Genomic DNA, 70394 nt, shown 5'->3' on the forward strand with positions numbered 1-70394 from the left:
AGTCCCTAGGAAACACATGCCCCACAAGGTGGGCAGCAAGATTCCAAACAAACAGCTGCAAGCACAGAACATCCAGGCCTGGCTAGTCAGCTATTGTAGCATCAAACCCAAGGGTTGCTACGGATCACGTTTATTAGAGGCAATCCGTGGTAGCTGTGTCCAATGTAACAGAATTAAAGGTCCCCAGTTATTCCTTGAAGAGCCACGATTCTGTTGGGCTGTTGGCTGATGAACTTTCGATCTAGAAGCTGCCATTGCTGATTGCTGACAAAAAAAAACACCGACTGAACAAAGCAATCGCAATCTTTGGCTGGTTAAGATTTCCAGGCTAGGTCCAACAAAGAGATCACCATTATACACAGACCATACTGGCAAGGATCCTGCTTCCAGTGTAACTAAGCATTGCAATTTCAGAACCGAAGCAAAGCCTAAGCCATTAATCCACACTCTACCTAGAACGCGCGGAACCAGGGCGGGCTCAACGCGAGACGCTGAACCCCCCACAAATCCTGAGAACCTAATCCAGATCACCGCGAGAACGGAGCTTCCACTTCCACGCCAGGAAGCACGATCCGGGCCCTAGGGTTCCGCGGCCGCAACGAGGAGATCCCGACGGACGAAACGAAGAGCTCGCCGAGGAAGGATACGGATAGGTGTCGCTTACCAGCAGACGGGGACGAGGTCCGGACGGCGGGATCTCCGCCGCGCGCCGGCACGGGCGGACGTGGACGACGACTCAACGAGGGCGCCGGCGGGGAGGAGGGGGGAGAGAGAGGCGTAGAGGTGGCCGGATCTGGATCGAGGCGTGTTGGACGCGGAGGCGGTGGAGAGGATACAAAGGCTGCGGGCGGGGCGGACAGGGTGCGGTCCGCGGGCTCGGCCGGTTTGTGGTGGACTGGTGCCTAGTGGGATGGACATGTTCTTATTTTCTTCGAACACTCTAAAATTTTTCATAAATAACTACATGAACTTCATAATCAATTTTAGCAGAAATATGCAACAAAAGATAAAATAGAAGGAACCGCGGAAAATAACGAAATTATCTGTTAGCGTACAATTCTTGATGAGTAGTTTAGAGTACACCGGAGGTAAAAATAAAAACATAGATATGACAAATGATGACACTAACAATTCTACAATGTGTAAATAAATCGCTTAGTAATTGGACTTCATCATATTAGGAAGCATAGAGATCCTTGTCAATTGTAAAAAATAGTACTCCCTTCATTTTAAATTATACATCCTTTTGGTTTTGTTTCTTTTTTCTCCTGCTCTGAGGTGCAATTGTATTTTGACCCTCATTTTCTAATTTTATGATTTTACCCTCAACTATTCACAAGTCATTGTGATTTTACCCTTGGTCTTTACGTATTTGCCCCTATTTTGATAGTTGACTAGGAGGAAAATTGCTTTGACTTGTGAATAGTCGAGTGCAAAATCGCAAAGTTAAAAAAACGAGGGCACAACCGCAATTACACTTCAAAATAGGGGCAAGATTTATAAATATCTAGATATAAGATATATCAAAGTGCATAATAAAATTTATGAATCTATAAAAGCTAAAACGACTATAATTTGAGACGGAGGGAGTAGTCAAATAGAAAAATTGCTACAACTGAAACAATTCGAAAGAAAAACAATAAAGGACTACTGTCACACTATATTAGTCTCGAGGCAATTGATAGCTCAGGTAATGTGAAAAGATTAAAGTCATCCGAGTCTCGGGATGGTGGTTCTTCCATTAAACTTGCCTAAATAGCGGCATCCGAATCCCGCTCCAATCCCTCCAGCGCAGGTTCCACTCCAATGCCTATTCTCACTCCAATGCCTATCCCTCCAGCGCAGGTTCCCGCTCCAATGCCTAGAGTGGCAGCTACCGATGATGTCGTTCGTCATTAACGACAGAGGCTGCTAATGGGTACTTCGGAGAGATACTCAAAGATTAAGGGTGCTGCCTTCAAGCGTTGAGATCAAATCCCGAGTGATCGCAGTGGTGAAGACATTTGGGTATTTGCCTAAAATTAAGGCGGATACTATTTCTTTGGAACACAATTGAATTGGGTCTATTAGCCTAGGTTTTTTGCAATCCATGTTTCAAAACTCAGTACATATGTTACATATTAGTTTAATATTTTTACAAATGCAAAAGATCCAAATATCTTAACTCAATCCGCAATAGCGTTTTTTACCAGCATACTCCCCTTTAAAAAACTAGTTGTCCTAGTAATTTTAGGACAGATTAATAAAAATATAAAATAGCCATACTCCCCGTTTAAAAAACTAGTTGTCCTAGTAATTTTAGGACAGATTAATAAAAATATAAAATAGCCTTACTTGGTCCTATCTATATGTATGTATTAAGGGTCTGTTTGGCATGGCTCCACTCCAGAACTCCAGCAACTCCACCAAAAAATCTAGCCAAACATCTCAACTCCAAAACTCCATGAAGCAGCCAACTCCATGGAGCTGTAGTGCAAATGGAGGTGGAGTTTTGGAGCACCTCTTTTGCTGCTCCAAAACTCTCTATTTCGAACCTCCTCGTGGAGTTGGTGGGTAATTACCCACCAATACCACTGGTTACACAAAAAAACATTCATTCTGTTCCTCCCGAGCTCCCACCCGTGCCTATTTCCCCACCCCCGTCACCTGTGGCCTACCGCCTTCCCGCCACCCGTTGCCGCCCCGCCTACCGCCTTCCCGCCGCCCGTCGCCGCCCCGCCCCCGCCCCCGTCGCCGCCGTCGCCGAGCCCCGCCAATCGCCGAGGCCCGCCCGTCGCCGCCGCCGCCGGCCTCGTGGCCGCCTTCCCGCCGCCCGTCGCCGCCCCGCCCCGTCGCCCGTCGCTGCCCGCCCCCGTCGCCCGTCGCCGTCGAGCCCCGCCGCCCTGCCCCCGTCGCCGCCGAGCCCCGCTGCCCGTCGCCGCCCCGGCCTCGTGGCCGCACAGCCCGCCGCCGCCCGGCCCCGCCGCCGACCCGGCCCCGTGGCTGTCCAGGCCACCACCGGCTGCCGCCGGCCGGCCCCGTCGCCGCCCCGGCCCCGGGGCCGCCCACAGGAGATCTGCCCCTCCTCCGGGCTGTCGCGGTGGACAAGGGAGGGGTGCAGCTCCGCGTCGAGCTCGTCGTGGCCGATGACGCCAGTGGCAGTCGCGGCAGCGCGTCCGTGGTGTACGGCGAGGACGTCACTGCCAGTATCTTCGAGGCAGGCACGCAGCTGTTCGTCGGGGCGTATGACAAGTGGGGCTTGAATTGGGGGGCAACAATGGCAATCTACACTGAAATCGGTCTTTTTTGGAGCTGAGAGCACCCATCTAGCCAAACACCCCATTTTATTTCTGGAGTTTTGGAGTGGAGCTGGCTCCACCTGAAGTTCTGGAGTGGAGCAGCTCCACCTAGAGCTGGAGCCATGCCAAACAGGACCTAAATGGAGTAATAAAGATAAAAATTGTGGAATAATTTTGTATTACGGAATTACATTTTTTAGATGAAGGGACTAGCGCATACTTTATTTTTTCTCAAGCGCAATTGTGGCACAAATTTTTGTAGTGTAGCCTAGTAACAAATAGTAATATGTTACAGTTCCAGCATGTGTCTAGCATATTTGATTTTTTTTTTCAAGCAAATCCACAACTATTTTGGCGTAATCATAGAGGTAAAAAATTTTGGCTTATGCAATAGAACTAGAATTACTAATAAGGTGCCAAGTGTCAAATAGTTGGACTTATCTGTACATCTTGCCAAAATAACTATGCATATGCAAAATTTACTTCAGTTCCCATGTGTGGCATCGGTCAAACAGCGTCTTGCCATGGAGGCCATTGTGAGGAACAGAAATTAATCGTCACTCAAATCTCCCAACAATTCCGGCATTGAGTAAAACGCAGGACACCACACGTTGACAAGCTAGGTATTATCAATTCTATAAATTTAAATTTCATAACCATCAGTTTCTGTTTTACAAGTCTCCATTATGTTTTTCTCCACGTAAAAGTTTACCTACACCAAAGAATTATTGGAGACATTACAAATTAGCTGTCTGGCATTGAACTACTGAACCATATCAAAAAAAAGAGTTCAGAGATGTAAGCGCTACGTTACACGATCAACAACATAGTGTTACAGGTAGCCCGGCTCAGCCAACAACAGGAAATACCAAAAACAATTTACAGCGTGAGGCAAGGCATCTCTTGTCATCTCAAAGAATTGTTGTAGTGGGTGAGAAAGAACCGGAAGTCTGGATGGTACACTTGGCGTTGGCGAAGCCACTCATCTGCTGCCTGCATCAGAGAGGCTGCACGATGCTGCTCCTCAGGCCTATTCGATGACCAGATAGAGCTCCGCAGTTTGTATGATGCCAGCCCAAAGACTGGCAATGTTAGCTTACCAGCTGCATTCACACAGTGGTTAAGCCCACCAAAACTAGGGCATGCTGGTGCAGCACGATCAGTATCTGCAAAAAGCATCTAGTTATTCAATGACCTGATGAAGACAAGCATCGTAGAGCTATGAAAAACAAGTAGCCTATCTGATGAAAAAAGGACAACCCTGAATATTGTCACAAGATGGTACTCACCCTTGGAAGGAGTCGACAGGTAATGAAATGTCAAGAAACATGCATCTAGATCCTTGAGTGTTGGTCCAGTAGGTATTCTGTATATGGGGTACCTGCAATTGTACGCCCCAGGATGAAACAATTATATAGATTACTAGCAACACCTTCTAACAGCATTGCTACTCTACAGAAGTTGTTTGACTCAAATTTTGCAAGTGACCCTTTGTTTTAGTAGTTGTGTGTGGTTGCTGTTCAAGCCAGCACAGCAAGTATGGCAATCCTGATTATAGCAAGGATAGTAGTCTTCCATCAGAGTTAAGTATTGGTGATAAATATAATAAGATGAAAAGCTGCAAGTGTGGAACTAAATGTGAAAAACTATTGTTAGTGGCAATGAACACAAAGTGTATAGATCTAGAGATGAGAAATAATTATTTAGATACCCTAAAATAAATTAGTTGGAAGCTTCTCCTATGAGAAATGGGAAATTTCAAAAGCAAAAGGACATCAGTGAAAAAGATAAGAGAATCTGGATTGTTACAGACATACCATGCAACAGATATCCAGCTGGTTGGCAGCAGATCACAACTTCTGAATGTCTTCAAATCAGGAAATTTACTTGCAAGAATTGACACCTGAAAGTGGCATTCAAAGCAAAGATCAACAAAAAGGAATACAGGATATCTATAGTCAACTTTCATGTGAAAGTATGAAAAGAAGACTTGCCTTGTCTGTTAAAGGCTCTCTACCAAATGGTGGATCCGTTTCGAGATACTCAAATATTGGACGAGTGGACGGCGAGTGCATTTCACCATCATCCCTTTGGAAACCACCCTCCAATCGACATGTTGCTTCCAGAGAACCTCTTAACCGGTCGACATCAGTTTCACTGCTACCTTCGCTGCTAGTATCCATAGATTCCCCATCACTTTCCTCCCAAGGATGCCTTAAGTAAGCGAGAAAATTAACTAAAAAATGTTATGAACTATGAAAATCGCAGAAGCAAAAAGGAGGGGCCATATTGAAGAAGGAATTTTGGCAAGTCATTATGATTTTTTTTGTGCATGCTTATTTGATGTCCTTATGTAGACCAATGTTACAAAGCAGCTAACAATAGATAACTAAAAGGCTTTAAATATAATGTCCTGTAAGCTGTAGTTCTACACAAAACAAATACAACAGTTACAAATCATAAAGGTAGAAGGAACTACATTTCTCAAAATTTTAGGAAAGGTGTGTTTTCATCGTTAGGCAATATGAAAGCTCAGCATAAGGACTAACATACCCTCTTTCTGCTCTAAGCTCCAATAATATGACCACTGCACTCGATCAACATAAATACAATGGATCTTTCTGTCCCCAAATTCTCAACAGCATGCACATAATAACATGACATTGGTGATTAATATAACCTAATGGTAGTTTAGATAAGTCCATTTTCTTCCCAGCAAAGTAATAAGATGAGGTCCTGAGGAACATCTATCCTGACATGTAAAACTAAGTGAAACCTTTTGTTATAATATGTTTCGTTAACACTTTATTGTGGGGAACAATGTCCATAATAACATTTCAATACGAGTGACCCAAATACAAAAATGAAATATGCTAGCTACTGGCATAGTTAAATTATTTGCAAGTGTTTTTGAGTGGGAGAAAGAGGGAGGGGGGATGTTGGATGACCAAGTTAGACATGACAAGATCAGTAAAGTTAAAGAAAAACTTGAATAAAACTAAGAAGTAACTCCCCAAAACAAGAAAAATCACATAGGTCAGTAAGCACCAGATTCACAGATACATACATGAATGAATCCATGAGTACAATATCAGCACCACAATTTCTATTAGTGATTAAATCAAATTAAATGCTTCAATTCTGAGCGGTCAAATTAATTGAATATCAAACAACAAACAACAAGCAAAAAAAGATTTATTGGACTATTGGCAACTACACCTGACTACAAAACAACTTGGGAAACAAACTGGGAAAACTTAACTCATAATTTCTAAATAAAAAAAATTACTCCCTCAAGTAAGAAAGTTTCAATGCTCAATAGAAAAGATGCATCTTTATTTATATATTGATAACATCAATATGTGTTAATCATATAAACAAATATTAAGAAATATCATTGATCAACAGGAATCTTTAGACTCCATAAAAACTGAATAATTGTTCTTTGCAAATAAGTATAAACCATGCCCACATTTAAGATTCCATTTCAAATTCAACAAGCCCACAAATAATCTTCACTTTACTAAAAAGACTCTATTTTAGAGTAATATTTTTAAACTTTTAATAGCTGAAAGATGAACATATAAGGAAATTTGTTTCCTTGACCCTCCAATTTTAATCTCTAGCCACAAAAAAGATGAATCATTAAGCTTCGTGGACAAAACCTGATGCGGTTAAAAAGCTAATGACTTGGCTGTCAAGGTGGTCTGAAAGGTAACAGCAGTACAGCACAATGCATATCCATTAGAGAACTGCAGTTTGCTTGTTACAAAAGAGAAATGCATGAAGCTTCAGAGTTTGTAAAAAAAATTCAAGGACACAGCAACCATTAATTTCTTTTATTCTGTTTTGCATTTATATCATCAAAATCATTGTAGAACAGAAAATTTGACAACTGACAAAACAGCCACAAAAAACAAAAAAGAAGGTTGACCCGAAACATTATCTTACCTGGTCCTCGCTGAAAGCTTTGAAGGGTCTGCATACAGCTGTATAGCAGAAAGGTATGGCACATAATACTGAATCACAGAGTCGCTGCCATTTAACACAAGGGGTACACCAGCACCGTAAAAGCTCCACTCCTTGAAAGCTTCCCAGAGATCACCAAGGCAGAAATATGGTGGTGAATTTGGAACATCACCAATCCTCCATCCCCTCATGCTGGTCTGGATAAACAAACTCAAATGGCAGAAATTAGAACAAAAACGAACATGTTCTTCAGCAGTCCTAAAAAATTGGTTTGTTATTATAATATAAACTGTACCTATCCTGAAAACAAGACTGCTGCCCCGAACAAAAAACAATGTTACTGACTAGATTCTTTTGGCACTAAGTGCTTCCCATCCGGCTACCACTGAGAAAAAACCTAGATTGGCTGACTCACACGATCAAACACTACCATTGGGAACTCATCCCAGCCCCTTTAAAAAAGTAGCCATCTTTCTGCACTGAAGTAGCAAATGCTAATCCATTGCTCTAGAAAAACTTTGTATGTTCCGATGAACTGCTTGAAATAATTAGCAACAGAAACAACACTCCAGCACATTCTATTGCCAATCTGGTACTGACTGCCTCAGATAATTAGTAACAGTAACAACACTCCAACACATTCTATTGCCAATCAGGTACTAACTGATCCAGATAATTAGCAACAGTAATAACACCCCAGCACATTCTATTGCCAATCTGGCACTCTACAAAAAAAGATTAATTCCTTTCTTATTTACTTTTCCAATCGCAACACAAGGATAATACAGCAACACCTTGTCAGATTTGCTGGAAATGCAGTGTGACTGTAACTTCAAACTAGAGAGAAACGAAATTCCTTCGCAGCCACAGTTCCCAAACGTTCCCCAACCATAAGAGCAACATGAACCATACATACTACCAATCATCAGGCAAATAATTTAACAGTCTGTTTTATGTTACATTTTCATACCAGAATCATCTCTCCATACAGACAAAACAAGAATCTCACATCAACCGGTGACAGCAAGAGCATGTACACGACTATTTCGCCAAGAGGAAGAGAAATTCACTACAAGTGTAACTTGACCCGAGAGAAAAGCAAAGTTCCTTCACAGCCACGGGTCCCAAACTTTCCCCAATCATAACAGCAATACGAATCGAATCTAGCAATACCAGAAACATCTCAGCGCAGTGCGAAGCATCAAGCACTTCAATCGGTAGGAGCAAAACGCAGGCACGCAACTAGTAGTAGTTCACAAAGGGGAATAATAAAATTCCTGGCAAGCCTAACCTTGGGCAGGTACTGCACGGGCACGGACGGCGTGGTGAAGCTGAGGAACCTCTCGAGATTCCCCACGTCATCCACCGGCGGCGGGGCCACGGCCGCATCGGCCGCCGCCGTCGCCTTGGAGGTGGGCGCTGCCGCGGTCGATACCGACGTCTTGGAGGGCGCGTCGGCCCGCCTCTCGGCCTCCTTGGGAGGCGGGGCGGCCGGGTCCGCAGCCCCCGCCGCCGCCGCCGGCGGCGGCTTGTGCCTCGCGGCGGCCCTGGGCGTGAGCGTCCCGGCCGCCGGGGACGAGGGGCGCTGGCCCTTGAGCCGCTGCAGCTGCTCCTCCTGCTGCTGGCGGCGCACGTGGGGCGCTATGTAGAAGCGGTCGACCCCGACGCCGCCGAGGCCGCGCGAGGAGGAGGAGGCGCCGGACGGGCCGGCCATGGCGGCGGGGACGGTGGGGCTAGGGTTTAGTCCGGCGGCGGCTCGAGGCGGCGGGGCGGGGTCGGGGGCGGACGCCGCGAGGGAGGGCAGGGTGGGGTAGGGTTTTGGTGGGCGCTATTTTTGGGGGGCGGCGGCGGGAAGATCTGGGAGTGGAGGAGCAGCCGCCGTGCCGGGCGACAGCGGCAGTAGACAAGGTGGGGAGAGAAGCGAGGGACGGAGGGAGGAGGAGGCGAGGGGGTTCCGTTTGCCGGTTTGGTTCTCAGCCCCGCGTCGTCGCCTCGGCACCGTTCCGTTCCGTTGCGTTGCTGGTTGGCTGGTTGATTCCCTCCGTGCTCCGGCCCTGCTCGTGTTCGCTCCCGCTTTGGTTGGGGGGCCTTGGGGCTCTGCGGCTACGGGCACCAACGGGGAGTCGTGGCAGCGTGAATAAACGGGAAAGCGCGTGATGTATCTTATCTCATGGATAGATTTCTCTAGCCTTAAAAGTCTGAGAAAATGGGTGTTTGGATCTTTAGTCGTGACTAAAATTCATGTCACATTGAATATTTGAAGGCTAATTAGGAGGACTAAATATGAGCTAATTATAAAACTAATTATATAGATGGAGACTAACTCACGAGATGAATCTATTAAGCCTAATTAATTCATCATTAGCAAATGTTTACTGTAGCATCACATTGTCAAATCATGGACTAATTAGGCTTAATAGATTTGTCTCGCAAATTAGTCTCCATCTGTGCAATTGGTTTTGTAATTAGCCTATATTTAATACTCCTAATTAGTATGTAAACATTCGATGTGACAGGAATTTTAGGAGGTGCTAAAGAAACAAACACCCCTAAAGTTGATCGGTCGTTAGTTAAAGTTAGGTTTTCGTTTCTCTCATCAAGGAACAGAAGTTAGGTTTGGTTAGCCTTTACTCCCTCCGTCCCAAATTACTAATCGTTTTCGTTTTTTTACCGTACATAATTTTTACTTTGTATCTAGACATAACTATATATCTAGATGTATATGTAAAGTTATGTATATAGAAATGCCAAAACGAGTAATAATTTGGGATGCAGGGAGTACCTCCTTATGTCGAAAAGTACAACGTCTATGTGTCGTCTAAAAACTTAATTGAGATCGTTTCTTATTTGCACCTATGGATTAGCTCAAGCATGTATGCGAAGACTTTTTGGTTTCTTTACGAACGTGTTTCCGTAGTAATTATTCATATTTTGTTTTATTTTGATATGTTATTGGTCAATTAGTCAAAATATGACTTCATTTGACCCTACATGTCTTTGGTCCGAGTGCAGAACTCATGGCATATTCTTTTGGATCAATTAGTCTATACTGTGATATGTTATTGATGTATATCTTTGGTTCAGGTTCAGATTTTTCGATACTTGTATGCGTCGTTTTCCTGTGGAGTCATAATATAGATGTTTCATTGCATATGCTTGCATATTTAAAGTAGCGTCAAGCAACAAGTTCGATGCTTTAATCACTGTACCGGGTCAAACCAACGGCAACATGGCGCCGAGTCAAAGAGAAGTCGAGCAGGTGTTAGAAAAAAAACAAGCTGAAAGAAAATTGGAGATCCGGACCAAGCAGTAGTGGACTGGGTAGCACAACGCAAGGCTAGAATAAGAAAACGAGAGATAAAATTGGTGGGAGTTGAGGATAAACCGGATAAGATTTCCAGCCGGGCGCTCTACTGTACCGACTAGCTAGCGATTCGTCCAGGATCTCCACCGCAGCAAATATCCGCGCGATCCGGCCGTCCGCACGCCACGGCCTCCCCGATCGGACGGTCGGTCCATCGCGTCGCCGGCGCTCTCCACGCGCGCTGCTGGTGCCGTGCGGGATTTTCTAGAAGGATCCTGGCTGGGACGTGGCGGATATTCGCCGGGCATGGACGGTCGTCTCCTGCCCGCCGTCCGGGCCAAGTTTGGGCTCACTGGCAAGTGGGTCCAGCGCTTGGGTGGCCGGCGTGGAGGCCACATGTCATGGGGATGGTCCTGTAGCCTGGCTGGACGGTGCGCGCGTGGACTCCCACGTGACAAACGCACGGGGCCTCACCGGCCCGGCGACAGCGACCGGGATCTGGGCCCACGCTGACAATGGGTTCCAGGTCCGCGGGCCACTTGGATAAAAAAGGTCCGCGGGCCACTGGGAATGGACCCTACCAGACAGGAACAGATCAGATCTCGGTCGGAGTGTGGTGGTTGGTGGGTAGACCTGATCATGGGCTACCCGACCTGACCCGATCCACCCGAAAAAAACCCAACCCGATCAATACGTTGGGTGAACGCGGGTAAATATTTATGACCTGATCTAAATCACGGTTCGAGCATGGGCCAAATTTTTTTACCCAAAATTTGAAAAAACTCAACCCGAAAGTTGCACATAACTCGAACCAACCCGACCCGACCAAGTGACGGGTCGGGCGCGGGCAAAAAATCCAACCGATGGTCAGCACGGGTCGGGCGTGGGCCAACTTTTTTTACCTGAAACCCGAAAGGAACCTGACCTGAATCCGATCCGACACTGGTGATGGCTGATGGGTCAACGAGGACCTGCCGTGGGGGCTTTGGGCCTGCGTTGGTGCTGTTGTGTGGGCCGACAGGAGCGGTGCCTATACGGCCCACAATGCTAACAGTGCCCATTAATAATACTAGCAAAGATATCATTTCCCAAGCCAGGTGCGCAATGCATTCACCAGACAAAAAATAAAAATAAAAACAAAAACAGGAGGGCATGAAAGCCTGACGTGAAAGTTCCATCCGTACTGAAACTGATACGTTGGAGCAGTCTGCTACACTGCCCGCTTAACATGACGGCCATCCTCTCGCAGGCAGAACGGAAGGAGAGAAGGCGGAGAACGTACAGTTACACATCAAGATCACACACCCTCTCAGGAAATTATGCGTAGGGTTTATTCATGGCAGGGACAGACACAATTTCAACTACCGCTGAATAGGTCACGCCAATATAAGACACCCAAAGGTGATGCGCGATGGCACAAGCAGATTAGAACATCACCGCAACACGAAGATTAGAACGTACTCTCTCCGTTCCAAAATGTAGGTCGTTTTGATCGTTCCAAAATCTATACATATATAAAAATTAAAACGACCTACGTTTTGAAACGGAAGGAGTAACATGTATGATATATACCAATACCAATACCATGCTCATTCTTCGTGATTCGTGAGGAATTAGCTAGAATCGACTTGCTGCAGCTCGTTCCCCGGTCCTCCTGCTTCTCTCTTTTCTGTGTGAATCAAGTCGAGGAGGCGAGTCACTGCGCATTATACCATGCGCATCAACACAGCATAGTTGTCACGGCTAGTCGAGGCGACCTCCAGCCGCCTGGATGCCTAGGTGCCCGCCTAGGCCAGGATCAGACGGTGCCGGTTATCAGCCAAATAAGCTAAGTTAGCACCTGTAATAAAATAAATAAATAAAACAAAGGAAAGAGGAGAACTACTCTTGGGCCAGCATCCCACACAACAGCCCAACAGGCAATAGCCCATGAACATGTCCCTTCGTTCCGTTCCTTTCCCTGATGCCAGGCGACGCCTTGACAACACCAGCCGGTTGGTTTGTTGCAAACAGGCAGCAGCACGAATGAGCGTGGCATGGCGGTTTGTAGCACGCGCCCGGCACATGAACGCAAGTGCTGGTGCGTTTGGAAAATTTGCGAAAAGGTTTTTTTCCCCCTAAAATAAAAAAGAAAGAAAAGGCGAGAAAAGACGTGCGACGGGGCGTCGAGTCGAAGCGATGGCAGCTTCCTCGCAGCGGACGGGCGTACGGCTGGTGATCCGTGGATCCACCGACGGAATCCCACACGCCTGCGGTTGACTCGCCGTGCCATCGGCGGCTAAGAGGCAGGAGCGCACTTGGCCCAACGCGACGGCGCTCCATCTGGGCATGCGTAGTTGGATCACTGCACGGAGAATACATGCGGAGAGTAACTCGATTGCCACGGCAATACTCGTGTTGAAATGAGCTAGTGGTGTTACTTTCTCCATTCTAAATTATAGGTCGTTTTGATATTTTTTATAAATCTAGATATAAGTGCATATCTAGATGCATAATAAAAATATGTGAAACTAAAAATGCTAAAACGACATGCAATTTAGAACGGGGAGCATCATGTAAGACCAATTTCAAAATTCGTGTTGAAACTTTAAAAAACTTTTATTTTATTGTTGAAAGTTGAAACAATCGGGTAAATATATACTCCATTTGTATCGAAATATTTATCGTTATTCATTTTTTCCCATAATGTTTGACCCAACATATGAAAAAATAAGTTATTTTTAAACCTTTGATGAGAAAGTAAAACCACAAATAAAATAAAATACTTGCATAATATTTTAAATAAGATAAATGATCAAAAACCTCGTGAGCAGAGCGACAAATATTTTATTTTGACGTGGAGGTACTCCGTACTACATAGTTCGCATTTAGATTTAACAAAAAGTGCGCATATTTCGTACCCAACCAAACCAAGCTAGCCAGCTAGGGACCATCGGATCCGAGGCCACCGTCGTAGAGCTCGCCGCGCATGTGCGACACGCCGTCCCATGCCGCATCGCGCGAACCCCGCCACGTATATAGCACCAGCACTGCAGCAGGCGACACGCCACGGTTAATTCCAGTAGCCGGCAGCCACCTCCCTCACAAGAAGCTCTCTCTCTCTCTCTCTCTCATGGCGCCCCCACCGCCCGCTCTCGCCCTCCTCGCGGCGGCCAGCTGCTTGCTCCTCGCCTCACCGCTGCCGCGCCGGGCCGCGGCGGACGACCGCCCCGTCGTGCAGCAGTTCTACTACTACTCCCCTCCGCCGCCGACCACGCCGCCCGGCGGCGGCGGCGGCGGCTACGCCTACCCATCCCCGCCGGCCACGGCCACCGGCGGGCCGCCCTGCAACTGCGAGAAGCCAAACACAGGCGGCGGCTACGCCTTCCCCTCCCCACCGGGGGTGACCGGCGGGCCGCCCTGCAACTGCGGGAAGCCGCCGCCGCCGCCGGGGGGCGGGCAGCAGTACGCGTTCCTGTCCGGGTCGTCGCAGGCGCCGCCGCCGCTCCGGCTGCCGCTCCTCTGCGCCGGCGTCGCCGCCGCGGTGGCCCTTGCGCGGCGCTAGATAGCTAGCTAGCAGGCAGCCGGGTCGTCGCGCGCTGTCGGTTTCAGCAGGGGTCGCCGGCCCGCCGCCGTCTGTGAAAAATTGTGTGTAGAAGCGCCCTGGAAATTGTTACTTTTACTGCCCGGCTGCGAGATTTACCACAGGGCCTAGAGGTAAATTGTATTGCTGACAGGTGCACTCTTATGTGGATTTGGATGCGATTCTCTCCACATTTTGTACACAGTGGATGGAAAACAAGAGAAAATGGAGGGTGCATTGTCATGTATGCTCGGTGTACTTCAGAAAATATTTTGCCAAGTGAATTTTTTGTTCCGTGGAAATCTAAGGAGTTTCTTTCTCTCTTTTGCTTTGTGGTGTCACTCCACACTAGGGCCTGTTTGGATGTGCGATTTCGAACTGATAAGCCCGCCCGAGGTACCAGATGCGTGTGATTTGGATGCAGGGGCCACTGTTTGGTTTGCACGGCGCCGCAGCTTGTGTGCGCTGCTGTTCGGGCTAACGTTTTGGCTGATTACTTGTGTTACGGGTCGCCGCACCCAGGTGCGGAGCCGGAATTTAAACATAGAGGGGATCAAGACATCGAGTATAAAATGATCTCATAAAAACATTGATTTAAACGTAGAAGGGACCAAGACATCGAGTATAAAATAATCTTATAATAAAAACATTTTTAAAAACATTTTAAGAGTTAGAGTATATACGACTTTATGGACAACATAGTTCGACTTTATGGACAACATAGTTATTCTAGAACTGGCTCTACGAGCCTGTTTTGGATGGCTTCTTGCTACAATTACCTAAAAAACTGGTTTATTTTTTTTTTGGAAAGAGAGGAATACCTTCGTACTACACTAGCACTATAGTGTGCATGTTAAGGTAGAGAATCAAATGGGTCGGTCCTATTAGCGACGATGTCCAAATTAAATTAAGAGAAAGGCACAATGACACCTTTTAATATGAAGGTGGTAGTCAACAAAGAGGATAATATTCTGGATGAGATAGTAGTTTCCCTGGTGACACCCTTAGAGCTATTTTATGGACAATGCCTGTTTTCATCCTTCATGTTGTAGACCTTAGTGTTTATGCAGATGAAGATGCCTTACCCAGTGATGGTCCTCTGCATCCTATGCCCCACCCGACGCCTCGCTGGATGGGAGTTCCTGGGGATCTTTCTCAGGCTTATGATGTTGGTCATGAAGATGCTTCTGTGGGCAATCAGCGCCAAGAGGAGGAACACCATGTTGAGATCCCACCTGAGGTTCTGCCTGTTGTTGAAATCGATGAGGTTGTTCCAGCTATTGGTGATTATGTGATTCCTGGTGCTGACAAAGAGGCCCCTCCTGTTGAAGAAGCGATTCAGGATACCTCGAAGCTCTCTGATACTGCTGCTGATTTCCAAGCTTCTGGTGGTTTGGCTCCTCGTGCTGTCAATCGATCCAAAGAGAGCACTCAGAATGCCACCATCCCTCTGAAGGTAGTTTTTAATAACATTCTGAAATCTTTATTCCCTAGCAATCCATGCTTCTATTTTCATAACATCAATCGTATCATTGTCAATCTTGATACATTAATCCCATCATATATTGCTGATTCTGATCTGCTTTGGTATCTGGCTAAGGTGGTGGTTGACCCTTTGGACAAGCCGATCCCTAATGAGCCTCAAGTTATCGAGCAGCTCTCAGATGTTGAGATTCTAGATAAGATGCCAGCTGCCAAGACTCCCAAGAAATGTTGTGCTAGAAAGATGAGAGGCCCTCTAGAAGTGAAGCTTCTTCGCCAGCAAGAGGCTTAACAAGGGCCACGGCTTTAAAGATGATGCAAGCGCTGAAGCTGCAAGTAAAGACTGTGCTGATCCAGTGCCTTTGGCAATAGAGGCTCCTGTTAATGACTCCATGGTTCCTTACAAGGGGATCTCTACCTCTGCCTCTGGTGCCCCAGCTCCACACCTTGCTCCTAGCCTGGTGAGGGCCATTGGCACGGATTACCTGAAGATGCAACCTGGTGTTGTCTCTAATGAGGTGTTGATGGCATCTTCTGATGATGAATAAGCCTTCTCCTAGTTGCTGGGTCACTAGTCTGTGACCTTCAACCCCTACTTTTGTCTTAGTTTCTTTCAGTTTGGTTGGTTAGAACAACGTCTTTATCTGTCTCACAACTCTGTTGCTCCACCCTCGTGTGCTTAATATATGATTGATGAACTTCCTTTGGCATCCTTCTTATTTGGTGTAATTGGTGCTCTCTTTGATGAGATTTCACCTTTTCATGATGTCCTTCTAGTTATTTAAATAAGTAATACCAAATCTTAGAATGTTCTTGTCTAGAATGTCATGGGCCTCAATGCCTAGGAAAAGTGGGACTGTATTAGGGATAAAATTGCTGAGAGTGCTGCCTCCTTTGTTTGCATACAGAAAACCAAAAGAGAAAACTTTGATAGTGCCTACATCTCTAAATTCTGTCCCAAATACCTCAACAAATTTCACTTCTCCCCTTCAGTTGGTGCCTCTAGGGGTCTGCTCACCATTTGGAATGGGAATGGCTTTGATGGGAAAATCATTCATACTAATTCGTACTCAATTACTATAAAGTTTTTCTCCTTGATGTCTGGTCAAGTTTTTCACCTCACAAACATCTATAGCCCTTCGACACCTGTAGAAAAAGCCTCATTTACTAACTGGTTGTACAACTTTGATGTTTCCCTCATTGAGGATTGGTTATTGGTTGGTGATTTTAATATGATCAGAAGCCCTAAAATCAGAAACAAATCTGGTGGCTCGATGAATGATATGCTTGTTTTTATTGATCTCATCCAGCACCTGAATCTGGTAGATATTTCCTTTGAAGGTCAGCAATTTACTTGGAGCAACATGCAACCTGACCCTCTTCTTGAAAAGCTAGATTGGGCTTTCACCTCTTCTTCTTGGGCTCTACACTTCCCAGCTACAGAAGTTCAAACACTTGCCAAACCTATCTCTGATCATATTTTCTATACTGTGGTCATTGGTACAATGATTCCCAAGTCTAGTCAGTTTCATTTTGAGAACTATTGGGCTGATCTTTAGGGCTTTATGGATATGATGAGCTTGCACTAGAATAATAACCCGTTTTTTTCAAATATGGCCAAAACCATATTCGGCAAATTTAAGCAGCTTATAAAAGGACTTAAAGTCTGGAGTAAGGAGCTCTCCAGACTTGGAAAGCTGATAAACAACTGCAGTTGGGTTCTAGCTCTTTTGGATGGTTTGGAGGAGTAGAGACCTTTATCTAGGGTGGAGAGAAACTTCAAAATTTCTGTCAAGGCACACTTTGCATCTCTTTTAGAGGCCAAGAGAATCTATTGGAAGCAGAGGGCTACTATTCACTGGGCAAAGTTGAGGGATGAAAATACAAGCTTATTTTAGGCCATTGGCACTATTTCATATAAAAGAAACTATATTGCTCATCTTCATATTGAGGATAACACTGTGATTACTAATTAGAATTTAAAGGCTGGGGTTTTATGGATAGCTTTTGGAGAAAGGCTTGGTATATCTGAATTTGATCATATTCTCTTTGATCTCTCATAGCTCATACAGCCTGTGGATCTTCCTGATTTGGTGAGTCCTTTCTTTAAGGAAGAAATTGACCAGGTTATCAAGGATATGCCCTTTGACCATGCCCCGGTTCAAATTGTTTTGATGTTTTTTCCTTAAGAAATCCTGGTAGATTGTTGCTGAATATAGGCTCTGCTCAGCTTTCTATGATGGATCGGTTGATCTTGAATGCATCAATAACTCCTTCATTGCTCTCATTCGTAAAAAGGAGAATCCCATGAATGTGAATGATTTCATGCCGATCTCCCTTCTGAACTACTCACTCAAGTTGCTCACTAAGCTTCTAGCTAATAAACTGCAATCAATTAGCTTGGTCGGTGGGGGATCGCCGGACCTGAAACTTGATGGTAAAAGCGAGCACACAAGACACAGATTTATACAGGTTCAGGCCGCCAGAGTAGCGTAATACCTTACGTCCTGTTTGGGGTGTTGTATATTGCGCCCTGCATTTGGGTGTTGTTTGGTATTAAGGATTTGATCATTTGTTGTGGTTCTATGAGATTTTCGCCTACCGATCTAGGGATCCCTACCCTCCTTTATATACTAAGGGGGCGGAATTACTAGTCGGTTACAAGGTATTGGTCCTAGTAGGATTACATCGTATGAGTGCTAGTAGGATTATAGAGGAATCCTAATAGAAGTCCGTTTTCTTCCTTCTTTGTGGGTACCGAGGATCTATCCCCGACACTATCAAAACTTCTACACTCCTCTTTCTATCATTGCTTCTGAACAACTTTATGGATCTCAGCATTCAGGTTCAACAGCTAGACTTTGTACAGGGACCTTTGACTCATGGTCATATATATGGGGCACAATTGAGTTCTCATCTAAAAAGGCATACATTGCTCTAAACGGGGAGCTTCCTGTTTCACCAGTTTTTAGATAGATGTGGAAGTCATGTGTGAGAGGAAAGTATAAGTTCTTTTTTTAAGCTGCTTTTAAGGGATCATCTTAATACCCGTAACCTCCTGAGAAGAAAGACCATGACTTTGGATGGTTACACATGTGTACTGTGTGGCACGGGGTACGAGGAAACTCTGTTTCATCTTTTTTTCACCTGTCCCTTTAGCGTGCAATGCTGGAGCTTCCTTAGGAATCGATGGAACCTTTCCCTGAACATTTCAGATTTGATCCTCCATGCATGCTGCTTCAGTAAAAAGATCTTTAGGGAAATATCAATAGTGGCATCCTGGTGCATTTGGACACATAGAAATTCTATCATTTTTGATAGAGGTGTACTCTCTTTTGATTGTTGGAAGGGAGTTTTCAAAGAGGAATTTGCTCTTATAATTCACCGAGCAAAGTCCTCCTTGAACTTGGAGTTAGAACAGTGGTTTTGTAATTTCGTTTAATTCTTCTTAGCCTTTTGTTTTTTGGCCCTGGGGCTTGTAACCTGTACATAAACTCTTTACCTATAAAAAATTTCAGTAGGGGCCTCCCTGCTGTTCAGTCAAAAAAAAATACTCATAGCATCTATTTTTTTATATTTGTTAATTGCTAATTGTTCTTGGCCGGAAAAATAATGCATATTAAAGTGCAAAAGGGATCATTTCACGGCATCCATGACCTACGAAATCGATCATTATAGACTGGGACGGTGGCGACATTGTTTGTGGCAACTCTAGGGCGATCGGCCAATCAGGATTAGGGATTGGAACCAAGAAATGCAATTTGATCCTTAGACTCCGAGGTTTAGTTGCCATTAGTCTTCAGCTAGCCTGCCGCATTGCAAATAACATACATACAGCTTGCTAAGCATGGATCAGTACGGCTAAAAAAATACCTGTCACTGGACTTGGGAGGGGCCATGGCCCCTGCTGGGCCACCCCTGGCTCCGCCCCTGGCCACACCTCGCCAAAGGAGCCCAGTGTGCGGCGGACAAATCGTCCGCCAAACCTACGGCGCAGCTAGAGCTTGGGCGCGGCGTGCTCGAGCATCATCCAAACAGCGCCTAAAGTGTCACCCAAATAAAAAGGTGATGGCAAATTCAAATGCAATTGCGATGCCTGTCTAATATTGCCATCTAGTCAACCAAATTTTGGACCACCATATCTAATCTTAGCACCAAACTAAAAGATACCCAAAATTGGTCAAAGTTGTCAAATTTTGACCTAGCTACCTTGAGCACATTCGGGTGCCTAGGCAAACACACCCAGGAACAACTCTTCTCCAGTCTCCACCACTTGACGTACATATCCTTCAAGTTTGGCAAGAGCTAGAAGAGATACGCATGAACGAAGAAGCAACCCTTAATATTTGACAAAGTTTTGAGGGAGAATGAAGAGTAGAAGCAGCCTGCAGGTGAGACCAGCAGGCTGCGAGCACGAGATCTGCAGAATCGTGTTAACAGTTCACTGTTGACTCGGCTACTGCTGGAGTGTAGAGGGAAAAAGGCATCAAACAATGTATGAACTAATCAACTTTGCTTCCAAGTAAAGCTATCATCTGCTCTCCAATTGCTTTGTTGTTCTCCAATCTCGTTCTGTGCTTCCTCAGTTCCCACATTCCCGTCTCCTAATCCTCTCCCTGCTACCCTGCTGTCAACACGCTGCTGCTAACAACACCATGTAATACGAGAACGATGGTACGCAATAATCTTCCTATTCATGTAGAAGCAACTGCATGCCCCGACAGTACTTTGTAGAATAGTTACTTTGAGAGAAACGAAGAGACAAGGAAAAAATTCTAGCTCTGGTAGATCCTGTTTGAAACCCCTGGAACCATTTGTGAATTATTTAGATAGAACTGAAACAACAACAGCAGTAAAATCAACCTCAGAGTGAGAGAATGATGATTTATGGAAAGCGATTCTAATTCATTAGCGAGGACCTCAACAGAGTAAAAGAGGTCTTAATTGTCGATCGAGCTTTTAGAAACCTTATACTTATATTCTTGCGCTATACTATGTAAGAGTGTAGTACTACGAAAAACTTATAGTACCTTGAGAAATTGTTATTCTTGCGTTATATTATCATCCAAGCAAAATTTCAATGAGAAATTGTTGTCATATTCAAAACTGGCAAATTGGACACATTAACGTATCCACTTGATTGCTTGAACCTGAAATGAGTCATTTTATTGAAGTTTGTAGCTGTTATGACACTGTTTTCAAAGAAAAATCGATAAATACATTTTCCAGTAAATGTGCTAATTTTTGAATAGTTAGGCCACGTGCACCGATGAGTGAAATATGATAATGTCATAAGAAATATGAAACATTGAGGTACTCTCTAGAAGCATGAATACTAGGATACATTCTACTTTACAAATTTTTTTAGCTATATAAAAAACTAATAATTGTCGTTGTGATGAAAATGTATAAGTTTACAAAAACTAATTATCCTAATTTAATTTATAGCATGTGAATATAAATGAACAAGCTTAAAGGTCAGTCACATGCATATATGCCACGACTGTTACTGTCGTGCGACTGATCATTTACGATCATGAAAAGCATATCATGCATGTATATTACTTACGAAAATTGCTGGCCACACACATGGGTAGCTACCCACCCACCTTATCTCCGTTGGATCACCATCCGGCACCCGCGCGCGCTGTGCTAGCTAGCTGCTGCTAATTAGCGTTTAGGACGGGGTTTGCAGGCCTACCACGCTAGTTCCGACATGCTAAAAGCCAATGATAGGCTGATAGCAGGCATGCAAGTTTTTCTGAACGCACCGATTCATGGGGCAAGAGCTCAGTCTAATGTAGAGCATTTTCTCATATTTGTTTCCACTTTCCTCCCCCCCAATTCGTCTCGCAACTATCTGCCTCATGTATCGCAGACAATATAGCATTTCATGCAACAGAATTAATCTCGGGTTTTGTTTTGACAACAAGAGAGCCATGCTCGCGGCGACATCGGATTCCTACCGTCGTTTCACCTCATGACAATCCTCCCCGGCGACGTACATTGAGGACCTTCTCCAGAACATAAAACCCAAAGTCCCATTATACTACGTACTGCAAGCTTTCAGCCATCGACGCTCGCAGCTGGATGGTAATAATTTTGTAATTTTGCTCGCATAATGTAGCACGGAATTCACAGCCAAACTAGTACCGTACCTGATCGGCATGCTTACACTGTTTACTTTGTTCTGTTATATGCCACAGCGGCTATACATTCCAGCCTCTGTTGGGCAGGGCATGGGACCAGACTGTCTACCTTGCCTGCGGTTCGGCGGACCTCCTACCGGTGAAACTCGCCGTTCGATTCGACTGCAGGGCCACCATCAGCGACGGATCGATGGGACGAGTTCGTCGACAAGCATGGCCTGGTCTCCGGATCTGAATGCATTTTCTGGTTCGACAAGATCGGTTGCTACATGACCGTACGAGTCCACATAGTAGCACCTGCTCCATCCGATTAGGAGTAATTAAAGCACCCGTGCAAATTGTCTTTTGCTTAACACCCGCCAACTATCTTATTTTAGGCCTTTTGTTCTCTAGTTTTGGCAGGAAATCGGTCAATGTAACAGCCACGCTGGCTGGACACTTTCATGAAATTCAAATTTCCATCCTCCATCTGTAAGGGGATGTTTCGGAGGGGGGCTAAACCATTTTAGCTAGATTTTAGCCTCTCCATGCCAAACAGGAGGGCTAAAATGGAGGGGCTAAACTTTAGCCCCCCATAATCCATTAGCCCCTCCAAGGGGTGCTAAAATGGACTAAAGGGGCTAAAAGTGGTCCCCCTTGTCTAAAATTCCTCCCCTTGCCCCTCTCTCTCTCTCCTCCCTCTTACTCCTCCCCGCCAGATCCCGCCACATGGCACCCCGCCACCTCCGCCTGGCACCTCACCGCCCTGGTGCCTTTCCTCCTTCGCCCGCCGCCGCCGCCTCCGACTCGCCTCGCCGGAGGCCAGCCGCCGCAGCCTCGCCTCGTCGGCTCCGCCGCTGCCGCCTCCACCTCCGCGGCCTCCGCCTCCGGCCGGATCCCTCGGGACCGTCGACGCTGGGCGCATCGGCGGGTGGGTCGAGTCTGTGCCCGCCTGCGCCCAACCTCGCCTCACCTCCGACGGCCCCGGCGCCTTCGATGCCCCCCGCCCGACCCCGTATGCTGCGCCGATCCCGCTGGCTCCACCGGCCCCGCCGGCCACGCCGCCGCCGCTCCCTCCACAACCCTCCCCCTCTCCACCAGATCCGAGGGGGCCGTCCATCGCGCCACCGGATCTGAGCCTTGCCGGCCCCGCCACCACCGCCGTCGTCGGATGCCCTTGCGCCGCTTCGTCGGCAGGGTCAGCGGCGTCGGGGGCGAGAAGCTCTGCTTCTTGTTGAAGGAGGAGGCGTTGCCGTCGGAGGCGGGCCGGAGGAGCCAGTTCCTGGCCTTGGCGATGGCCGTGCGTGAAGCAGAGGGAGCAGAGCGCGCCGGTGGTCGGGTTTGGCAGAGGGAGCAAAGCAGAAGGAAGAAGTTGAGTGTAAAGGAGAGGGGTAAAAGAATCTTTTGATAACCAAAGTGCTAAACTTTAGCCTCCCTCCCAAACACCCCAGCTGCTAAAATTTAGCCCCAACATTTGAGAGGGTTAAACTTTAGCCCTCCTCCCAAACAGAGCCTAGGTATACTACAAACAAAATAGACTTTTTTTCACGTACCATGGCCTGGAGTACATTTTCAAGCAATCGTACAACAATGAATGTCAGTACTACCATCACTTGAAGAGGACTACATGCAAATTAAATAGATTTCACACATGCAACGAATAGCCAACCAATCTCCGTATCACAAATCTATCACGTCCAAGCATTGTACCCGACAGGCCAAGACCAGACAGTACGAGTTTGCCGTTACAGAGCAGTAATTCAACAATTAATACAGGGGAACAGGACAGAACCCGGCAAAAGCAACTGAACATACTGTATATAAGAGAATCCGGTTCCATGTAATAAAGGCTGTTTGGATACGAGGTCCTAAACCTTAGGAGGATCACATCGGATATTCAACGCTAATTAGGAGGATTAAACATGAGCTAATTATAAAACTAACTGCAGATTCCCAGTACTAATTCGCGAGACGAATCTATTAAGCCTAATTAATCCATCATTAGCAAGTAGTTACTGTAGCACCACATTGTCAAATCATGAACTAATTAGGCTTAATAGATTCATCTCGCGAATTAGACTCCATCCGTGCAATTAGTTTTGTAATTAGACTATATTTAATACTCCTAATTAGTATCCAAACATCCGATGTGACAGGTACTGAAGTTTAGGAGAGTGTATCCAAACACCCCCTAAAGTTTAATGCATGGAATAAACTTTAGTCCTTGGTTCCATGGACTAAAGTCCATTAATGCAGTTGAACAAAGTCGTTTTTACCCCTACTACCCCCTGTTACTGCTTGCGCCTGCTACCCTCCTGTTTTGGCGTGCGCCTTCTACCCCCTTGTTCTGGCGCCTGCTACCCCTTCTGGAGTCATCAATCCTAATGAGGACCGACTGGAATGGCCTCGTCCTCCTCCTCCTCCGGCATCGGCCACATCACCGGTAACCTAGCTTTGCGTAGGGGTTCAGTGGCAGCGGCCGTGGCATCGCTGATCCCGGGGCTCCCGGATGACGTCGCGGCTGTCATCCTCTGCCTGCTCACTTTCCCCAACCAATTCCGCCTCCGCGCCACCTCCCGCGCGTGGCGCCTGCTCCTCTTCGCGGCCTCGCTGCTCCTGCTCTGCCACAGCCTCCGCCTCCCTCACCGGCACCTCCTCTGCCTCTTCCCTACCGACCCCTCCCTCGCCTTGCCGATCCTGCTCGACCCCACCGCCCCTACCGCCTGGTGGCCCCTCCAGCCGCTCCCCTGCTCCCCGCACATCTAAGGCCTCGCCAACTTCGCAGCTCTCGCTGTCGGCCGCCACCTCTACGTCCTCGGTGGGTCGTGCTTCGACGCCTGCAACTACCCACTGGGGCACCCCTCCCCCTCCGGCGTGGGGAGGACCGGGGCGGCCTCGTCCTCCTCCTCCTGGACCCAGTCCACACGAAGATCCTCCCCCGCATCCTCATCCTCGACCTGGCCTCCTGCCGCCGCGTGCTGCTCCTGCCGCCCTTGCGCGACTCGTTGCCTGGTGGCGACCGTGGGCGCCGCAACAGGTACGTTGGCAGCAGCGGGGGCAGTGCGCAGGAGGGAAGCGGGAGGGAGGCCGGTGGTAGGGGTGGCGGGGGCCGAGCGGGAGGGAGGCAATAAATGAGGGGCAGGGGTGTTTCCAATGCCTTTTAGTCCACTTTAGTCTACCTCTCTTGGACTAGAGGACTAAACCCTTTAGTCCACATTTTAGTCCACCTATTTGGCACTTTAGGGACTATATAAAAGTGACTAAAATGGGTGGAGTTAGTCCATGGTACCCAAACCAAACAGGCCCTTATTTGAACACAGCATGATCGATTCTTAAAACACATCACTTATTTGAACTAGCCTCCATCTTCTTGGGACCTAAATTGCAATCCTAAAACCCCAGTCTAATCCATCCCCCTTTTCCATTGCACCCGCTTACAGGAACCAAGTTACATCGGCCAACTGCCAAAACTTGCATCTTCAGACAATGGTCAAGATAAGGATATATATAGCCCCCTACGAGGAGCAACATGAACCGCCAACTGCTCAAGACTTTAGGGAATTAATAAACCTTACTGCTTTCCAAACTGACAAAGGACCATTACGGCTGCTTTGCGCGGCCACATGTACTGCGGTAATGGCCCTCACCACCACAGGCCTTGCACTTCCTGGCATTAGGAACCTTGGGGACCGATCCAGCCGTTTGCGGTGTATGCAGAGAGAAACTGATGGAGGAGGAGGAGGCCTTCTTAGGCGAGGGGATGACCGTTGAGGGGCGACGCGAAGGCACCCTCGCTCCCAGGCCATTGGCGGCCACCACCAGCGGAGGGGAGGCTAACAACGGAAGGCACGACGACGGCGGGAATGACGGCGACGACATCGACGGCGCAATTAACGGAAGGCATGACGACGACGGCGGCGACACCGGGAATGATGGCGGCGACGTCGACGGCGCAATCAGGGCGCATTCCACAGACTACGCCGAGTGCGTGGAAGCAGCCACCCTCGCCGGCCTAGATGTTCTCGAAGCCTACGGCTCTGCTGACGGTAATGAATTTCTTCTCATAAGGCAACTTTTGCCGGACTCGCTACCGAGAAGTTGAGTCGTCGGAACGGACCATCGACAAAACACCCAAAAGTTCTAAATATGACGCCGATTTGTGCGAGGATTTTTGGAACGAAATTGGATTTCCAAGAGGAACCGGGTGGTGGGAGCATCAGGATCACGGCCCTGTGATCCAGTCTTCGGATCACGGCCGGGAGTGGGAGGAAATGAAATGGGGAGCTGCTAAAATTTCCCGCCTAAAGTACACGATATTGCCGCCCAAAATTTTGAGGTTTTGTTGTACCTTCGTACTATTGGGAAACACTATCTGTACTGCAGGGAGCAGGAGCTAGGCTGTATCAGGGTTTTGTTGCAAGGAAGGGGCGTATTTTGCTTGGCTTTTTCAGAGATTAAAAAGACTAACAAGGGTTGGTCTGGGCAGATTCTGGGCGGAATGAAAAAATGAAAAACACAGCTACTGCAGCAAGCTGGAGCGAGGCCAGCAGAGAAAAAAAGAATACAAGTGCAACAGCGCGAGACAAAGATGAATAGATCTTCCACGACACCAAAGAAGAAAACACTAGGCTGAGCAGCAAGGCAAGAGCAGCAGACCTCTGTCGGTTTTTATTTTGTGATAAATCGACGCGGAAACAAAATGAAAAGTAGTGCAAAAGGAGCGCAAGCGATGCAACAACAGCGGCTCCAAACAAAACCGCAGAAATACCACCACCGTTAACAAGGATGAAGCAAAGAACAAAGAAAAACACGGAAGCAGGGAGGAAAGGATCCATTGCCTGGGAGAAACACGGAAGCAGGGAGGAAACTATGCTCCCGGGTAAGGTTAACTCATATTCTATTTGATATTGTAGTAAAAGCATTGTGCAACATCAATGACTGGGGTACTTCTTTTGCTGCCAATTCAATTTTCCTTGTCCGTTTTCCCCCACTATCCATGTGTCATTGAGACATCAATTGAAATAAGGGATGGTAAAAGTTTGCAATGGTGAATAAGAGATTGGGGTCCTTTTGCTTTTATAACCATCATTCGTTTATTGTGCTCTACTATTGGTGATTATGAGGAGGGGCAGATAAGGGAAAATAGGTCAGTTGGATGGGGAGCATGGTTTTGCTCAGTCATGGGGCTAGTAGAGGGATTGGCAGAGGTCATGGAGCCCTTTAAGGTTTATTTAGATAAACACATTCCCTTCTCCTATCAACGTGATTTGAGGTGGAAAATGAACTAATTTTCCCCTCAATCCCCCCAGTGAAGCCTTAGATTGAGACATGCATCTTGGTCAGCGTGCTAAGAAATCCAAGGCAGCCTTGTTTTGGTATGGTGGAAGTGGCTGCGGGTGAGTTCAGATGGAGGAGATGATGCGTGGGTCCTAGTCATCAGTGATTTTAAAAACGAAAAAGGGCGGGAAAGCGGGTTCTAGTGGGACATCAACAGCAATAATGCAAAACGAACTGCTATTGGGATCCACCCAAAGTAGTGGAGGCCTTCATGCTGAATAGGAAAGGAATAATGGAGGAGAAAGGAAATGGGTCAAGGTTGAGCTTCGATGTGTTTGGGCCAAGGATGATTTAAGGGAATCTTCCTTTTTCTACACTTCAGCGATTCAACTTCTATTCAGATTTTAAACTTAATAATTTATTTTTTAACTATGGACTTAATAATTTATTTTTAACTATTGACGCTTGTTAATGACACCTTTTTGGTACTATTTTAGTGGTGAATTTAAATTAATTCTTATACTAACCCACCACTTGGTACTTGAAATAACTCTCAAGGCCTATTTTCAAGGTAATAATTGTAGTAGTTGTATGGTGCATCTAGACTCGTTGGAAATGGAATCATCTTTGATGGTTAGAGACATTCCCTTGGCCGCTAGAAGTCTTCCTTCAAGCAAGAGATGGAGCTTGTCATCATGAAGTCCAAGCCTTCTAAGAATCCTCTTCTTAGAACATGTCTTGATTTGTTTTTCTTGTTTTTCTTTTCCTCTTCATTGCTTTACTTTCTTTTCTCTCTCTTTTTTTTACAGTGCCTTGTACAGATTTCAGTTCATATATATCAAATTGAAATCAGTAGCGGATCCCCTCCAGTTTCATAAAAAAAAAGATAAATCCTTTCAGAGGATTGGCGGAGAATAATCCATATAGACACGTTGAGAAGTTCACGATGTTGTGCAACACTGTTCAAAAAAGAGCACCACTTGGAATCTTTTTTCGTTTCTCACTTGCAGATGAAGCAAAACAATGGCATTCGCTTGCTTCATTTGAGGTGAAAGGAAATTGGCACGAGCTGATGAAGAAGTTTTGTGTGAAGTTCTTCCCTACCAGCAAAATTCTGACTAGGCAAGGAGAAGACGAAGGAATAGACCAATCTTGAATCACTTTAATGGTTTACTCAGAGCATACAAATTAATAAAATCAAATCTTAATGCAAAACTCAACTCAATTAAAATGATAAAAAATGAAAAATTACTATACGCTGATTTACAAATGGATTTTTTTGGAAAACCATCGACAATGACTATACTACAAATGGATTTTTGAAAACAAACGAGCACAATGACTATATATATCTACCAAATGGTTTAAGTAAATCCAGTCTTTGATGACTGCCAACATCTTAGACGATTCTTTGACAAAAACATTTGTAATATTATGTAGATACTTTTCAAAGAAAATTGGTCTGTGTGATCGTATATATTTAGATGGTTCTTACATAAATCCCTTAAGCAATGTATAATAAATTGAGTTTTATAAACACAGTTTGTAATATTAGAGTATCTAGTGGTGTTTAGATCGGCAACCAAGGGGTATCCTGAGGTAGTGATTGGTTGGAGGGGTATCGCCGGACCTGGAGCCCGATGGTAATTGCGAGGACACAAGACACATATTTATATAGGTTCAGGCCGCCAGAGTAGCATAGTACCCTACATCCTGTTTGGGATGTTGTGTATTGTATCCTATGCTTGGGTGTTGAGGTATGAGTTGAGCCTCGTATTCACTACCGGAAACAAGAAGGTTGCCGGCCCAAAAACTCTCGGCAAAGAGTTCGCCGAGTGTTACACTCGGCGAACTTTCCTACGGCAAACGGTGGAGTTGCCGAGTGTTGAACATCGGGCACTCGGCAAATGATTTGCCGAGTGTCAAAACACACACGGCAAACATTTTCGGAAAAAATAAAAAAAACAGAAATAGCCGCCGGGCGCCGGCCACGGCCACGGCCACCACGCCGCCACCGGCCGCCTCGCCCGCTGCTGCCCGCCACCACGCCGCCTCGCCCGCTGCCGGATCCGCGCCAGATCCGGAGGGGAGAGAGCTGGGGGCCGCCGGATCCGCGCCGGAGGGGAAGAAGGGGGCACGGATCCGGCCGGAGGGGAGGGAGTCGGGGAAGGAGAAGCCGGATCCGGAGGGGAAGAAGGGACGGCGGCGGGCGGGGTCGGGGGCCGGGCGTCGGGCGCCGGGGGCGTCGGGCGGCGGCGGGCGACGGCGGGGGGCGTCGGGTGCCGGGCGGCGGCGGGGGGGAGAGAGGAAGAGGTGGGGGACGGGTGGGGTAGTGGCGGAGGTTGAGTGGGATCGAGGGGGCCGGGAGAGAGTGCCGGGGATAAGTAATGCGCGGTTTGGAAAAAAAAAAGTCGCCGAGTGTCCGATGTGGACACTCGATAAAGGGTTTCTTTGCCGAGTGTCCACCCTAGGACACTCGGCAAAGTTTTTTTTTAAACAAATTTAAAAAATATCCAACAGTTTCAAAAAATACCAAATTTTCACACGAAATAATATATGTTCTCTACTGACTATACAAAAAGTTTTGTAGTCAAACCGAACTCGACCGTCACTTCGACTCTAAATTTTATCGAATCCTTCTCAAAGTTACTATTCTTCTTCTGAGATGCTTCGGTTTTTAATCATCGTACATGATGAAATGTGCAAAACCTTCTCAATTTTTTTCCACAGCCTCCACGTATTATATCATCACATCATGACAAATCTCATGATTTTCAGACTTTGCTTATTTTTTTTACAATTTAAAAATACTACCACCACACGTTCATTGTCGTGTTTCCTGGACAAGATGTTCGAAATTTCTTTTCATTTCATGGGTCAGGTCTCAAATTGAGCCAAATAACATGAATATCATTTTTCTACTCATTTTGTTCCATAATTTGAATCACTTGCAGTTCAAATTTGACTTATACCAAAAATTTCCTTGAAATGCAATTAATTAAATAAATATAGCAAATAAATCCAAAAATATACCAAATTTTAACATGGAGTACCACATGTTGTATGTGGGGAGTAGAAAAAATTTCATGGTGAAAAGAGGAAAAAAAATTATTTTTTTGTCGAGTGTCAAAAAAACACTCGGCAAACCCCCCTCTTTGCCGAGTGTCAAAAAAAACACTCGGCAAACCCCCCTCTTTGCTGAGTGTTTTTTTTGACACTCGGCAAAGCCCTGATTTGCCGAGTGTTTTTTCTTTACCGAGTGTTTTTAGCTTGGCACTCGGCAAAGAGCCTGTTTGCCGAGTGTTTGAAAAAAAACACTCGGGAAAGAAAAAACACTCGGCAATTTTTATCTTTCCCGTAGTGATTGTGCCTACCGATCTAGGGACCCCTGCCCTCCTTTATATATCCCGGAGGGCAGGATTACTAGTCGGTTACAATGTTGAAGTTCTAGTAGGATTACACTGTATGATTCCTAATAGGATTATAGTCGGTTACAATGTTGAAGTTCTAGTAGGATTACACTGTATGAGTCCTAATAGGATTACAAGGAATTATAGTAAGGGAATTCCAGTAGGAGTCTATATTCTTCCTTTCTTGCGGGTACCTGAGGATCTATCCCTGACAAGCTCCTAGCGCTTCGTAGATGAATATTATCAGCTCCCTTCAGTTTTGCTAGGAGATTAGTTTATTTTTGCTCCGAATCAAAACTGATCAGTCTTGACTGCCTACCTCCCATCCTTATGGTAGATACACTGCATGAACCCTGTAATCTATGTTAATGTCAAATATTGTTAGCAAAGCAAAGTATAACAGCTACGCATATGCACACTTCTCTCTAATGAATGTTTCTTCGCCTATAAGCATCTCCACACTTCTCTCTAATGAATGTTTCTTCGCCTATAAGCATCTCCGAGAGACGACTAGTCCAGTAGATCTTATATATGATAAATTCATCACAAACTACTTGTTTGTTGATGGCCACATAGCTTATTGCTGAAAGAATAACACTATTTATTCATGATGCGGATAAATGCAAACACTCGTTCCAACAAAGGATGCTTGATTTATACTGACTTCTCATAGATGCATGCCTTCAGAGTTTTACGATGTCATATTTCACTGCCGGCACATTGCTCCCAATATTTCAAAATCATATACTATGTCTGTTCTCAAATTGTCGTGGCTATATATGATCAGACTTAAAAAAAATTAACCGTTAATAAACTCAATGTTGTTAAAAAAACTTTTTTATACTTGCTTCCATCAAGATTAATAGAACTAGGAAAAGTAATGGTCGAGCGATCTTGTAGATGTGCTAAGCAGGGACACCTGACAAGTGCGCAGTAGCAAATAACAGAGGTTAGCCGGGTTAGTCGTTTGGTCATGTGGCGCATAGCATAGCAAGCTACTCCCAATTTTGGCAATGGCGATGCAAAACCCTTGTTGCCAATCAATTTTGAGCCACAGGTCTGCAACCGAAGACATCTGTCGCGGAAGGCACATTCCACTCTCCTACAGCAGCGGCAGGGGAGAGAACAGGTCCCTGGCCATGGAGGAAAACTCGGCCGCCTGCAATAGCACACGGAGGCTATAGCTCGCATCGCAGGTATATAAAAGCCCGTGCAGGCACCACCGTTCCTCTCACCACGGCCAAGCAAGAACCACCACCACCACCTACAGAGACAGAGAGAGAAAGAGAGCTCACCGTCTCCTCCGATCCCGGCCGCCGCCGCGACGCGCAATGGCCATGGCTCGCCCCGTGGCGCACCTCTTCTTCCTCCTCCTCCTCGTCTCCACCGCGCCCGCCGTGCGTACCACCCCCGACGACGCCGGCGCCACCGGCAACCTCCAGGAGGCGTGCAACAAGACGCTGTTCCCCAAGGTGTGCCTGCAGGCGCTCAAGGACAACCCGGAGTGCCAGTCGGCGACCCCTCGCCGGCTCGCCGAGCTCTCCGTGTACGTGACCGCCGAGGTGGGCATGACGGTGGCGGCGTTCGCGCACCGCGAGCTCAACGGCGTCAAGGACAACGTCCTGTACAAGTGCCTCGACACCTGCTCCGAGGACATCGAGGAGGCCGTCGCCCACCTCAGCGGGCTCACCCGCGAGCTCACCGACGCCAAGTTCCTCGAGGTCAAGTCATGGCTCTCCTCCACGCTCGGCGGCACCTCCACCTGCGAGGACGCCTGCAAGGACGCGCCCGTCAGCGACATCAAGAACGCCTGCATCACCAAGAGCTTCGAGTTCGAGAAGCTGCTGCGCGTCACGCTCGACCTCATCACCGAGGCCTCGGGGTCCATGTCCGCCGAGGTCGCCCTGCCGCCCACCGACGCCGCCGCCGCGCCGGCGCCGTTCGGTGGCTACGGCTCGTCGGCCGGCGCCCCCGCCTATGGTGCGCCCTCGCCTGACGCGCCAGCTTACGGCGGCGCCACCAGTGGACCAAGTGCGGGTGCCCCGGCGCCGTCGTCGGGGGCCGGTGCGTCCGACGCCTACGCCACGTCATGAGCGACGATCCCTAGGGATTTTCTTCTTTTCATAGTCCCACCGCATTTTTCGATGAGCATGTCGATCTGTTAAGAATTTAGGAGTGTTTGGAGGTGGAGCCGCATAAACCAATGCAGAGATAAAGAGGCCTGCATCGAATGACATGTACTTGGCCTGATCTGAGTGTTTTCCTTTTCTTTTCTTTTTGATAGGATGAGCAGGGTGATTTTATCGTAAGATTGATTGTTAACTATGTTACCTTGACATGTTACAACAGTTAGCCATCATTTGTTCGGAATATAATGCACACAAATTGATCAGTGCACTTTCCAGCCTAGACATTGTAGTTACAATTCACGTGAATGCTACATCTCGCACTCGAGTGTTTTGAGAAACTCCAACACTTGATTTGTTTTTACTAATCAAAGAATGCCAACGTGTGTTCTACTTCTCATTCTCCTCCGGTGATGAGCTTTTAACTTAGGGAATCCGGGTTTGAGGTTGGTTGATCGGGGATTACGTTACCGGTGGCCTATGGTCCAAAGAGGGAGAGATCTAGGGTGGCTCAGCAGCCGGTGGTGGGAGGTAGCATAGATGATAGGGGAGCTTAGGTAACGAGGGTTCCGCCAGAGCGTGATGGAAGACCCTGCAGAGTAGGCGGTAGGGGCATAGGAATACGAGTTAATAGTGTTGGTGATGGTTTTGGATGGCATGGCGGCAGAGGCCGCGTTGTGCCACTGTAGTCAGGCGGGGTGCTGACGGCGAATGAACTCAGCCGGAAGATATTAGTGACAGGAGATGCTGGAGGCTGCGACCACCGTACCGGAGGCGAGCGGGAAGATGGTGGCGGCAAAGACCTAGTGTCGAGCATTTGTCCTTGCAACTTGTAATGGGTGTGTGTGTAGGGGAGGGAGGGAGGGAGGGAGGGAGAGCATAAAAAATTGCCCACATCCGACGTAACAGCAAGAAAATAAAAGTGCTGAGAGCCCTCAAATACTTAGAATTATGGACATGTATCAAATTTGAAGCAAATGTTACAGTTTTTTATCACAAAATATATTTACTCAGAAGAGGACACACCTGATGGTCAAGGAGTACAAATTTGAAATAAACATGTGTGCATGTCTTAAAAGAGGAAAATAAATGGAAGGCACGTGTTGCTTCAGTGAATGATATGGCATGCGGCATGGGCCTACACTATGCTACGTGTTTATAAAAAGAGAAATGGAGGGTGTATTTCTTGTACGATATATATTGAAAAGAAAACAATCAATTTTACTCCCCTCACCTTTTCACTTTGTCTGCTTAACCCCTAAGAAAATTATAAAATTTTTATTTTTATATTACTTTGGCATGCGATGATGTCATCGGTTTTGCCTATATTTCCAACATGCATGCAACATGGGTGGAGAGGTCAATACAAAGCCCATAAAAAAACAGGTTGTTTTTCATGTGTTGGGGAAAAGGACTATGCTTGGAACCTCCTCCCTCATTTCAAGACTTTGCAATTAGCTGGCGTAATGAGTTGGTGGCGAAGTGTTGTGATCCCTTCTTTGCACGAATGAAGAATTGGCGCGACGAGATGACTTCGCGACTTTGGTGGCCGGTCGCCTCTTCGTACTCCAGACAGGCTCATGAGCTAGGGTGGAGCAAAGGCAGCGAAGTCGTCGGCTGGTGATGACGATTCTATAGACCACTCGCGATTTCAGCAACAAGCGAAGTGGTGAAGATGTCTTCGGCATACTGGCCCACTCGAGCTTAGGTGTAAAGTGATGAGGTGTAAAAGGGTGTAACAAAAGTGGTGTAATGTTACTGTAATACTCCCGAATATACTTCACATAAAGAAAAAAGTAAGGTGTCAAGTTGTAAAGTGTAAAAATTACGGTCCTATAAAACGGGACCGTGGTGAATGCAAAGGGATAGATTCAGACGGAGGGGGAGATTTTCTAAGCTCTCCTGAAGTCATTTCTTAGTTCATTGTCATTCTTGTTCTCTTAGTTTGGAAACTTGTTGACCCCACTTCAGGGACGGTTTTCTACCCCAACAGCATCGCATCCGCATCCACATTGTGGCAAGTGGGATCGAATACTAACACATTGAGTATAAAAAATACTACTCCCTTTGTTCCAAATTGTGGTCGTTTTCGCTTTATAAGATTTATAATTTTTGTTATGTATATAGATATACGCTATGTCTAAATACATAGATAAATATATAATTTTAGAAAAGTCAAAACAACTTTTCAAATTCATGGGCATCTAAAAATAAAGTTTTTTTCCAAAATTATCGTGGCACAAGAAATTTTGCAATGCCACAGTAAAACCTTCGACCGAATAAGGCTGAGCCACAGAAAAATGAGGACACCTGTCGTAGTATGAGGGCGCATTTGTTTGGAAGGCCTAGCATTAGTCGCGGATGGCACATTCCACTGTGACTCTCCTACAATGTCGGTATGCCATACACGAAGTGGGGAGAGAAAAAGTCACTCGATGGCCTTCATTCACAAAGCACACTGCACACGGTATATAAGCGCGTCCGATCACCATCACCACCACGTACAAGAGCGAAACAACAACCAAGAATCCATTCATCTCTTGCCCGATCGACGCGCCATGGCCGTGGCTCGCTCCCTCGCGCCCCTCCTCCTCCTCTCCGTCCTCGTCTCCGGCGCCGCCGCCGCGCGGACGGTGGGCGACAGCGTGCAGGACGCGTGCAGCAAGTCCCAGTTCCCCAAGGTCTGCGCCGACGGCCTCTCGGCGAAGCCGGAGGCGCAGAAGGCGACCCCTCGCGGGCTGGCGGAGCTCTTCGTGGGCTTCGCCGCCGAGAAGGGCTCGTGGATGGCCACGTTCCTGCACGGCAAGTTCAACAGCGGCAAGGACAGCACGATGCTCGACTGCTACGACAGCTGCGGCGAAGACATCGAGGAGGCCATGGCCCACCTCAACGGCCTCATCCGCGAGCCCACCGACGCCAAGCTCCTCGAGCTCAAGTCATGGCTCTCGTCGACGGTCGGCAGCGGCACCTCCGCCTGCGAGGAGGCCTGCAAGGACGCGCCCAAGACCAGCGACAAGGACGACGTCGTCAACAAAAGCTTTGAGTTCGAGAAGCTGCTGCGCGTCACGCTCGACCTCATCACCGAGGCCTCGGGGTCCATGTCCGCCGAGGTCGCCCTGCCGCCCACCGACGCCGCCGCGCCATCGTCGTACGGGGCGGCGGCGCCGTCCGGAGGCTCGTCCGCGGAGGCCCCCGCCACCTCCGAGGGACCTTCCACCGGTGGCGCCAGCGGTGCCAGCGGCCCGTCTGCTGACTCGCCGGCGGCCGGCGCCGACGCTCCGTCCGGGGCCTCCTCCAGTGCGCCGTCTCCATCTGGATCTTCCGCCGCCGATGCGCCATCTGGGGACTCCGATGCGCCGGCGCCGTCGTCTGATGCCAGCGCTGACGACGACAACGACGACGACGACGACGACACCAAGGCATGATGAGCGCCACGACGCGGGCTTCGGTGCCAACTCAAACATGTTCTTTCCATCGACAATTTTTGCCGTCCGTTTCCTAACCACGACCAATAAAGGCCATGATGATGGGCTGCTTAAGCACAACATAAGGCCCATTTAGATAATGTTTCTGTATGTATGGGCCTGTGTTGGAGCAAAACTGAGGCCCATATCAGAGGCCGACACATATCGCATGCAGCCCTCTTAGGGCTTGTTTGTTTTATTAGCTTCTGACCGTGAAAGCAGCTTGCAGATTATAAATTTTTATTTTTGAAATAATTAAGTTGGATTGTAACAACCTGGATTGTAAAAAGCTGTGTCTGCTTTGGCATCCTGGATTATTGTGAGCGGGTTGGATTCCTCTTTTTCTTGTGCAATGTCTCTAGCACACCTTACTTGGTGCTCATGTTTTTATTTTTCAATTGACAAACGTTTAAACATGAATGTTGAGTTCCACATATTGTGGTGAGAATCACGTTCATTCTTTTTTTTTCAATCGCACAGATTGCTTCACACTACCCCTACCTACTTACTCTATTTCAAAATGTAGATCGTTTTGACTTTTTTAGATACATTGATTTTGCTATGTATCCAGATATAACCTTGTGTTTAGGTGCATAGCAAAATCTATCTATCTAGAAAAGTTAAAACGACATACATTTTGAAATGGAGGCAGCAACATCAAAACGGGAAAAGAAAAACTGCGTACTACGTGAAGAGAATTAGAGAAAAACAATAAATAGTTAGTTTTGAATGGAGACTCAACCAAACATTACATAGATTAACAATTAACATAGGTTCGTGGAACAATAATAGAAATGTTCAACCAAACATCATATCACACGGTAATATCAAGACGTTAACACATAGCAAACACTTCTATTTTTTCTTCTCTTACCACCGCTTCTTCAACCAATCCAAGGTGAGAAAAACATCTTGGTATTCAGCTTTCACAAAAAAGCATGCTAGCCATGAAATGTTCATCACAACTGGGAACGGATATGGAACTAGCCAAATTATACGAATCCATATGTGCTAAAATGTGAAAAATATAGTAATTAAAGTGGATATATCCAAATTCATTTTCATCATTCTCTTTATGATCCGAATTCGGAGATAAATGTGGATATAAATAGATATGTGAATAAAGCATCTCTTCAACTATTCTTTGAATGTATTATTTTGAGTTAGTTTAAAACTGATATATGATGTATATTACAATCAAAATTTATTTATTTATATTAAGATAAATATTTTATATGATTTAGTTATTATTGATATTTATTTCCTTATTAATTTTTTTATAAGTATTTATTTTCGATGAGAGATCTTTTTCTACAAATATTATATTTGATCCTTATTTTTATAAAGGAATGGATACTTGCTTGTTGTTATACTTCATTATTCATGCCAGCTCAAAATAGAGTCAGCACGAATACTGTCAGGATTATTCATGCTGGTTTAAAATTGATAATTGATTATGGATCAAAATGTTAGATAACAAGGGTCAAAACAAAATAGAATTTCCCTATGCGCACTGCGCACAGGTACGCGAGGAGGAAGATCATGAGTTCGAAGGTTAGACACTACACACATACGTATTTCGAGTGGAATACGCGTGAGCTCGTGTGGATGGAGGCAAAGCACCGAGCTCAGAAAAGGAGGAGACACATCATGAACGGAGGTTGAAGAAGATCTTTTGGCCGTCCAATCTGTACCTTGCAGCACCAAATTTCGAGTGTCAAAGGCTCAAGAAATACTCGAGCGCCCTGCAGACAGCCAAAAAAAAAGCTCTTTCTAGCTCTTCCACTGATACATCTCAACGGAGCATCATCTATAGAGATTTCTGCACAGCAAATCAAAGCATCGTCTACACTAGCATTTCATTAATAATTTTGGTTTAATTTCTTTAATTACATAATGGAATAACACTAGTGCCATATATTTAAGAACGAAGAGATTAGTTAGTGTACTTATGTATAATATATAGACCATATCTTTGTTCAATACTACTGCAACGATACACGTATCAGCTAGGCCATTTACGTACTCTCCCTGTCCCAACCTACGTATAGTTCATTGTGGATTAGAGACTGTCCAAGAACGACGACGCTGGTCTTTCGAAGGAAAAAAAACAACAACGCCGGAATGCTACCGCCTATATTAAAAGATGCATGCGTAGTAAAAAAACGAGTGGTATGGTCGTCCCGTTTTTTTCCTAGGGGCAGGCGAAATTGCCACCCGCACCTATGAAACGGGAACATTACTGTAGTATCCAGCCCATCCCTGGAGAACCATTTGCAGGGACGAACCACGGGACGACCCGCCCCTGGAAATGGATGCTATTTCTAGAAGCGGGCGATGGGGTGACCCGTCCCAGGAAATCACCATTTTCAGGGGCGGGTCCTCCTATCACCCGGCCCTGGAAATAGCCTGCATTTCCATGGATGGGTGACGGCATCACCCGCTCCTAAAAATGATTTTGGATCTTGGATGAAGATAAATTTTATATCAAAATTATATAGCTCAACGAGACCTAAAACTTTGTAGTTCAAAAGTTTTTCATTTGAGATTGTTTAGTACTTCAAAATATTATTATAAATTCTCTAGTTTTGAAATCTAAAACTTTTGAAGTTTCAAATAACTTGGCTATACATAATCTCTACATCAAACTTGTAGAGATCGACGAGGCCAAAAACTTTGGAGTTATCAAACTTTGGAGTTGATAAGTTTTCAATTTGAGATTGTTTAATACTTCAAAATATCATCATAAGTTGTTTAGTTTTGAAATATAATTTTTTTGAATTTTCAAATGACTTCAACCATAGAGAAGCTCTATATCAAAATTATAGAGGTTGATGAGACCAAGTTGGCATGCTTCTTATTTGAGATTGTTTATTGCTCCAAAATATTATTATAAATTCTTTAGTTTTGAAATCTACAAATTCTAAAATTTTCAAAGATCTTCGGACATAGAGAAGCTCTGTATGAAAGTTGTAATCCTCACCGAGATCTAAATGTATATAAGTATATGAGTACATGCGTAAGTATAAGTGAATGTATATATGTGAATGTATGAGTATATGTGAATGAGTTCAATAGATGTATTTTTTAATACAAACTTTTTCATGTTAACTTGGATGAATACAAACTTATAATTATAGAGTTCTACGAGACAAAAAAATTGTAGTTGACAACTTTTGCATTTGAGATCATTTAATAGCTCAAAAACACATTTTAAAAGAAAGACAAAAATTGAAAAATAATTGTAGGGGTGGGGGATAGCGTCACCTGCACCTGGAAATAATTTCTAGAAGTGGGTCATTTCCAGGGGTGAGTGACACAATGACCCGCTCCTAGAAATTGTTCCATGCAAAAAAATCATAACTTTTTCATACAATTTCGGATGAAAATAAACTTCATATCAAAGTTGTAGAGCTCGACGAGATCTAAAACTTTGTTGTTGACAAAGTTTTTATTTAATATTGTTTGATGGTCCCAAAAAATCGTTATAAGCTCATGAAAGAAACACGTCCAGCCACGTCATCGATCCGCGACTTCCAAACAAAGCATTTTTATTGGTCCAACCTCAATCCAGAGTTCAGACTCCCTCCGGCCCTATCTTATCTTCTTCTCGGTATCTCTTCTCTGATCTTCTTCTTGGTATCTCTTCTCTGGCTCTCTCACTTCTCCTCCCCTATCTCTCTCTTTTCTACCTCCTGCGAAGATGGGCAAGGGCCTTGGAGGCGCGGCCGGTCCCAGCTCGGCGGTCATGGGCGGCGCGGGCACGGGCGCACGGCACGGCCAGCGCCTGCAGCGAGGCATGAGCGGCACGGCCGCATGGCGCGACCGTCCCCTGCAGTGGTGCATAGGCGGCACAGCCAGCCCCGACAACCAAGCCATGGGCGGTGGAGCGGCCGGTCCCTGCGGCAGGCACGAGCTGCGCGGCCGGCCCCTACGGCGGGGCATGGGCAGCGCGTGTTGATGATGGGAAGGGCCGGGCACCGAAGGAGCTGCAACGCCGGCAAAGAAGAACAAGCCATCGATGCTCCGTATGTCGTCCACGAAGGCCACGATCTGTCGCAGGTACCTCACGAGCTGCCATGCAAATCTCCGCATCCGCATCCTGTAACCAATCATTATTAGTAGGGAGCTTAGCTTGTACTTGATGTGTTACTTGTATCAGATTTGTGGTCACTCTGCTAGCTTGTGCTCGATTTGTGACCATGTACTTCAATACGATTCATGACTGTGACTAATTTACTAAGATTGGTTATTTTAAACTTCTGATCCATCTGTTTGTAGAGTGGTTGATCCCCATGGGATCCGTCGGGGTTCAGGGATCAACAGGGATAGGCAGAAGTAGCATGTGGCCACGGTCGTGCATACAATTTTTTTATCTTTTTAATCGATTTGCAGGGGCGGGTGATGCACCCGCCCCTGCAAATCTCGAGAGTGTGTGATAGCATTACCCAACGAGAGGTTCGACGAGGCCAAGAGCAACCTCGACGAGCTGCTCAGCTACCCGTCCAGCATCAGCGCCATGGACTGCCCGGAGCTACGCGTCAAGGAGAAGGTGTCGTACTACGAGGACCTGCAGCAGGTCACCCTGGGCCTTATGAGCAGCGCGGACGCGCCGCCTAAAGATCCCAAGAAGGAGGAGGCGGCGGCCAAGAACGTCAAGGCTCCTGCGGCATAATTGATCGGTTTGGAGGAGCGAGCAGTTGATTATATTAAGCCCGTTTTATGGAAATAACAGTCTGATCTGATCCCCGAACCCATCCAATCATCCATAATGAGTTTCCGTTCAACATATATGACCCGTCAGATCAGCCAGCGTGACTGTGACTCTCAGCCCTGTATACCCTGAGCTGGCTTCATATGCGGCTACCACCACCACCACCACCTTCATATACATCTCATGAACCACAAAAATGGGTTGATATATCTCCATGTAATTTCTTCCATCGAAATTCACGGGACGATGAACCGGCTCATCTTCTATAGGAGATAAACACAGCATAAGTTCTGAGGTGTTGCCTTGTCGATGTTGTAGTTTGTAAACTGGTGAAGTTCAGGTTACAGGCAATTAGGAATCTGATGCTTCTTTGGATCCGGACAGGGCAAATACAAAGGTACCAGCAGCAAGTGAGAGGGCAGGTTATAGATGCCCTTGAAGCGTCCCCTGGTACCCGCCAGGTCTGGGGTGCGCTCCTGGCGTGTCACCTCGCCACGTTCCGCCCCGACCGGGTGCGCGCTTGTCGCCATGAGCGTCGCCTTCATGCCGCGCGACCCCGCCGCGCGCCCGACGACCGAGGCGTTCCGCCGCCTCTACGGCGACGGGTACTACCTGCTCCGGATGCAGGAGCCCGGCGCCATGGAGGCCGAGCTCGCGCGGATGGACACCAGGTTCATCTTCAGGAGGATCCTCACCACCCGCGACACCGGCGCCATCTCGCTGTCGCCGGAGTGGTGGGGCCCGCCGGACCGGGACATCCCGCTGCCGCCCTGGCTCCCGAAGGAGCACGTCGACCGCCTCGCCGCCAAGTTCGACGAGACGGGGTTCGCCGGCGCCATCAACTTCTACCGCTGCCTCAACCTGTAATATTATAATTCAGATCCACGGATCATTCAAAATCACCATCTCAATCTCTTTGAGTAATGATACGATGATCTGTGGCGTGGTTGTGCAGGAACTGGGAGCTGACGGCGCCGTGGACGGGGGCGAAGGTGGCGGTGCCGACCAAGTACATGGCCGGGGAGGAGGCGATGTCGTGCAGCTACACGGGGGTGCAGGAGTACATACACAAGGGCGGGCTCAAGGGCGACGTGCCGGGGCTGGAGGAGGTGGCCGTCGTCGCCGGCGCCGCGCACTGCATCCACCTCGAGAAGCCGGAGGAGGTCACCGAACACATCTACGACTTCATCAAGAGGTTCTGAGAGTGGTGGTGGAGTGCAGCGCCTGCAGAGCTAGCGTGGTTATTGGCTCATCTCGTGTCATCTTGTGCCGGGAGTGTTGCAGTCCATCGGGAAGTAATCACAGTATTAGTAAGGATTACAGCAGTCCATTGAATTGTTTGTTCTTGTAAATTAAAATCAGCGCATGCAAGAGCACTGTGAAACATATGTGTTTGTGAAATGCGAATTCCGTATTTTTCCCAAGGTCGAGGCTGCAGGTGACTCTCATGTTGGTCTTGGTATGTGCGCGAATAATATAAAAATGGTTAATTAGAGCACACATATTTCTTTCAAGAAAAAAAAATATATAAAGGGCGCACCTCATACTCTCTACTCCCTCTGTTTCAAAAAGAATGCAACTCTTGTTTCTCAAGAAGTCAAATAGTTTCAAGTGTGATCAAATTTATAAAAAACTACTAACATTCACGTCTCCAAATAGATTTAATATGAAAATAAATTACATGATTAATCTATTGATATTTATTTTGTACCGTACTATTTTGTATAAGTTTGATGAAATTTAAAATTGATTAACTTTCTGAGAGTTACATTCTTTTTGGGACAGAGGGAGCATGCATCACTGAATGTGTTCCTTAGCATCAGTGGACCAAAAGTACATCTCTAAATTGGAATACGCTTCTCCACAACGAAAACGGAAAATTGGAGTAAGGCTTGGATTATGCGGGCCACGGACGGCCTCACTGGATAGGAGAATAACAACTTTGAGCACGTGACATCGGCACATGCCCGCGCTGCCGAGGCTCGCCGCGCCGGCGGCGGCGGCGGCCCCACCCGTCCGTCTTGCGCCGCCGCCCCTGCCACCGCCGCTACGTCCCCACTACCGCTTCTCCTCCTTGAGCAGCAGGAGGCGCTCGCCGCGGCCCCCCTCGGCCACCGCCGCCGACGCGCCCCGCGGAGGCCCGATCCCGGAGCCCGAGGAACTCGACCTGCTCCTCCTCGCCGCCCTCCGCGCGGCTCGCATCCGGGACGAGGAATCTCGCCGCTCAGGTATTCCTGACTATCTTTCATGCGCTGTTGCTTGATTGAGTTTTCGATCTGGCTAGTACTGCTGAACTGCGCGCTACCTGTTCGAAGATATGAGGAGTAGCTATAATTGCTCATCTCGAACTACCTGCAATCGCGATAGTTTTCTCTTGGGAAAGGCGAAACCTCGGTGGATTGTATATTCTGTTTTTCGTTATGGACTCATTTAACAAGGGAATGGTACACTCTGTTTGACATGATTCACTTTCTAGTCATTTAATCACAATGGAAGATGTCTAAGTTTCTCATGAGGCAAATGTTGGTGCGTGTCCACTTCTGTTTGAATCATGTTCCTCTCTTTTCTAGGAAAGCTCTGATAATAATCACTATAGAGTATCAACTTCTTTAGGCTGCAAGTGTCTGCTGATTTGTTAGTTCAAATGTAATTTAATGAGGCTATGCTTGCAGATCCTCTTTTCATCGATCCATATGCTGCAGTTCTTCTTTCACATGATGTAGCACATCATGATATCGGTTATCTAGCTTCGCATGCAGTGCCTTGCCAAGACCATTATAGGCTGACAACCAGATATATTGATGACAAATTACAGAATTTGATTAGCAATTCGGAAGATATTAGACAGGTAATTTTTACTAAATGTTGTACAAAACTCTTTGCTCCCAACCGTTGGAGAATATGCTGGCTCATTCCTTATAGATTGTTTTGTTGACAGATGGAATGGACACTCGTCCTTACAGGCTGAGCTGGCCTAGGCTATCTGTTCTGTACGATGTGTCACCAGGAAAAGTCTTCAGTACAGCGACTCAGCGGCTTAGAGGTGTAATATAGACTTATGCAGTCACAAGTTTCTTCTTTTCGTTTGTTTTAAAGAATTGTTGACAAGTTTCCTCCCCATGTTTATGCTGTAGTTCAATCAAAACATATGTATCTGCCAATTATTTTCCACAATATGCCACCATCAGTACCTGAACCATTATAGATTGATCAATTAAGCCACTGTACTAATATTTTGCTGGTTTGATTTTGAGCCCTCAAACTATCAAGTTTTAGTCACTCAACTACTCAAGTCCTTCCATTCTTCCAAAAACAGATGTAGTAATAAAAATAGCATCTGGAGAAAGTAGTTATCCACCAAAAGATTTTCATCACAGGAGTTGATTATTTGAAAGCAGATGTAGTGAGAATGTGTTCATTGCATGCTGGTATGTCCTCCAGTTACAATGCTGCCAACCCGGGCTCGTGCCCTGGTTCTGACACAAAAGGGCCTCTTGGTGTGTGTTCCTCATGGTCATGGCGTGGTCGCTGAAGCAATAGTGTTGTGGCTAGTAGCTGGCTTTCGAGGCCTTTTCTCGACCTTAAGTGCAATACCTTTCAGGATGTCTCTTCTCTTGGGTTGAGTTTTTTAAAACTGATGTAGCAGTGACCATAAAAATGCAATGAGATCATCCCTTTTATGCTGCTAATAAGCATGCCTGATGCCTCACTGACATATTGGCCTCATAACAAGTGGCATCTTGTAGAGCATGAATTTATTCAGTGTCATATAATGGGTCTTCTTTCTAAATGAAAACTGAGCTTCAATAATGATTGCCAAAAGTTCATGTCCATTCCTTGTTTCTTGTGGTTCACAGGATCTGGAGCAAAAGTATCGCGAAATTGTGTCTTGCTTCATATTCCTTTGGAGTCCCCTGATCTACTAGAGGTCTTGAGCAAAAATGGCTTCAATGGGAATAGGCTCAGCTTGTGGGTACTGCAGGTAGTTAGCTTAACTTGGACTTGTAACGTCAGTAATTTTAAGTTCATTTCCTTACCTGTTTATTTAACTCTATCCAAAAAAGCATATTTTAAAAAGTTAATTTACAAATGTTTTGATTGGACTTGAGCACGATACAGCAGTTCAGTCATGCTATATGTGATTTTTCGGTGCTCATTGAGTGCAGTCACTAACAACATGAAAGCATCGAAGCAATTTATGTCTTAACACTAGCAGATTATGTACTGAATTATATTCACATAAAACCTCAAAGTTCAAAACAGGGCAAACCTTCCCAGCATACATGCACTCTCGAACATTATCATTGGTTTTCTGTGTTATTAATTTGTATATTTGGTGTTCTCTTGGTCCTATAGTCTATAGACTAGTCATCTGATTTTTGTGTAATGAAATTTTAATGGCATTGCAGGGCTTACCTCTGCCCACAACCACGAGTTTGGAAAATCTCTTGCTTGTTATAAGCAATTTAGCAATGAAAGGAAGCATCTTCACAGGAGTATTGCCCCATTTTCCAGACTGTATGGCATCAATGGACATGGTTGACTAAGTATATACTTCAAAATCCCATAGTATCTTTAAACTGGATTGTCAATAATAGTTTCCCTGTACAATGTCTTGCAGGGCTTGGAACAGGATAATCTGGAAAAGCTTTTCTTTACTCAGGGCTTTCGGGTTAGCTTTGTGCAATATGAAGATGTTGCGAAGGATATTGACTTTGATCTACCTAATTCATGGGAACTACGTGGCGGAGTGCTTTTTGTTGCAGAACAACTGAGGTTTTCAGATGCCCAGGTAAGCCAGATAACTTTCACTTGAATTTTTTCAGTTCGGTATTTTGAAATTAAGATGATCTGAGCAGATTTTGAGAACATGGCCAATATTTCAGATTCTGTCAGAATGTATCCTGCTAGAGGAACAGCTAGCAAATTCTTACTGGTTTCTGGTAGACACTATGAAATCCAAATTCAAATGTTTCTGAAAATATCGACCTGACATTGATGTAGAACAATCTAAATTTCTTTTGCCAAGAGCCAGACCAGAAATACGGTTTTACCTTTTCATAGCCTAGTTTAGTTATCACTATTAATTATGTATGAAATACATTACCAATGATACATTTAAGTATCCTTACATTGCATCAAACAGCACGCACAAGTAAGTAAATAAACCATTGAGGACCATTGTGTTTTTATTTTGAATTGGTTTTAGACAATAAGAGAAAAAGGTATATATGTACTAATTTTTTTGTGAAAAAAATATGCTTCACTAATGGTTGTATGTAACTTACTGTTCTGTACCGTGATAGCTCTGTCAGGAAATTTGAATTGTAGATCTGATCCCCAGCTAGGATATCTGATAGGTGGCCATTGCTAGCTAGTTCCTAGTGGCCTTTTAAATGTCAGGACCAATTCCCTGATCATCCAGTTGTAATATTTTGTGCAAAATTGGACATCCGAGAGATCATGTCCTTACATCAAGTCTGGACCTAGAAACAGAAAATGCACTCACGTAAACCTATCAAGAAAAGTGAAATTTATTATTGAATCTCCAGGAGACTGCTAGCTCAGAAATAGCAAATGGTGCACCCTCTCACCGTTTCCTTGGCCTGAAGTAGGATCAGGATTGCTGCTGCTCTCCACATGTACTTTGTAGCTTTCTGCAACAGCAACATCATAAGAACCTTACCATGTATCTTTCTAACAAAACTTCCTTGCGAAATCATCCTGAAAAATTCTTTTTTACGTTAAATCATCCTTAGATTTGGTATTATGCAAGGTTAGTAATGTTCTCTGTTGGCAGTTTGAACATTCTTTTCTCTTTTTTTTTCTTCCCTGGCTTTGGTAGATGGAGAGCTTCCGGTTGCATTTCGAAAGAATAGAGGAGGATGCCGATGAAGAAGGATTTGAGGAACTCTAGTCGGTTATGTGGTGTGGCTTTAGCTTGTGCAGAAACCTTGCCATGTGTCAGAAGAGAGCTGGTACAGACAGGACCGTGCTAGTAAAATTCAAGCCAAGTTTCTTCTCGGAGAGGAGTCGAAGAATCGGGGATCTTTAGAACACAACTTGTCTGTTGATAAAGCCACGCTTACTTCAGTGTTTGATCAATAAAAGTGCTTGGCTTTTTTCTCACTTGTTTTGTATTGATTTTGCATTGTTGGAGCAGATGTGAAATGCTGAACTGAACTGAACTGAACTAGCGCATGGTTCTCCCAACCCAAGCTGCGGCCTTAAGCGTGAGAGAATATGTGGCTAGCTGATGCCAAAATATACTTGAGCATGGCATGTACGCCAGAGCATGGGAACCCCAGATAAGGAAGCAATCAAATATTGAGGATGTAGTAGCAATGTTCAGTCATGTTTGTTCGTTGCTCCTGAGCACATGGAAAATCTAAATTCAGTCATGTTTGTTCGTTGTTCCTGAGCACATGGAAAATCTAAATACGGGTAAAATTATTAGACAAAAAATTCCGTTGCCGGGACTCGAACCCGGGTCTCTCGGGTGAGAGCCGAGTATCCTAACCAGCTAGACTACAACGGATTGGTGATCTTCTTTTACGTAATTCTGTAGTGTTGAAAGTAAGTACCGAACGATCAATGGCTGATTTGTTGCTACAGTAGCGCGCCGGCAGAAGCGAGAGGCATCTGATCAAACAATGTGGCACATATCCCCATTAAATGGGTGCTGTAGTGCGCAATTTTTTTTGGCGTCTGTACTGCTGACGTTTTAGTTTTGTCCCAAACTTCTTTCAAGTTCATGGAAAATTAAATTAAGATATATAATACTAAATAAATGTATTATCTAGGATCGGCCCGAGGCCACCATGGCCTGTCGCCGAGGGCGGCACAAGCTACCGAAGTATGCAAGAGTTTGTTGCTCTAAGCTCTACTGTTCTAGTTTGGTTGTAAAAGGCCTGTGCAGGCACTGTGGTTCCAAAGTAGAAGGAAGTTTCAGGTCCACCTTGTTTGTCAGACATGTTAGATTTGAGAGAAATCAGCTACCAAGGATGGTGTATTGTATCTGCAGGGAAGTGAAATGGCTGAAAGGTCAACGTTTGACTTTGCTTCATCTTTGAACTGTACTACCAAATTGCGCCTAATGTAACTTATATTTTCAGCCGGGGAATAAAAAGAGAACCTAACTTTTTGAAATCCAATGTGAACAATATGCTCAGCAAGATTGCCTGCAGGTGGTATTTGAATTCCTAACCTGACATGCTGTTATGGCAGTATCTCCTCAGCATAAGTATGAAGCCTTTATGTAACTTTTGGGCAGGTTTGCAGGGACCTTCCTCTGGAGAAACATTCAAGCAGGGGGAGATTGGCGAACAGCTCTGTTGGCATCAGGTAGAATGAAGTTCAACCTCAGCTTTAGTATGAAGACCAAGAAAAAGGTTATATTGTCAAGAAGGCGCTTTCTTCAGTGAGTGCATCAGCTGGCAGGGGAGATGTTGTTCTGTACTCCTGTAGTCCTGTACAAACTTCGAAATTGAGATTTTTTTTTCTGTTACTTTCATTCATCGGCTTGTCTGTCCTTGGTAGTTGGCACCTTGCCTAAGGTCCCCTAGCCGAGTTGGTCAGTGGAACCGAGTGGCACTCCTCAGGTCCTGGGTTCGACTCCCCGTGGGAGCGAATTTCAGGTTGGGGTTAAAAAAACCTCCTCGTCTATTCCACACCAAAGCATGCTGCAAGGCCCGGCCTAGGCTCACGCGGGCGCAGGTGCCGCCATGTAAGGGTGGGGTAGGGGTTCGGGGGTTTTCTAGACCTGCGTGAGAAGGTCTTTCTTCTTAAGCAAAAGCTCGGGAGGCCGTCATACCCCCGCAGGTCTAGTAGTTGGCACCTTTTTTCAATTTTTGTGAAGAGAGCAATTGTACATGACTCGGGAGCTTATGGCTTTTGTTATGTCCTCTCAAAATGGTGAGGAGATAGTCGAGTTCTTATATTTGCGTGTTGTAAAAAAGGTAAGGTTTTCCTGGGCTGGGAGACCAGAACCTGGTGCAATATGTGGAAAAAAATTTCGGTCTCTCGGGTGAGAGACGAGTATCCTAACCAGCTAGACTACAACAGATTGTTTGTTGTACAGCTTAGGATACAGCCCTATTCATTCTAAATTCGCATTGTTACTGCTTAGGCACAACAAAAAAATTGCCCCGGCCCAATTCCTATGGCTTGATCTAGCTAGGTGAGGGGCAAATGGCAGGTGGTTTTCCTTCTCATTTTAGGAAAAGAGTAGTTTTACTGTCTACATTGTTGGGTTCCAGCAGGAGGAGCCCTGTTACAGAACAATCCGGTTCCTAATCAAACAAAAAAGGAGTTCAACAGCCGGAGCAGCTCTGCTCCTAAGTGAAGTTTATAGTTCTGCACTTCCTAATCACACTTTTGTGGTGCTTGTGACGGTAAGTGCAGAGCATGTGACTACCAGCAGCATACCTCACCCTATTTTTTAGTTTGACCGCACAAAAGATCCCCGAAATTGATTAAGCCAAGCAAAAATCATGACTTCATCTCTATCCCTCCCTCGCAAATACCAGCGGACCAGCCTAGTTTATAAGTTGTTATGAATAAGTTGTAAAGCTATATAGGTATTTTTCCTTCGCAAAAAGGTAATATATAGGTATTTCAAAGACAATATTGTTTGAGGACCAGTCATGTAGTCATTGCATAAAAAACTTGAGCACCATTTATTGGATCAAATGAATGAACTTCAAAAGGATTGCAAATAAAATTCTTCTGGAATTTCTGCATGGATGCCCTATGATCTAAACAACTAGAGAGACATGCATGGCCAATCTTCAGTAATCTTGAGTTGCTGGCAGCCTGACACACCCGCTTGCGTCGTTTGAGTACTTGATTAAACTCAAGTGGCCGTTGCAATTTTATTGTTTCAGGATGAATCTGTATCCCAGTCTTACACCCAAGTTATTAACCGGTCGTTGATTAAGGCTTGCAAGTTGCAGCAAGTTGCTAGTGTGCATAATGAATCATTACTTACAGGTGTTTCTGAGTGCACCCTCACCAGGTAACACAGATTCAAGCAGAACTAATCATCTGCCCTCTTGGCTCTTGACCTCTTTCGGCCGGGTGTGTGATCTGAGGAACTGGATGGTAGCGGAATTAAGTTGATGTAGGCTGCATCCATATTGTCATGAGCTCAGTAGCTTGTTTGACGCAAGTTAGGGACGACGCATGCGTTCACATACATTTTCAGCTCAAGCCACAATTTCTTTTTGTTGACACAGCAATTTCATTGGGTAACGAAGCTATGAGCATAGTTCCCATATCATGTCAGACTGGGTGAGTTCAACTTGCTCGTGTTATGCTCTTCGCCAGAAGAACTGGGAAAGTAACATTTTGTTACCAACGGAGATATTTTATTCTTCCACCACGAGGAGTGAACGATGTGAAACCATGTGCGATGACTTGGATAGGACCATTTGACATTTAAACCTATTTTTTCCGGCTATTAGTTTGCGAGCATCCTCCGCGCCAGCGTGTAAGACAGCCTAGAGAGCGAGGAAGAGTAATGGCTTCTATATCCCTTTGCAATTTGATCATTCTTCTTCCCATGTGCTAGCTAGAGCTTCGATTCATTTGAGGATATAATGATATATAATTCTTGATTTATGGGATTTTTTTTTGCTGAACCCATATATATGCTATTGCATCAGGACACAATAGACACTGTTCAACTCTAACATCAGAGACTGACTATGGATGAATCTAAACATTCTTATATATGTTGCCGAGATGTAGCAATATGCCAGTAGCATGAAAACATCTCAACACAATGAAAACAGAGCAAAGAATCCAAAAGTAAGTTTTATAAGAGATGTAACTCGAATCCTTCGGGTCAGAAAATTGGATGAATTAATTCGGGGTATATATACACACACCCAGTTTTATGTTAATGAAGATCCATCGGTTGTGTTGAAAGGTATTTGCTGTAAGATGACCCGCCCCCGTCCCCGCCCCCCGCTGCCCCGCCACCCCTCGCCGGCGTCGCCAGCCCCGACGGCGCCGCCCAAGCTCCTCCGCCGCCAGCCAGCTTGCGTCCTCGGACAGACCCCACGCGCCACTCCACCCCCGCTGCCCCTCGCATCCAGCCCCCCCCTCTCCCAATCGCGCTCTCCCGATCCAGATCTGGATCTATCCCCTGCTGTTCCTGATGCCCGATCCCCTTCGTCCCTACCTCGCTCGCCGCTCTACTGGAGGGAAACCCCTCCCCCCCCACCGCCGCGCACCTGCCGGGCCGGATCTTGGGAGGATCTCGTCGTCCCGCCCACGCCAGATCCGGCCCCGACCTACGCGGAGGTGGTACGGCGGGGGGCGACCGCCTTCACTTCGCCGCCTGTCCTTCAACCATCAGCGCCGCGACAGCTCAGATCCACCATCACCATCCCGCCCAGGAGCAGTTACTACCCTCGCCAACCCCGTCATCCTCCGGGCGTCAACCAGCGCAGTTATGGCTGCCTGCGTCACCATGCCGCTTCACGGCCCGTGCTGCGGATGACCTCCCATAGGATCCGCCAGAGATCTCCTTCTGGCGTCACACATCGCCGGCTCGCCAACCAGTGGAGTAATGGCCTCCCCCCCCGCCGGCCTCCGTCCTCGAGCCTCGAGCATCAGCACCTCTGACGCGACATCCACTCTGGCCCTGAGTCTGGATGGACCCGCGTCAGCCGGCGCAAGTGGCGGAAGCGCGAACAGCAATTCCTCCCTGTGCCCCCCAGCCGCGGCCGTGCTGCCAGACATTCAAAGCTTTCCTCCCCCATTGCCAACCACCAACCCCCCACTGCTGCGAACTCTGCCTTCCTTCAGAAGACAAAAGGGCGCTGCTTCAGGTGTCTGGGCCGCGACCACAAGGCTTCCGTGTGCAGAGACCCCATCCGGTGTCTGCGCTGCTTCCGCTCGGGACACAAGCAACGCTCCTACCGACCGCGCCCACAGGCTGCTTCCCCGTCGCGACGCCACCCACGCCGACCGGAGCCGCGTCCACAATCGACCTCCCTCAAGATGGCGGCTGCACGGGTTGGTGACCCGGCCCTGAGGCCGAGTGACGACACGCTGCACATCCCCACCTCCTTCGAGATCGACCACGAGCTGCGGGACTGGGAGGGGAACGCGCTGGTCACCTGGGCCATGCGTGTTCCACCAAGCACCACCGCAAGAAACATTGAAGACGCCATCCTGGAGGAGTTCCGGCTGCGTCCTGGCGAGGTCTCGGTCACCAGGCATCGCCCGGAGGCGTTCCTGCTGCGCTTCCAGCACCGCCAGCACTGCGAGGAAGTCAATGCCAAAGGTAACATCAACTTCCGTGGCAATGAAGTTTGTGTCAGGCCATGGCGGAGCCTCACTGGTGCTCTTGGCGCGGCGCTCTTCTACCACGTCCGCATCTGCCTCGACGGGGTACCAAGGCACGCCTGGCTGCCGGACATCGTCGAGCGTCTCGTCGGTCGGCACTGCGCGCTTCAATGCATCGACACCAACCTGCTCCATCCGTCAGACACGCGCGGCATCGAGCTGTGGGCATGGACGTCTGACCCGAGCAGGATTGCAAAGGTAATGTGGCTTGTCTTCACCACACGTTCTATGGACGGCTCGTCCTCATCTGTGCAGATCAATGAGGTTCCTCCCGAACGCTGGCAACGTGGGATCAAGCATCGGGTCCTGGTGCATCTGTGGGAAATCCACGACTACTCCGCCGTCACCACCGACCCGCACGATCCCGACGTGGCGGTAGGAGAGCCGGAGAAGAGGCGCCTCCCATGGTACTGGGGGGTCCGCGACGGTGACCAGGAACCGACGCCGGCATTCCCCCCATTCCAGCACCCCCCTCCTCCATGACGCGACGAGCGCAGGGGCCACGACCGCCGGGACGGTGGCCGGCGGGAGTGGCCGGATGACCACCCCGACTTCCACGACTGGCACGGTCGACGAGACGACGACGATGACGACTACGACGACTGGCATGGCGCAACTCCCAGGGGGCGGCGCATGGTGAGCAACGCCGAGAGCGCTCCCGTTCGCCGCGACGTCGACACGCCGGCCACGGCAACCAAGGCGGCAGGCGGAGGCATCTGGACGGCGAAGCACCACTGGCCGACGCCACCCGCAAGGCGACAGACTTCAAGCTGCTGTACGACCTGCAAGTTGGGTCCATGGCGGAGGCGGCACAGAAGATCTTCAACCTCCAGCGTCGCCACCCTTCGACAGCGACGCCACGGCCGCTCATGGACACCTTCCGCAAGATGTCAAGCATCGTCGGCGCCACTGGGGAAGAAGCCTGGTTCGACTACAGCGACAACACTAACAACCATGCCAAGGTACCAGTGCATAACAACGTCCAGTCTGTCGTGCCTCTCCAGAATGTCTTCCACAGAATCACTTCTGCACTGCCTCCCCCCTATAATCCAACCATCCAGGAGGTAGATGAAGAACTCCGCAGGATGTCCGCGCGGTTGGAGGTGGCCAGCCAAGGCACTCCTGGACAGGCAATCGGCGCCTTGTCTGGGGGGGAACCTGGCCGTGATGCTAAGGCACCGGCGGTGGGAGGTCAAGACGCTCGGCGGTCACCAGAGACTCAAGACAACGACCAATTCATCGACGTGGAACCTGCCCCCCTGTATCAGAACAGCAACTTGCATCCTCTCTCGGGGCTTTCTTCACCAGGCCGGAATCGCCCCTCCACAGCGCGCCGACGCCGCGGCAAGAACCAGCCCCGCAAGCACATCCAGAGTCAACAAAGCGCCGTCGTCCTCGCCGCGTCTTCGATATGACATCGGTACGTCGCAGCGCACGCCTCTCTACTAGACGTCCGATGCCAGCTATGCAACGTGCACAGCGCAACTTATGCCGCAAGCTTGGCCTTCTGAACGACGATCTGCAGCCTGTGGAGGCCGCGCTACAGGAGTACCTCACCATGTTCCAGGGCCCCCTTCCACCAGAAGTTATTGCGGCGCTCACGGCGGCGTTCAATCTGGAAGATGAACAGGCTGAAGAGCTTGATGCAGCCATGGCAATGGTGGCCGGAGACGCAATACAGGATATCCAAGAAGCTGTCGAGGCTCTGCAAGTCGAAGGTCCTCAGGTGGCTGCTTAACAGCACCGCCTTGTATCAATTAGTGCCGTCTATCTTCTTATGTCAGTTGCAAGTGTAATTCGTATGGGCAGAGCGTGTTGCTGCTGCACTTCCTTTGCTCCCTTCACAGACTATGTCTCCGCTCGGTTTGTAACCTTAAGGCCACAGTTGCGCCATGGTTGGGCTTCATCGCCTGAACTGTCGTTCATTCAATTAGCTTCTATGTTATTTCTCTTGCGTGAGAGTTTGCCACTTCAATCAAGTGCAGCACCCTACTCCCAAGCGGCTGCGACGATACAAGGGCTCTTTCCGACCCTGTTGTGCGTACTCATGGGGACGAGGCAACGCTCACCCCTTAAGTTGATCGGCCGGCGCTCACCACGGAGCCAACGCACGTACGCCTTAGCCTTAACAGATGGCGATCTTGGCGGTCCTACGTATGTTCCAATATGGTGCAAATGAATATTGACATTCTATGCTGGAATGTGAGGGGACTGAACACTAGAGCACGAAGAGACATAGTCCGAGAAACGATTACGGGTACCTCATGTCATATTGCATGTCTTCAAGAAACCAAGCTTGCGGACATCGATCAATTCACAGCGGCTTTCTTGGGAGGCCACAGACTCGACAACTACTGTTACAAGCCGGCGGGGGGTATTTCAGGCACGCGAGGCGGCCTTCTCCTTTTATGGAATGCTAATTTCGTCAATCTTTCAAACGTGCTCATAGGGCAACACCACATCACGGCGACGGTCACCATGCTAGAATCTCTAAACACCTTCGTCTTGACGACAGTGTATGGTCCGACCAGCGCTAACAGGAAAGCCGAATTTCTCGCTGAGTTACAATCTACAAAACCGCAAGATAACTCCCAATGGCTTGTCCTTGGTGATTTTAACCTCATTTACAAAGCGAGTGATAAAAACAACAATAGAATAAATCGGTGGCATATGAACATGTTTAGAGAAGCTTTGGATACATGCGACCTCCGTGAGATCCGTCTTAATAACAGAAAATTTACATGGAGTAACGAGAGGAGAAATCCCACTCTGGTTCGGCTTGACAGAGTATTCGCAAACGTACAATGGGAAGAGGCTTTCAGTAGCCATGCACTTCAAGCGCTGTCAACGTCTCTCTCTGACCATTGCCCGCTACTACTTTCCAACCACGGTGGCCCTAGACGACCAAAATCGTTCAGATTCGAGAATTACTGGCCGAAGCTGCCAGGCTTTACGGACACGGTCAAACGAGCATGGACTGCTCCGACAGCACACGTTGAGCCTTTTCACCGCCTATATTACAAGCTTCACCACACGGCTGTCGCTTTACGGGAATGGTCTAACCGTCTGATACCCGATGTGCAAATGCAGTTGTACATGGCCCTTGAGGTCATACTGAGATTGGATATAGCTCAGGAACATCGCACCCTATCCGACGGAGAACGTCTGCTGCGCAGCCGACTAAAATCTCGAGCCATGGGGCTAGCGGTCATTGAACGAGCACGTAGAAATCAAGCCAGTAGAACAAAAAATATGAAGCTGGGCGACGCAAACACGCGTTTTTTCCATCGACGGGTAAATGCTAGGCGTCGCAGGAACTTCATCCACAAGTTAAAGAAGGACATCGGCTGGGCATGTACCCATGCAGAAAAAGCAGTAGAGATACAAAACTTCTTTACACGGACCATGCAACAGCCACAGCCACGAAGGGCAGACTTCAATTGGGACATCCTAGGGATCAACAATCACGACCTCTCCTCACTTGATGCACAATTCTCTGAGGATGAAATTAAGAGGGCTATTGACAATTTACCGGCAGACAAAGCTCCTGGACCGGATGGATTCACGGGACTCTTCCTCAAATCATGCTGGGATATTATCAAGCAGGATGTAATGGCGGCGGTCAACGCCTTTTACTCCCTTCGATGTAACAACCTTGGCCTCATTAACTCGGCAAATATCATACTACTACCAAAAAGAGAGGAGGCTGACTCCATCCAGGACTTCAGACCAATTAGTTTGATACACTCCTTCATTAAAATAATCACCAAAACGCTGGCGTTACGGCTTCAACCACACATGAACGCTATTGTTTCTACATGTCAGAGTGCTTTTATCAAGAAGAGGAGTATACATGACAACTTCATGTCGGTACGTAATACAGTGAGACGCCTCCACCGCAATGGTGTGCAGGCCATCTTCCTCAAACTGGACATTGCAAAGGCTTTTGACTCCGTTCGATGGGACTTTCTGCTCACACTAATGCAACGTCTTGGTTTCCCGACACGTTGGAGGGATTGGATAGCGGCGATTTTGTCCACATCTTCTTCTAGGGTCCTACTGAATGGGATCCCAAATCCACCTCTAAAACACAGGAGAGGGTTACGTCAAGGGGATCCCCTCTCACCGCTCCTCTTCGTCATCGCAATTGACCCGCTACAAAGGCTACTACACATAGCAACGGAAATGGGTATATTTTCTAAGATACGAGGCCGCGGGCCTTCATGTCGGATATCTATGTATGCGGATGATGCGGCACTATTCATTACGCCAAGAAAAGAGGAGATAGATGCGCTAGTAAACATACTGAATATGTTCGGAGAGGTGACTGGGCTCAAAGCAAATTTCCAAAAATCAACTGCTCTACCCATCCGTTGTCAAGGGATAGCGTTAACAGATATACTACAGAACATGCCAGCCAGGATAGGAACCTTCCCAACCAAATACCTTGGCCTTCCGCTATCTACATCACGACTTAAAACGGTAGACTTCCAGCCTCTGGTTGACAAGGCAATAGGGAAACTTAACAGCTGGAATGCACGAAACATGACTGCAGCAGGGCGTTTGACACTTGTCAAATCGGTGCTGACAGCCCAACCAATATATTTACTCACAGCTTTACAGGCACCAAAGCAAATCATGAAGACCATAGATGCCAAAAGAAAGCAGTTTATTTGGGCCGGAAATGAGAATGTCACTGGCGGGAAATGTAAGGTGAATTGGACGCGAGCTGCCAGATACAAGAAAGGTGGTGGTCTTGGGATTCTACACCTGGGAAAATTCTCCAGAGCGTTACGACTGCGTTGGCTGTGGCAACAATGGACGAATGCAAACGCCTTATGGGATGATTGTGATATCCCCTGCACACAGGTTGATCGTAAATTATTCGCGGCAGCCACCACTATATCAATTGGTGATGGTAACAGAATTTCATTTTGGGACAGTGGCTGGATCGACGGCCAAAGGCCCAGAGATATGGCGCCCAACCTCCACAGCATTTCAAAACGGAAAAACAGATCGCTACGTGAAGCCATCACAAACAATGCGTGGGTCACAGATATTGACCTCCAACACCAGAGCTTTTCGGTCACTCACTTCATTGAGCTGCAGAGAATCTGGAACGCGGCGAGCGGACTGCAACTTCGACCAGGGGTTCCGGACACCATTCGATGGAAATTGACGGCCGATGGTCACTATAGTACGAGCTCAGCATACCGGGCACAGTTTTTCGGGTCCACAAACACCAACTTTGAAGTCATCATCTGGAAACCGTGGGCGCCCCCAAAGTGTAAGTTTTTCAGCTGGCTGGCGATTCAGGACAGAATCTGGATAGCGGACCGACTGCAACGACGGGGCTGGCCGTGCAACCCAAATTGTGCTCTCTGCGAAGCAGCGCAAGAGACGGGGCTCCACATGTTCACCGCATGCAATTACACAAAAAATGTCTGGTCTCAACTAAGCGTGTGGACGAGGTGCCCGGCCATTAACCCAGATTGTTGGGCTTCATATGACACTCTGCATGACTGGTGGACGGCTTTAGCAGGCGCGCAGGTCGCTGACAAAAGAGGCTTCCGATCTCTCATCCTCTTAGTTCTGTGGGAAGTTTGGAAAGAGCATAACGCGCGAGTTTTCCATCGACAGGAACAATCCATCCCCCGTTTAGTGACTCGCATAAGGGACGAGGCAGCCACGTGGGTGTCGGCAGGTGCTCTGCACCTGGAGCGGTTTTTAGACGCCGCAAGGCGTAGTTGAGTGTATATAAGGGCGTTTTTTCAGCTTATTTTTGCCAGTGAGCTAAGTTCGCATTGCGCGGCATGTAATTTTTTCTAATCTGTTCAGCCTTCGGGCTTTCCTCTTTATTAATATAGCGGCAGCTCTCCTGCCAGCTCGTTTCAAAAAAAAAAAAAGATCCATCGGTTGAAGTATATACAGGTCAAATGTTCATCTTTCCTTATCGTTTAAACTTTTCTGTAAGTGCATAGAAACTCAATATGGTGTCTATAATCCAAAGAAAAACTCAATATGGCGTCGGAGATAAGGTCCTAAGTTTGGGTCCAATGATTAATTGAAAATGGGTTTGTTTTTTTCGATGAAATGCTCCTGGTGGTGAAGTCTGTACTGTACACGCTCATAGAGGTGGAGTGAAGTAGTAGTATGCAATCCTCCAAATGTCTCATACTTACGTTGAGCTGTGTCTCTTTGTCTGATGTTCCAATCCAAGTCAACGTGTAAGGGGCCATTATAAATAGACCCCAAGAAGAGGCAACCTTGCTACAACCCCACCCCTTTTGACATTATTGAGCAGCACTACACGTACGGGTTATCTGAGGACCATGGCCGGAGGAGGAGGAGCGGCAGAAGCCGGCGTCGCGGCGGGGATAACGCTGGAGTACACGCCCACATGGATCGTGGCCTCCGTTTGCTCCGTCATCGTCGTCATTTCCCTGCTCTTCGAGCGCATGCTCCATCGCCTAGGCAACAAGGTGCGTCCAGTGATCTCATGCGCCATCTTTTACATATCGTTCACAAGCTTGTATACCAACACGCAAACCACGTTTCGTCAACAGAGGCTACTGAAGAGCAGCAAGGAGACCCAGTACGAGGCCCTCCTCAAGATCCAGAAAGGTTTGACTACACCATGTCTGTGCGTGCCTGCAATAATCCATAATCGTTTGCGATTGCGATGTATTGACACTCCTCCGGTAATGAGCTAATAATGGATGCAGAGCTGATGCTACTACTGGGTTTCATATCGTTGATGCTTGGCGTGTTCCAGGGCGCCACGCAGAAGATATGCGTCAAGGAGAGCGTCATGCACCACCTGCTCCCCTGCCCGCTGCCGTCAGGGCATGCCGGCGCCAAGCACGGCGCCGCCGTGTTCACCGGCGGCGTGCTAGGCGGCGCGAGGAGGCTCCTCTCTGGAGGAGGCGCCGTCGATGACTACTGCCTGAGAAAGGTATTTGCTCTGGTTTGCTAACCGGTGCTTGCTGGAACATACCCTGGAGTCCTGGACTTGCATGGTTCCAGCAGTTCTGAACCTTGGATGGCCATGCTACTCGCTAGAAGATGTTCGTGTTCCAATTCTTTGAAACCACTTAAATATGCTCATTTTAAACAGGGCAAAGTTCCAATCCTTTCGCTCGAAGCATTGCGTCAACTGGACATATTTATCTTCAACTTAGCAGTCGCACATGTTGAATTGGCTGGATGGCATCTATTTTAGCACAATTGTTTTATTAATTTGTTGTTAACAACAATGAAAGTCAAACCAGTTTATCTTTCATTTCTGCGGTCTTTCTTCAAACAATTCTATGGGTCAGTCACTGAGGAGGACTACACGGCCATGCGACTTGGCTTCATTGCGGTACATACACACGTACACTTTCATCTGTCAAAAACCTAACACCCATTCCCTAGCATGTCATGTCATATTATGGAAAATATGCACACATTTAATGACCATTTTTGGTAGAAACACTGCAGGGGAAACCCAAAATTCAACTTTTACAACTACATGATTAGAGCATTTGAGGCTGATTACAAGAAAGTTGTTGGTATAAGGTAAATATCTGAAGTATTGTTGTCAAGACATGCAAAATGTTCCTATGGTCTTGGTATTTGCAATGTTTCCATTGATCAATTAATGACAAAGTTTTATTCTTATGCAGTTGGTACCTTTGGGCTTTGCTAATGATATTCTTATTACTGAATGTTCATGGTATATTTCTAACCGAATAACTAATATTGTTTCAATTTTTATTAGCGTTGCATCACCGTAAGTTCAATACTAGTGGGGTGTCTCAATTGTTTACGATGTCTCCTATATATTTTATAATCAGTGTAGACCAATAATATTTATTTAGGACAATTCTATTTATGCTTGATGCAAACACTGATGCTACTCTTGTGTTGAACAGGGAGGTATGTCTACACATGGTTATCATTGGCACCTTCCGTTGTAAGTTTACCCATTGGCAAGATAAAGATTTAAACGAATCAACATCTACAAATTCTAACTAAACAAAAAATTAGTGATCTTAACCAAAAAGAGAAGAGAGACCCCGCGTCGCTCCCGCAAGGTGACCGGGGGCTCTCTCGCGCCGCTGCCTCCAGGCCCCGCCCCCGTCCTCCTCTTCTCACCATCGCCCAAGCAGGCCACCGGAAGCCCGGCGGCCGGCGAGGAAGGCGACGGCGGGGCATCTTCGACAAGTCAATGTCTTGACATCTTTTAACCAATAAACTAGTATGGGTCAAACAGACAAATACCCTCCGTTACCCTACGGGCCGTACCCGCAAATGAACCGATAATCCATACCCTCCCCAAATAGTGCAGGTATGGGTACTGGGTACCCAATGGCATCATTAATATCCAGCAAAACAAACCATGTCATCATACAAATTTTGTCATGCGCTTGCCTTGACTATGATGAGAACCTAGCACCATGCACTTGGCACTAGAACTCCCCAAACCTATATATCAAAGCTACACATAGGAATGAGTTCATGATGACCACAAGTTTGTATGGTTACTTGAACTAATCCACTCGATCAAATCATACTTGCTCACTTCACACATTATCCTGGAATTCAACTAACTTCCTGACTTGTTCAATGTTTGACCATAATTATTCATTCCACTTAACTAATTGCATCTAATAAACACGTTGGGCCGCTTCCTAGGGGCTAAAGGCATGCGCTTTGTGCACTGGGCGCGTCTGCAATTAGCGCAAACTCTCCCAGGGCATGGCTGGGGGATCATCGGTCGCGAGGTCCTGCAACGCGGAGGCGGAGCACGATGGCGCGTCGGGAAGCAGCTAAGGGCTACGGGGAGGTTCGGCGGTGGCTCGAACGGGTGCAGGCCGGCGAGGACAAACTCGCCGAGGCGCAAAGGCTGCGCCTTGGGTTCACGTCGGGGTCAAGCTGCGGCAGCCGCCATAGCGGCGTGCGTGGTCGGCGGGTGCACGGTGAGAGCGCGCGTGGCGCGACTGCGGGCGACGGCCAGCAGCACCTGCAACAAGCGCGGCTCGAAGGCTGGACAGAGACGATGCGCGGTGGTGCAGCAAGGCGAGGCGCGCTGGCTCGTGGCCACCCACGGCCGCGGCCATGGCTACGATGAGGCGGTTCTCCGGAGCACGGGAGCGCGGCAAAGCTCACCTGGCGGCTCGTTGGTGAGGGACTTGGCGCGGTGGCAGCGTGCGGCTGGATGAGTCGTTGCCGTGCAGGACGCGTGGCAATGCTATTGTAGTTGATCGGGCGCAGGCTTGATGACGATGGCGTGGCGTGGCTCCGACAGCTTCCTTCCTTCCCTATCCTCCTTCCTCCTCCTTTCTTCTTCTATGGTGGCGGTGCGGCAGGGGAGAAAACCCCAAGCGGGGGATCGTCGATTCGTCCTAGGTTGGAGGTGTTTTATTGGCATGAAGCTAGGGTTCCAGGGTGCAACGGTGACACTGTGCGGCAACGACCATTGGGGTGCGCGTGGGGGTGCATGGCACGCATTGAGGGACCGTAGGTCTAGAGTTTCTGCGTGCGGGTGCGGTCTCACGGGGGTCGCGGCGGTCAAGCCTTCTAGAGGCTTCCCGCGGCCTCCTCTGTCGCGGAGCGGGGGCGGTCACGGGGTGCGGCACGGGCGCGGGCGAGAGGGCGTGGGGAAAGGTAGGGGAAAATCTGACCAGCAGAGCGGGCCGCGCTGGTCAGTGGTGGCAGTGGAGGCGGTTGGATGATGGGTTAGGCCGGCCTGTTGGGCTGGCTGGGTTGGTAGGGTTAGGCAGGCCGGGGCCTGGCAAGCTAGGCGGGCCAGTTTAGAGGTTTAGGTGGTTTAGGCCCGAGTTAGTTTGGGTTAGTTTAGCTTTTAAGTTTGAATTTGAATCCTAAATTCAAATTCAAACCTCACTCAATTTAAAATCCAATTAACTTCAAATAAAATCCAAATTTTCACAATAGCATATATTGAACCTAGGTTTTTCAAATTAACATTATTTAATTCTAGGAATTTGGGGAGGATTCAATGAAGACAATCTTGATTTTCAAACTTGCACACCACAAACAACAACAAAAATTTTGAAATCCTCATTTTTAAAACACAACATCTCGTAAAAATACGGGATGTTACAACCATGAAGACATATTCTATTCCAAAGAATTGCTTCTACTTCTAGAAATAATTGTATTATGACGTAAGCTGTTACAAACAATAAAAATCTTTACTTTAACTCATTGAGCCAAATGTTTTGCCAAATAGCATTCTTACTAAGCTAAAAAAGAACTTGCACCAAGGTAACGAAGGATACCCAATTGCTCGTGATGGGAAGGGACATTTTATCTGATAGATCGGTGTGTGGGCTAGCTTGCCTTGTGATCTTACACATGGTCTCAGATGTCTGTGCATGCAAAACATCTCCCTCTTTTCAGTCAGAGCAACTTTCATTTTTTTTAGATTAAGGATAAAATCATCCGGCCTTGGTCATCCACGAATGAATACCTACAGCCAAGAATACATACTTAACAGACCAGCAGGAGGAATCTCCCCCTCCTGAAACACAGCTTTTAAGCTAAGACTCAAAGATCATACCAAAATAAAGACCTGGCAAAACCCTCCAAACAACACTTAGAGTTCTGAAATAACTCTCCAACTACTAAACTGACTCGTAGCTATTGAAGAATTCGCCGCCTAAAGTTCCAGCCATACTTGTTGAAGAACTCCATAGCAGTTACTTCAAGCCTGCTGCACTTTTTCCTCAGATTAATTTTCTCTTCCTCCTTTGATAGTACCGCCCATGTTCTTGTCCAATATGTCCCTCTAAAAATTACCTGCAAAAAGGAGTTAGTGATTGTGCCTTTGAACAGTACATCGTTTCTATTCAACCATAATGCCCAGCAAAGTGCCGTAGCTCCTACAATCATCTGGCTCCTAATTTTTCGAGGATACCCTCTAGTCCAAGAGCCCAGCAAGTTAGAGACACTAATTGGTGGTTGAATCCCAAACGAAAAGAATACTATGCTCCAAATGAATCTGGCAAGGTGACAGTCAAAGAAAAGGTGTTGTATTGTCTCTTCTGTATTACAAAAGCAACACTTGGCGCTTCCTTGCCATCTCCTCTTAGCAAGATTGTCCTTTGTTAGAATCACCCCTTTTTTTAAATACCATAGGAAGACTTTGATTTTTAGTGGTAGTTTTAGTTTCCAAGTCACACACCTTGATGGTACACCTTCTTGCAGTATGTCCTTGTACATTGACTTTACTGTGAACACTTTGTTTTTATTCAGATTCCATATAAATCTATCCTCTTGTTCATCTATACTGTGAGTAGCAATCTCTGCCACTAGTTCTAGCCATTTATTTAATCTATGACCTGTTAAAGCTCTTCTAAAAGAGACATTCAGAGGGACTGATCCACAAACTTTGGCCACAGTGTCATCCTTCCTTCTGGCTATATTATACAAAGATGCATATCTTTCCCTCAATGTTGTCTTTCCCATCCAAACATCTTCCCAAAATTTGGCCTTTTTTCCATTGTGTACCTCAAAAGTTCCCATTGACCAGAATTGGTCCTTTATTTCCATGAGACCAGTCCAAAAGTGTGAATCCCCCCTTTTCCTTGTTACTTGAGATAGGGTCTTATTCACTAAGTATTTTCTTCTAAGAAGCTTTTGCCATACTCCATCCTCGTTTATAAGTTTAAATAACCACTTGCTTAGCAAGCATCTATTTAGAACTTCCAGATTGGATATACCCAATCCTCCTACATTCTTAGGAGCACACAGGATACTCCATTTGGCCAGCCTATATTTCTTTTTGTGTTCATCACTTTGCCAAAAAAATCTAGATCTATAATAATCTAGTCTTTTCAGAACACCTTTAGGTATTCTAAAAAAGGACATCATAAATATTGGTAAACTGGAGAGGACAGAATTTATTAGCACTAACCTGCCTCCTACTGACATTAACTTGCCCTTCCAACTTGAAAGCTTTTTCTGAAATCTTTCTTCAACCATCTTCCAGTCTTTCTTTGTAATTCTGCGATGTATCATTGGGATTCCAAGGTATTTGAAAGGTAACTCTCCTTCCTTGCATCCAAAGATGTCCACATAACTTTCTGCTTGATCTTTTGCCTCCCCAAAACAGTACAATTCGCTTTTGTGGAAATTAATTTTGAGGCCTGATAGCTTTTCAAAGGTACATAGTACCAATTTCAGATTTCTAGCCTGCTCTAAGTCATTTTCCATGAAGAGAATTGTGTCATCTGCGTATTGGAGGATAGATAATCCTCCATCTACCAGATGGGGTACTAAGCCCTTGATTTGGTTGTTATCTTTTGCTTTGGTAATCAGCACAGCCAACATATCAGCTACTACATTAAATAGCAATGGAGATAAAGGGTCTCCCTGTCTAAGTCCTTTTTTTGTTTGAAAGAAATGTCCTATATCATCATTTACCTTTACCCCCACACTACCTCCGTTCACTATACTTTCTATCCATTTACACCATTTAGCTGAAAACCCTTTCATTCTTAACGCTTGTTGAAGAAAAGGCCAGTTAACCTTGTCATAGGCTTTCTCAAAGTCCAATTTAAGAACAATTCCATCCTGTTTTTTCCTACTCAGTTCGTGTATGGTCTCATGAAGTATGACAACCCCTTCCATAATATACCTCCCTGGCAAAAAAGCAGTCTGGGATGGCCTAATGACTTTATCAGCCACCACAGAAAATCTATTGGCCATCACTTTTGTGAAGATTTTGAAACTGACATTTAACATGCAAATTGGTCTATACTGTTGGATCATTTTTACTTCCTTAAGTTTTGGGATTAAAGTTATTATCCCAAAATTTAAGCTGTATAATGGTAGATTACCTTTATGGAATTCTTCAAACATGGCCATCAGGTCATCTTTAATGAGACTCCAGAATGCTTGGTAGAACTCCACAGGGAATCCATCAGGTCCCGGAGCTCTGTTATGCTTCATTTGGAAAATAGCTTCTTTGACCTCCTTTTCTGTGAACTTTTCAGTCAGGATTTCATTTTCTTCTCTTGATACTTGAGGGATGTCCTCTGTCAAGGATTCGTTCATAGAACAGATACTCCTTGATTGAGACCCAAATAAGCCTTTATAATACTTAGATATGTACCTTTTGAGGTTGTCATCCCCTTCTATGATGCCCTCTTCCTGTTCCAGTCTAAAAATTCTAGTTTTCCTGTGCTTTCCATTAGCTACCATATGAAAATATTTAGTATTATTATCTCCATTTAGTATCTTGTTGCTTTTAGCCCTTTGATACCATTTTATTTCTTCTTCTCTCAGCAGCTGAACTAGTCTGTCTTGAATGCACTGCTTTAAATCACTTTCTTGCTGACTTAGCAGCTGTGATTCTGCCTTTTTATCTAATTCATTTGCCCTTGCAAGTAGTTCTTGTTTTTCTTTTTTGTACTCCCCATTTATATTTTTTGCCCATCCTCTCAGGAATTGCCTTAGCCTTTTGATCTTGTTTTGCCATTTCTGAAGGGGAGTGTACCCTTTTCTTTCCTTGCTCCACACATCAGATACTAACTCGAAGAAGTCTTTTCTCAACAGCCATCTTAGTTCAAACTTGAACATGGGTTGCTTCCTGTTCCCCCCTTCTTGTCTAGTATTAAGCAGCAGAGGTGTATGATCTGAAATTTCCCTACTCAATGCATCAACCGTAGGTAAAGGAAATTTTTCTTCCCATTCCGTGCTGACCAAAATTCTATCCAGTCTCTCATAGGTTGGGGTTTTTAAGGAATTAGCCCATGTATATTTCCTGCCTGACATATGTATCTCTTTTAAATTTAAGCTATCTATGATAGCATTAAAAAGAAAAGGCCATTTATCCTCGAACCTTTCATTATTTTTTTCACTTGGGTTTCTTATGATATTAAAATCACCCCCAAGCACAATGGGTAAGTCCTCTTTACTGCAGGTGTGGACTAGTTCAGTAAGGAAGGCTTCCTTAAATTCTGGTTGTGCTGCCCCATAGACAGCCACCAGGACGAAATGAAAATTATCTTTTCTTGTCCTTACTCTAAACTTCACATAGAAATCTCCTTCATCAATACTTCCTATGTCTAACTCGTCAAGGTTTACTCCTAGTAGGATACCCCCTGATCTTCCATGTGGTTCAGTCCAGTGCCATATGAAATTTTTCCCCCCACATAACTTATTTAGTGTGTCTTGGGTAAAATCCCTTTTTCTTTTGTGACTTAGCACCAGACTTGTATTTTCCAATCTTAGAATAAAGTTCCAAGTAGCTATTATCCTCATCAAAGATCTCTTCCAACAGATCCCCACAAAGATTCTGAATCTCTCTACTTTCTACTTCTTCTATCTCCTCATCCTCCTTAACACTATCCAGATTTTTTTCACTTTGGTTATCAAAATCTGTATGTTGATCTAACAATCTGTTCTCTACTGAAAGAATTTCTTTTACCACCCTTTCCATATCCTTTTCACTTTCTCCCAATCTAACACCTAATTGACTAACATTACTAACAGCATTATTCAAAAGAAATGGAAAGCAATGTTCAGTCTCAGTGTTACCTTCATTGAGCTCCAGATTCTTTCGGGCTGCAATCTTCTCTGTCTTGGTTAGGATGTGCTAATCTACTGAATTAACCAATCTAGGACTTGCCCTTGTTGGTGTTATTACAGCCTCATGAATTGCAGCCATCTTCTTCAAGTCATCTGTTTCCCCTGCTTCTTCCCAACTACTTTCCCCCTCCTGGTCTTCATTTTTATCATTCATAACTTGATTTGATAAGTCATCCAACGTTTTATCTACTGCTCTATCCATTATTTACTCAGCCTTCTCCTTCAAGAACATATTAAACTCCCTCTCATTCATTCTTTGCACTTTATCTCTTAATGATTCCTTCTCAACCCACCCCTGTTCTTCTTGCACCTCCTCTGTCCTATTGCCTTCATTTTCTTTAGACACATTATTGTTTTTCCTTCTCTTTAACTCCCTATTCAAATCTGGGTCATCCTGCATCAGATCCTCCTCCATGTCTTCTCCTTCTCCCTCTCCTTCTGTAACTCCCTTCCAATCATAGTCTTTTTCCTCTCCATTCTCATCAAACCCCCTCCTTTCTACTTCAAACTCTAATTCAAAGTAGTGATCCCCTATTACCACATCTAGATGTGGGGGAATAAGCAGAGGGTTTAGGACTGCTACACAAATCCTTCCAAACTCATTTTCTCTTGTCCTCTCCATGTCTACAGTTTGTGTAGAGCCTAGCATTGATCCAATTGCCCACAAATTCATGTATTCCCTTAATGATTTCCTCAGCCCAAACACTCTTACCCATACTTTAGGTAAGAGAAATCCCTCCTCTCTTTCCTGCCAGGTTTCAAATTGCATTCTCACACCTGTTTGCACTCCATCTTCTCTAACATCTGCCCCTCCAAAAGCTATTGCCCTCTGCAGCTCAGATTTTGAGGGGAAGTTAGTAATGAAGGTGTTGTTTTCACTTTCTTCTAATTCCCATTTCCATTTTCCTGGATATAGTCTTTGTAGTTGTGAGACCACCTGCTCCTTGGATAACTCTCCTCCTCCAATTCTAATCAGTGCTTTCTTGGATTCCTTTTTATTTTTTGGCAGTGGTGGGTGGGGAATATGATAGAAACCGAGACCATGTACAGCATACCCCACGACATGTGCCACTGGTCTAGGCTGCTTTAGTAGAGGACATCTATGGTTCACATGATCCTCACTGTTGCAGATAATACAATGTATTGGATTATTGCACCTAGCAGCCACATGCCCTCTCTTTGTACATCTTGAACATTTAATTCCTGTCTTGGTTCCTTCTCCCTTCTCTTCTTCTGCATCTTCTACTTCTGCCATCTGTATATCCATTTCTTCATCCCCCCTGGGCCTTTTTTCTGTTCAGAATCATCTGTTTGCACCTTCCTCTTTGCAGCTTCTTCATGCTTCACTTCTTTTCCTTTCCCCTCTATCTTCTCTATCCCTGATTTTTGTGGACGCTCTTGCCATCTGCTCCACCCTCCTCTTCCTCTCAGGTTTTCTGCTCTCACAACCTCTCCTGATCCCCCCTGTACACCTCTCCATCCCCCATATCCCTGATGTTGAACTTGTCTATTCCTTTCCATGCCAGAACCCTCCCTGGCTGCAAAGCTTCTTCCATATCCACCACCAGTTCCTTCCCTTCCTCCTGCTATGGGCTCCATGATTCTTCTCTAGCTGTCTCCAAACCACCTCCCCCCTCCTGGACCTTCTCTTTGAAACCCTTCTGGTAGTCGGTCTTGATTTACCCGTCCACCATGAGTTCCTCTGGCACCTGCTGTTGCTCTTGCCCCAAATCCTCGTCTCAACATTCTGGCATCTTCCTTTGTTACCTGACACTCTCTTTCCTTTCTATGGTACTCGAGTGATTTTGTGGGGATGCCAAAGGTTGTGAACTGAACTCTGCTGTCTTTATTCCTCTCTGAGTACCCTGCCCCTTTTCCCCTTCTTTCCCAGGCGTCACCTTGTGTTCTGGCCCAGCATTGATTGCTTGGCCCTTTCAGTTTCCCTCTGTTTTTAAGGAGGTGCCTTAAACCACTTGCACATTGAAACAGTGAGTGTGGTCCCACATGAATGAAACCTGTTTCTCCCACCCAAGTAATTGGATTGTTTGTGCAAGTTGTTTGATCTTTTTGAAATTCAAAATCAGACTTCATCTTCTTCGTTAAACAACCTTCCTCTGCTATGTTCAGCCCCTCCTGTGAAGGGCATCCCTCCCCAATGGAATTCCCATCAACCAGTTCCTTTGATGTAAATTCTAGGAAATTATCCAAACTTCTCTGATTCACTGAATGTGTCGCAGCTCGAATATCCTTCACCCAACTATCACCTAGTGACAGCTTAACAGGGCTTTTTCTTCGAGGTAATGGACCTTTCCATGGTTTCATCTTGTTTCTGTCCTTCATCTTTTTATCCCTTCCTCTATCTTTGCTTCCATGATACTTAGCTAAAATTCCTCCTTCCCCTTTTTTTCTACTGCTAGAGAGTTCTGTTCTTTCCCCTAGGGAAGGACAGCTTCTCTCCTCTGTGTCTGTAATTCTCATTTGCAACCTGATAGAAGCATTTTCCCTTTCATCCTCCTCTTCAGAACTTCCTTCGTCTGCCAATGGCCAAAAACGAGAACCAGAACCATTCATTCGCAATCCCTGTAAAGGATCCTGCGAGCTTTTGCTATTCTTCCTCTCTATCCCATTACGTTCCTCCTCTAATCTTCTATTTTCCCTCAACTCTTCCGAAGATTCAACCTCTTCCCATGCACACCCAGAGGCGCATTCCTTCGGGGTGTTTTGCTGTTCTACAATTACCAAGCTCGGCGCAAGCGTTAGGCGCCGCCTATTTGGTTTAGTAACTATGTTACTTCCCCCTTTGTCCCTCGATACATTTGCACAGGCAAAAGGTCGAGCACCTTGCAAGCACGGTACCTTGTATGGAGAAGGAAGAGAACGCCGGGGAGAAAGATGTTGTACCTGGTGCTGACTGTCTTCAGTGGATCCGCATCCCATTATTACTTCTCCAACAATTTAGTTTAACAGTCGTTGTGAGGGAATTTACCGATTGGGGATGGCTCCGGTGCCGCTGTGGCCGTCCGCCGTCGTGGTGCCGGCGTCGCCCGTCACGGCGCCGGCCGGTCGTGACGTTGAGCGGCCGCGGAGATACGCAGCCACGCTGGCACTAGGCTCGGCAAGGGGCTGTCGACCTCGCCGGCGGCACTGCCGCTCGTGCTGCTGGCCGCGGGGCCACCGAGCTCGGCGGCGGCGTTGCTGCTCGCAGCCCCCGCCGTCCCCGCTAGCGTGGGACGGGCTCGCTGCTCCTGCCGCTCGTCGCTTCAGGTAATGCAAAACTACCCCCGAGTACCCCTGTGTATCGTCAGAGCAACTTTCATGTATTCGTCTCTGGACACTCAATGTGTCATGAACATTTCTTCTGTACCACATGTCCAGATAAAATGAGGATAGGCGCGTAACCAGTTGTATTCCAGCCGGGGAAAAAGCTTTTTTGATTTGCGTAGTCACGTTCCTATCATCTGATATCTCAGCCATTGCTCCTTTATTTCCAAGTTTTCAGCCTAGCTCCATTCCATTTTCGTTAGCCAGACGGGCTACAAAAGGAGCCCCTCTCCATCATCCTTCTCACATCAACCAAGAGCAAAAAACACTTTCTTTCTCCTGAGGTTAGGGTTTATCTTTGTGCCATGGCTCACCGGAATGTCAAGATCCAGACATACGAGGACTTCCTGCGCCAGTGCATCGAGAGGCTTAGGGTGGGTAGAGATGAAAAATGATAGGA

General features: G+C 46.6%; 6 protein-coding genes, 1 non-coding gene and 1 pseudogene across 9 annotated transcripts in view; 5 read left to right on the forward strand and 3 right to left on the reverse strand.

The window, feature by feature from the left end:
- The window catches only part of LOC117843531 (protein transport protein SEC13 homolog B), a 2718-nt gene extending 1834 nt beyond the window's left edge, over positions 1-884 (reverse strand). Inside the window, exon 1 of the mRNA XM_034724146.2 lies at positions 665-884. The gene's annotated coding sequence lies outside the window, so the exon portion shown is untranslated. The remainder of the gene's footprint in view (positions 1-664) is intronic.
- A 3018-nt stretch (positions 885-3902) lies between these two features.
- Positions 3903-9297, reverse strand: LOC117844973 (uncharacterized). Of its 2 annotated transcripts, none has more exons than XM_034725841.2 (6): positions 8539-9297; positions 7230-7444; positions 5273-5447; positions 5096-5181; positions 4568-4659; positions 3903-4444 (listed from the first exon to the last, which is right to left on the reverse strand). In XM_034725841.2, exons 1-6 carry the CDS (start codon positions 8959-8961, stop codon positions 4185-4187), a joined length of 1251 nt encoding a protein of 416 aa, XP_034581732.1. In that variant the 5' UTR covers positions 8962-9297; the 3' UTR covers positions 3903-4184. The 2 variants fall into 2 exon arrangements, with proteins under 2 accessions (XP_034581732.1, XP_034581731.1); XM_034725840.2 differs by having other exon boundaries at positions 5273-5492; positions 8539-9291.
- Positions 9298-31380: 22083 nt separating this feature from the next.
- LOC117845988 (pectinesterase inhibitor) lies at positions 31381-32719 on the forward strand. The gene has a single exon (XM_034727083.2). It carries the CDS (start codon positions 31742-31744, stop codon positions 32501-32503), a length of 762 nt encoding a protein of 253 aa, XP_034582974.1. The 5' UTR covers positions 31381-31741; the 3' UTR covers positions 32504-32719.
- A 2338-nt stretch (positions 32720-35057) lies between these two features.
- LOC117846552 (uncharacterized) lies at positions 35058-36306 on the forward strand. The gene has a single exon (XM_034727764.2). The coding sequence runs from the start codon at positions 35095-35097 to the stop codon at positions 35959-35961; it is 867 nt and encodes a 288-aa protein (XP_034583655.1). The 5' UTR covers positions 35058-35094; the 3' UTR covers positions 35962-36306.
- A 3362-nt stretch (positions 36307-39668) lies between these two features.
- LOC117845970 (epoxide hydrolase 1) lies at positions 39669-42100 on the forward strand. The gene has a single exon (XM_072291939.1). The coding sequence runs from the start codon at positions 41144-41146 to the stop codon at positions 41579-41581; it is 438 nt and encodes a 145-aa protein (XP_072148040.1). The 5' UTR covers positions 39669-41143; the 3' UTR covers positions 41582-42100.
- Positions 42101-42648: 548 nt separating this feature from the next.
- Positions 42649-47069, forward strand: LOC117846413 (O-methyltransferase 1, chloroplastic). Of its 2 annotated transcripts, none has more exons than XM_034727571.2 (7): positions 42649-42942; positions 43387-43562; positions 43637-43757; positions 44572-44696; positions 45124-45252; positions 45336-45506; positions 46878-47069. In XM_034727571.2, the coding sequence occupies exons 1-7, from the start codon at positions 42678-42680 to the stop codon at positions 46881-46883; spliced, it is 993 nt and encodes a 330-aa protein (XP_034583462.1). In that variant the 5' UTR covers positions 42649-42677; the 3' UTR covers positions 46884-47069. The 2 variants fall into 2 exon arrangements, with proteins under 2 accessions (XP_034583462.1, XP_034583461.1); XM_034727570.2 differs by having other exon boundaries at positions 42654-42942; positions 46560-46932.
- Positions 47070-47179: 110 nt separating this feature from the next.
- On the reverse strand, positions 47180-47252 carry TRNAE-CUC (transfer RNA glutamic acid (anticodon CUC)). Its single transcript has one exon. It is a non-coding gene; the product is annotated as a tRNA-Glu (tRNA).
- Positions 47253-58164: 10912 nt separating this feature from the next.
- LOC140221977 (MLO-like protein 1) lies at positions 58165-59669 on the forward strand (annotated as a pseudogene).
- Positions 59670-70394: the final 10725 nt, after the last annotated feature.

This window comes from Setaria viridis, chromosome 2 (genome assembly GCF_005286985.2).
Source record: "Setaria viridis chromosome 2, Setaria_viridis_v4.0, whole genome shotgun sequence".
NCBI lineage: Eukaryota > Viridiplantae > Streptophyta > Magnoliopsida > Poales > Poaceae > Setaria > Setaria viridis.

Bases quoted from the DNA above. Each gene is read 5' to 3' on its own strand.
- LOC117846413 (XM_034727570.2), top strand. From the start codon at position 42,678: ATGCCCGCGCTGCCGAGGCTCGCCGCGCCGGCGGCGGCGGCGGCCCCA. The intron at 43,563-43,636 runs GTAATTTTTACT...CATTCCTTATAG, and splicing joins ATTCGGAAGATATTAGACAG to ATTGTTTTGTTGACAGATGG. The intron at 44,697-45,123 runs GTAGTTAGCTTA...ATGGCATTGCAG, and splicing joins TCAGCTTGTGGGTACTGCAG to GGCTTACCTCTGCCCACAAC.
- LOC117845988 (XM_034727083.2), top strand. From the start codon at position 31,742: ATGGCCATGGCTCGCCCCGTGGCGCACCTCTTCTTCCTCCTCCTCCTC.
- LOC117845970 (XM_072291939.1), top strand. From the start codon at position 41,144: ATGCCCTTGAAGCGTCCCCTGGTACCCGCCAGGTCTGGGGTGCGCTCC.
- LOC117844973 (XM_034725840.2), bottom strand. From the start codon at position 8,961: ATGGCCGGCCCGTCCGGCGCCTCCTCCTCCTCGCGCGGCCTCGGCGGC. The intron at 7,445-8,538 runs GTTAGGCTTGCC...TTGTTTATCCAG, and splicing joins CCGTGCAGTACCTGCCCAAG to ACCAGCATGAGGGGATGGAG. The intron at 5,493-7,229 runs GTAAGATAATGT...CGCTTACTTAAG, and splicing joins AAGCTTTCAGCGAGGACCAG to GCATCCTTGGGAGGAAAGTG.
- LOC117846552 (XM_034727764.2), top strand. From the start codon at position 35,095: ATGGCCGTGGCTCGCTCCCTCGCGCCCCTCCTCCTCCTCTCCGTCCTC.